Genomic DNA, 72,089 nt, shown 5'->3' with positions numbered 1-72,089 from the left:
TTGGGGTACGACTATCTCTTTTCCGATGCACTATTCCTACTTTACTGCATTCGACGCTCCCTCACATTGTCGAATTAACACAGATATGGCGTCGCTATGAATTACTGTGTTTTCTATGACATCTCCTTCTAAATCGAGGAACGTTTCTATATAAACGACAGGATTTTCTTTTGGGATACGAGAATCTCTTTTCCGATGCACTATTCCTCCTTTACTGCAATCCTCGCTCCGTCACATTGACGAATTAACACAGAAATTGCGTGGCTATGAAATACTGTGGGTTCTATGACATCTGCTTCTAAATCGAGGAACGATTCCATGGGAACGACAGGATTTTCTTTTGGAATAGTATCTCCTTTACGATGCAATATTCCTTCTTTACTACATCACTCGCTCCCTCACATTGACGTATTAAAACATAAATTTTGTCAGTGTGACATACTATGGGTTCTAGCAATTCTCCATCTAAGGCGAGAGACGTTTCTATGGAAACGAAAGGATTTCCTTTTGGGATACGAATATCTACTTTCCGATGCACTATTCCTTCTTTACTGCATCCCTCGCCCCCTCACATTGATGAATTAACACAGAAATTGCGTCGCTATGAATTACTGTGGGTGCTATGACATCTCCTTCAAAATCGAGGAACGTTTCTATGCTAACGACAGGATTTTCTTTTAGGATACGCGTATCTCCTTTCCCTTGCACTATTCCTTCTTTACTGCATTCCTGGCTCCCTCACATTGTTTAATTAACAGAGAAATTGCGTCGCTATGAATTACTGTGGGTTCTATGACATCGCCTTCTAAATCGAAGAACTATTCAATGGAAACGACAGGATTTTCTTTTGAGATACGAGTATCTCCTTTCCGATGCACTATTTCTTCTTTACTACATCACTCGCTCACTCATATTGACGAATTAACACAGAAATTGTGTCAGTATGACATACTATGGGTTCTAGAAATTCTGCATCTAAATCGAGAAACGTTTCTATGGAAACGAAAGTATTTTCTTTTGGGATACGACTATCTTCTTTCCGATGCACTATTCCTTCTTTACTGCATCCCTCACTCCCTCACATTGAAGAATTAACACAGAAATTGCGTCGCTATGAATTAGTGTGGGTTCTATGACATCTCCTTCTAATTCGAGGAACGTTTCAATGGAAACGACAGGACTTTCTTTTGGGATACGAGTATATCCTTTCCGATGCACTATTTCTTCTTTACTACATCACTCGCTCACTCATATTGACGAATTAACACAGAAATTGTGTCAGTATGACATACTATGGGTTCTAGAAATTCTGCATCTAAATCGAGAAACGTTTCTATGGAAACGAAAGGATTTTCTTTTGGGATACGCCTATCTCCTTTCCTATGCTCTATTCCTTCTTTACTGCAATCCTCGCACCCTCACATTGACGTATTAACACAGAAATTGCGTCGCTATGAATTACTGTGGGTGCTATGACATCTCCTTCTAAATCGAGGAACGTTTCTATGCTAACGACAGGATTTTCTTTTAGGATACGCGTATCTCCTTTCCCTTGCACTATTCCTTCTTTACTGCATTCCTGGCTCCCTCACATTGTTTAATTAACAGAGAAATTGCGTCGCTATGAATTACTGTGGGTTCTATGACATCGCCTTCTAAATCGAAGAACTATTCAATGGAAACGACAGGATTTTCTTTTGAGATACGAGTATCTCCTTTCCGATGCACTATTTCTTCTTTACTACATCACTCGCTCACTCATATTGACGAATTAACACAGAAATTGTGTCAGTATGACATACTATGGCTTCTAGCAATTCTGCATCTAAATCGAGGACCGTATCTATGGAAACGAAAGGATTTTCTACTGGGATACGACTATCTCCTTTCCGATGCACCATTCCTTCTTTACTGCATCCCTCGCTCGCTCACATTGACTAATTAACACAGAAATGGCGTCGCTATGAATTACTGTGGGTTCTATGACATCTCCTTCTCTATCGGGGAACGTTTCTATATAAACGACAGGATTTTATTTTGGGATACGAGAATCTCTTTTCCGAAGCACTATTCCTCCTTTACTGCAATCCTCGCTCCGTCACATTGACGAATTAACACAGAAATTGCGTGGCAATGAAATACTGTGGGTTCTATGACATCTGGTTCTATATCGAGGAACTATTGTATGGGAACGACAGGATTTTCTTTTGGAATAGTATCTCCTTTAAGATGCAATATTCCTTCTTTACTACATCACTCGCTCCCTCACAATAACGAATTAACACAGAAATTGTGTTAGTATGACATACTGCGGGTTTTAGCAATTCTCCAACTAAATCGAGAAACGTTTCTATGGAAACGAAAGAATTTTCTTTTGGGATACGACTGTCTCCTTTCCGATGCACTATTCTTTCATTACTGCATTCCTCGCTCTCTCACATTGACGAATTAACACTGATATTGCGTCGCTATGAATTACTGTGTGTTCTATGACATCTCCATCTAAATTGAGGATCTTTTCTATGGAATCGACAGGATTTTCTTTTGGGATACGAATATCTCCTTTCCGATGCTCTATTCCTTCTTTACTGCATCCCTCGCTCCCTCACATTCACGAATTAACACAGATATTGTGCCAGTATGACATACTATGGGTTCTAGCAATTCTCCATTTAAATCGAGAAACGTTTGTATGGAAACGAAAGGATTTTCTTTTGGGAGACGACTATCTCTTTTCTGATGCACTATTCCTTCTTTACTACATCACACGCTCCCTCACATTGACGAATTAACACAGAAGTTGGGTCAGTATGACATAGTATGGGTTCTAGCAATTCTCCATCTAAATCGAGAAACGTTTCTATGGAAACGAAAGGATTTTCTACTGGGATACGACTATCTCCTTTCCGATGCACTATTCCTTCTTTACTGCATCCCTCGTTCCCTCACATTGACTAATTAACGCAGAAATTGCGTCGCTATCAATTACTGTGGGCTCTAAGACATCTCCTACTAAATCGAGGAACGTTTCTATGGAAACGACAGGATTTTCTTTTGGGATACGAGTACCTCCTCTCCGATGCACTAATCCTTCTTTAGTGCATTCCTCGCTCCCTCACATTGACGAATTACACAGAAATTGCGTCGCTATGAAATACTGTGTGTTCTATGGCATCTCCTGCTAAATCGAGGAACGTTTCTATGGAAGTGACAGGACTTTCTTTTGGGATACGAGTATCTCCTTTCCGATGCACTATTCCTTCTTTACTACATCACTCGCTCCCTCACATTGACGAATTAACACAGAAATTGTGTTAGTATGACATACTATGGGTACTAGCAATTCTCCATCTAAATCGAGAAACCTTTCTATGGAAACGAAAGGATTTTCTATTGGGATACGACTATCTCCTTTCCGATGCACCATTCCTTCTTTACTGCAATGGACGCTCCCTCACATTGTCGAATTAACACAGAAATGGCGTCGCTATGAATTACTGTGTGTTCTATGACATCTCCTTCTAAATCGAGGAACGTTTCTATATAAACGACAGGATTTTCTTTTGGGATACGAGAAACTCTTTTCCGATGCACTATTCCTCCTTTACTGCAATCGTCGCTCCGTCACATTGACGAATTAACACAGAAATTGCGTGGCTATGAAATACTGTGGGTTCTATGACATCTGCTACTAAATCGAGGAACGATTCCATGGGAACGACAGGATTTTCTTTTGGAATTGTATCTCCTTTACGATGCAATATTCCTTCTTTACTACATCTCTCACTCCCTCACATTGACGAATTAACACAGAAATTGTGTTGGTATGACATACTAAGGGTTTTAGCAATTCTCCAACTATATCGAGAAACGTTTCTATGGAAACGAAAGGATTTTCTTTTGGGATACGAGTATCTCCTTTCCGATGCACTATTCCTTCTTTACTACGTCACTCGCTCCCTCACATTGACGAATTAACAAAGAAATTGCGTCGCTATGAATTACTGTGGGTTCTATGACATCGCCTTCTAAATGGAGGAACGTTTCTATGGAAACGACAGGATTTTCCTTTGGGATACGAAAAACTCTTTTCCGATGCACTATTCCTCCTTTACTGCAATTCTCGCTCCGTCACATCGACGAATTAACACAGAAATTGCATCGCTATGAATTACTGTGGGCTCTATGACATCTCCTTCTAAATCGAGGAACGTTTCTATGGAAACGACAGGAATTTCTTTTGGGATACGAGTATCTGCTTTACGATGCACTATTAGTTCTTTACTACATCACTCGCTCCCTCACATTGACAAATTAACACAGAAATTGTGTTAGTATGACATACTATGGGTTTTAGCAAATCTTCATCTAAATCGAGATACGTTTCTATGGAAACGACACGATTTTCTTTTGGGATACGAGTATCTCCTTTCCGAAGCACTATTCCTTCTTTACTGCAATCCTCGCTCCCTCACATTGACGAATTAACACAGAAATTGCGTCACTATGAAATGCTGTGGGTTCGATGACATCTCCTTCTAAATCGACGAACGTTTCTATTGATACGAGAGGATTTCTTTTTGAGATACGACTATCTCCTTTAAGACGCACTATTCCTTCTTTACTGCATCCCTTGCACCCTCACATTGACGAATTAACAGAGAAATGGCGTCGCTATGAATTACTGTGGCTTCTATAACATCTCCTTCTAAATAGAGGATCGTTTCTATGGAAACGACAGGATTTTCCTTTGGGATACGAGTATCTCCGTTCCGATGCACTATTCCTTCTTTTATATCACTCGCTCCCTCACATTGAAGAATTAATACAAAAATTGTGTTAGTATGACATACTATGGGTACTAGCAATTCTTCAACTAGATCGATAACGTTTCTATGGAAACGAAAGGATTTTCTTTTGGGGTACGACTATCTGTTTTCCGATGCACTATTCCTTCTTTACTGCATCCCTCGCTCCCTCACATTGACGAATTAACACAGAAATTGTGTCAGTATGACATACTATGGGTTCTAGCAATTGTCCATCTAAATCGAGAAACGTTTCTATGGAGATGAAAGGATTTTCTTTTGGGATCGGACTACCTCCTATCCGATGCGCTATTCCTTTTTTACTGCATCCCACGCTCCCTCACATTGACGAATTAACACAGAAATTACGTCGCTATGAATTACTGTGGGTTCTATGACATCTCCATCTAAATGGAGGAACGTTTCTATGGATACGAGAGGATTTCCTTTTGGGATACGACTATCTCCTTTAAGATGCACTATTCCTTCTTTACAGCATCCCTTGCTCCCTCACATTGACGAATTAACAGAGAAATGATGTCGACATGAATAACTTTGGGTTCTATGACATCTCCATCTAAATGGAGGAACGTTTCTATGGAAACGACAGGATTTTCCTTTGGGATACGAAAAACTCTTTTCGATGCACTATTCCTCCTTTACTGCAATCCTCGCTCCGTCACATTGACGAATTGACACAGAAATTGCGTCGCTATGACATGCTGTGGGTTCGATGACATCTCCGTCTAAATCGAGGAACGTTTCTATGGATACGAGTGGATTTCCTTTTGGGATACGACTATCTCCTCTATGATGCACTATTCCTTCTTTACTGCATCCCTTGCTCCCTCACATTGCCGAATTAACAGAGAAATGGCGTCGTTATGAATTACTGTGGCTTCTATAACATCTCCTTCTAAATCGAGGAACGTTTCTATGGAAACGACAGGAATTTTATTTGGGATTCGAGTATCTCCTTTCCGATGCACTATTAGTTCTTTACTACATCACTCAGTGCCTCACATTGACGAATTAATACAGAAATCGTGTTAGTATGACATACTATGGGTTCTAGCAATTCTTCACCCTAATCGAGATACGTTTCTATGGAAATGACAGGATTTTCTTTTGGGATACGAGTAAATCCGTTCCGATGCACTATTCCTTCTTTTATATCACTCGCTCCCTCACATTGAAGAATTAATACAAAAATTGTTTTAGTATGACATACTATGGGTTCTAGCAATTCTCCATCTAAATCGATAACGTTTCTATGGAAACGAGAGGATTTTCTTTTGGGGTACGACTATCTCTTTTCCGATGCACTATTCCTTCTTTACTGCATCCCTCGCTCCCTCACATTGACGAATTCACTCAGAAATTGTGTCAGTATGACATACTATGGGTTCTAGCAATTGTCCATCTAAATCGAGAAACGTTTCTATGGAAACGAAAGGATTTTCTTTTGGGAGACGACTATCTCTTTTCTGATGCACTATTCCTTCTTTACTACATCACACGCTCCCTCACATTGACGAATTAACACTGAAGTTCGGTCAGTATGACATAGTATGGGTTCTAGCAATTCTCCATCTAAATCGAGAAACGTTTCTATGGAAACGAAAGGATTTTCTATTGGGATACGACTATCTCCTTTCCGATGCACTATTCCTTCTTTACTGCATTCGACGCTCCCTCACATTGTCGAATTAACACAGAAATGGCGTCGCTATGAATCACTGTGTGTTCTATGACATCTCCTTCTAAATCGAGGAACGTTTCTATATAAACGACAGGATTTTCTTTTGGGATACGAGAATCTCTTTTCCGATGCACTATTTCTCCTTTACTGCAATCCTCGCTCCATCACATTGACGAATTAACACAGAGATTGCGTGGCTATGAAATACTGTGGGTTCTATGACATCTGCTTCTAAATCTAGGAACGATTCCATGGGAACGACAGGATTTTCTTTTGGAATAGTATCTCCTTTACGATGCAATATTCCTTCTTTACTACATCACTCGCTCCCTCACATTGACGTATTAAAACATAAATTTTGTCAGTGTTACATACTATGGGTTCTAGCAATTCTCCATCTAAATCGAGGAACGTTTCTATGGAAACGAAAGGATTTTCTACTGGGATACGACTATCTCCTTTCCGATGCACCATTCCTTCTTTACTGCATCCCTCGCTCGCTCACATTGACTAATTAACACAGAAATGGCGTCGCTATGAATTACTGTGGGTTCTATGACATCTCCTTCTCTATCGGGGAACGTTTCTATATAAACGACAGGATTTTATTTTGGGATACGAGAATCTCTTTTCCGAAGCACTATTCCTCCTTTACTGCAATCCTCGGTCCGTCACATTGACGAATTAACACAGAAATTGCGTGGCAATGAAATACTGTGGGTTCTATGACATCTGCTTCTATATCGAGGAACTATTGTATGGGAACGACAGGATTTTCTTTTGGAATAGTATCTCCTTTAAGATGCAATATTCCTTCTTTACTAGATCACTCCCTCCCTCACAATGACGAATTAACACAGAAATTGTGTTAGTATGACATACTGCGGGTTTTAGCAATTCTCCAACTAAATCGAGAAACGTTTCTATGGAAACGAAAGGATTTTCTTTTGGGATACGACTATCTCCTTTCCGATGCACTATTCTTTCATTACTGCATTCCTCGCTCTCTCACATTGACGAATTAACACTGATATTGCGTCGCTATGAATTACTGTGTGTTCTATGACATCTCCATCTAAATCGAGGATCTTTTCTATGGAATCGACAGGATTTTCTTTTGGGATACGAATATCTCCTTTCCGATGCTCTATTCCTTCTTTACTGCATCCCTCGCTCCCTCACATTCACGAATTAACACAGATATTGTGCCAGTATGACATACTATGGGTTCTAGCAATTCTCCATTTAAATCGAGAAACGTTTGTATGGAAACGAAAGGATTTTCTTTTGGGAGACGACTATCTCTTTTCTGATGCACTATTCCTTCTTTACTACATCACACGCTCCCTCACATTGACGAATTAACACAGAAGTTGGGTCAGTATGACATAGTATGGGTTCTAGCAATTCTCCATCTAAATCGAGAAACGTTTCTATGGAAACGAAAGGATTTTCTACTGGGATACGACTATCTCCTTTCCGATGCACTATTCCTTCTTTACTACGTCACTCGCTCCCTCACATTGACGAATTAACACAGAAATTGTGTCAGTATGACATACTATGGGTTCTAGCAATTCTCCATCTAAATCGAGATACGTTTCTATGGAAACGAAAGGATTTTCTTTTGGGATACGAATATCTCCTTTCCGATGCACTATTCCTTCTTTACTGCATCCCTCGCTCCCTCGCCTTGACGAATTAACACAGAAATTGTGTCGCTATGAATTACTGTGGGTTCTACGACATCTCCATCTAAATCGAAGATCGTTTCGGTGGATACGACAGGATTTTCTCTTTTGATACGAGTATCTCCTTTCCGATGCACTATTCCTTCCTTACTACATCACACGCTCCCTCATATTGACGAATAAACACAGAAATTGTGTCAGTATGATATACTATGGGCTCTAGCAATTCTCCATCTAAATCGAGAAACGTTTCAATGGAAACGAAAGGATTTTCTTTTGGGATACCACTAACTCCTTTCCGATGCACTATTACTTCCTTACTGCATCCCTCGCTCCATCACGTTGACGAATTATCACAGAAAATTCGTCGCTATGAAATACTGTGGGTTCTATGAAAGCACCTTCTAAATCGAGAAACGTTTCTATAGAAACGAAAGGATTTCCTTTTGGGATACGAATATCTCCTTTCCGATGCACTATTCCTTCTTTACTGCATCCCTCGCCCCCTCACATTGATGAATTAAAACAGAAATTGCGTCGCTATGAATTACTGTGGGTTCTATGACATCTCCTTCAAAATCGAGGAACGTTTCTATGGAAACAACAGGATTTTCTTTTAGGATACGCGTATCTCCTTTCCCTTGCACTATTCCTTCTTTACTGCATTCCTGGCTCCCTCACATTGTTTAATTAACAGAGAAGTTGCGTCGCTATGAATTACTGTGGGTTCTATGACATCGCCTTCTAAATCGAAGAACTATTCAATGGAAACGACAGGATTTTCTTTTGGGATACGAGTATCTCCTTTCCGATGCACTATTCCTTCTTTACTACATCACTCGCTCCCTCACATTGACGAATTAACACAAAAATTGTGTTAGTATGACATACTATGGGTTCTAGCAATTCTCCATCTAAATCGAGAAACGTTTCTATGGAAACGAAAGTATTTTCTTTTGGGATATGACTATCTTCTTTCCGATGCACTATTCCTTCTTTACTGCATCTCTCACTCCCTCACATTGAAGAATTAACACAGAAATTGCGTCGCTATGAATTAGTGTGGGTTCTATGACATCTCCTTCTAATTCGAGGAACGTTTCAATGGAAACGACAGGACTTTCTTTTGGGATACGAGTATATCCTTTCCGATGCACTATTTCTTCTTTACTACATCACTCGCTCACTCATATTGACGAATTAACACAGAAATTGTGTCAGTATGACATACTATGGGTTCTAGAAATTCTGCATCTAAATCGAGAAACGTTTCTATGGAAACGAAAGGATTTTCTTTTGGGATACGCCTATCTCCTTTCCTATGCTCTATTCCTTATTTACTGCAATCCTCGCACCCTCACATTGACATATTAACACAGAAATTGCGTCGCTATGAAATGCTGTGGGTTCTATGACATCTCCTTCTAAATCGAGGAACGTTTCTATGGAAATGACAGGACTTTCTTTTGGGATACGAGTAAATCCTTTCCGATGCCCTATTCCTTCTTTACTACATCACTCGCTCCCTCACAATGACGAATTAACACAGAAATTGTGTTAGTATGACATACTATGGGTTCTAGCAATTCTCCATCTAAATCGAGGAACGTTTCTATGGAAACGAAAGGATTTTCTACTGGGATACGACTATCTCCTTTCCGATGCACCATTCCTTCTTTACTGCATCCCTCGCTCGCTCACATTGACTAATTAACACCGAAATGGCGTCGCTATGAATTACTGTGGGTTCTATGACATCTCCTTCTATATCGGGGAACGTTTCTATATAAACGACAGGATTTTCATTTGAGATACGCGTATCTCCTTTCCCTTGCACTATTCCTTCTTTACTGCATTCCTGGCTCCCTCACATTGTTTAATTAACAGAGAAGTTGCGTCGCTATGAATTACTGTGGGTTCTATGACATCGCCTTCTAAATCGAAGAACTATTCAATGGAAACGACAGGATTTTCTTTTGGGATACGAGTATCTCCTTTCCGATGCACTATTCCTTCTTTACTACATCACTCGCTCCCTCACATTGACGAATTAACACAAAAATTGTGTTAGTATGACATACTATGTGTTCTAGCAATTCTCCATCTAAATCGAGAAACGTTTCTATGGAAACGAAAGTATTTTCTTTTGGGATACGACTATCTTCTTTCCGATGCACTATTCCTTCTTTACTGCATCCCTCACTCCCTCACATTGAAGAATTAACACAGAAATTGCGTCGCTATGAATTAGTGTGGGTTCTATGACATCTCCTTCTAATTCGAGGAACGTTTCAATGGAAACGACAGGACTTTCTTTTGGGATACGAGTATATCCTTTCCGATGCACTATTTCTTCTTTACTACATCACTCGCTCACTCATATTGACGAATTAACACAGAAATTGTGTCAGTATGACATACTATGGGTTCTAGAAATTCTGCATCTAAATCGAGAAACGTTTCTATGGAAACGAAAGGATTTTCTTTTGGGATACGCCTATCTCCTTTCCTATGCTCTATTCCTTATTTACTGCAATCCTCGCACCCTCACATTGACGTATTAACACAGAAATTGCGTCGTTATGAAATGCTGTGGGTTCTATGACATCTCCTTCTAAATCGAGGAACGTTTCTGTGGACACGACAGGATTTACTTTTGGGATACGACTATCGCCTTTCCGATGCACTATTCTTTCATTACTGCATTCCTCGCTCTCTCACATTGACGAATTAACACTGATATTGCGTCGCTATGAATTACTGTGTGTTCTATGACATCTCCATCTAAATCGAGTATCTTTTCTATGGAATCGACAGGATTTTCTTTTGGGTTACGAATATCTCCTTTCCGATGCTCTATTCCTTCTTTACTGCATCCCTCGCTCCCTCACATTCACGAATTAACACAGATATTGTGCCAGTATGACATACTATGGGTTCTAGCAATTCTCCATTTAAATCGAGAAACGTTTGTATGGAAACGAAAGGATTTTCTTTTGGGAGTCGACTATCTCTTTTCTGATGCACTATTCCTTCTTTACTACATCACACGCTCCCTCACATCGACGAATTAATACAGAAATTGCGTCGCTATGAATTACTGTGTGTTCTATAAATGATGTTTGGTTTGTGGGGCGCTCAACTGCGTGGTTATCAGCGCCCGTACAATTCCCCAATCTTTGCTCAGTCCAATTTCGCCACATTCCTGGATGATGATGAAATGATGAGGACAACACAAACACCCAGTCATCTCGAGGCAGGTGAAAATCCCTGACCCCGCCGGGAATCGAACCCGGGACCCCGTGCTCGGGAAACGAGAACGCTACCGCGAGACCACGAGCGGCGGACTGTGTGTTCTATGACTTCTCCTTCTAAATCGAAAAATTATTAAATTTCTATGGATACGACAGGATTTTCTTTTGGGATACGAGTATCTCCTTTCCGATGCACTATTCCTTCTTTACTACATCACACGCTCCCTCACATTGACGAATTAACACAGAAGTTGGGTCAGTATGACATACTATGGGTTCTAGCAATTTTCCATCTAAATCGAGAAACGTGTCTACGGAAACGAAAGGATTTTCTTTTGGGATACGACTATCTCCTTTCTGATGCACTATTCGTTCTTTACTGCATCCCTCGCTCCCTCACATTGACTAATTAACGCAGAAATTGTGTCGCTATGAATTACTGTGGGCTTTAAGACATCTCCTTCTAAATCGAGTAACGTTTCTATGGAAGTGACAGGACTTTCTTTTGGGATACGAGTATCTCCTTTCCGATGAACTATTCCTTCTTTACTGCATCCCACGCTCCATCACATTGTCGAATTAACACAGAAATGGCGTCGCTATGAATTACTGTGGGTTCTATGACATCTCCTTCTAAATCGAGGAACGTTTCTATATAAACGACAGGATTTTCTTTTGGGATACGAGAATCTCTTTTCCGATGCACTATTCCTCCTTTACTGCAATCCTCGCTCTGTTACATTGACGAATTAACACAGAAATTGCGTGGCATTGAAATACTGTGGGTTCTATGACATCTGCTTCTAAATCGAGGAACGATTCCATGGGAACGACAGGATTTTCTTTTGGAATAGTATCTCCTTTCCGATGCAATATTCCTTCTTTACTACATCACTCGCTCCCTCACATTGGCGAATTAACACAGAAATTGTGTTAGTATGACATACTAAGGGTTTTAGCAATTCTCCAACTATATCGAGAAACGTTTCTATGGAAACGAAAGGATTTTCTTTTGGGATACGACTATCTCCTTTCCGATGCACTATTCCTTCCTTACTGCATCCCTCGCTCCCTCGCATTGACGAATTAACTTTGAAATTGTGTCGCTATGAATTACTGTGGGTTCTATGACATCTCCTGCTAAATCGAAGATCGTTTCTGTGGATACGACAGGATTTTCTTTTTTGATACGAGTATCTCCTTTCCGATGCACTATTCCTTCTTTACTACATCACACGCTCCCTCATATTGACGAATAAACACAGAAATTGTGTCCGTATGACATACTATAGGTTCTAGCAATTCTCCATCTAAATAAAATAAATAAAATAAAAAATATTATTTAAATATTAATTATTCTATCTGTATGATGGTGATTGTGATTGTAATTGTAATTAATATTTGCTTATCTGGAACGTGAACGTTTAATTATTCGGTATCAGACGCTTGACAATGGCTTTCTCGTAAAGGCAATGTTACTCGTAGTTGATTGTGAAATAAAACTGAAATAATCGGACTTCGTAAATAAATCGTTTCCAAAGACTGCTGCGGTAGGTGCGGACTCATAATCTAAATCTCAATATTTCAATAATTTGCCAGCCATGCCAATACGTCGTACAGAGGTGATTGTCTACTAAACATAAAAAGTTACACAGTTAGTTAAATCAGATATATTCAATGAATAAGCCTACAGTTCATAATCCTACTTACTTTTATAAATATAAATTCTTTACACAATCGAGTGCCTAGTCTGGTTGCAACTCGCAGTATTCTTCAATAACATGAAATATGGCGGTGTGCCAGACAATAGAATAAAATACGTGCTTCTCGCACCACTTCTACCAGAGCTCTCCTTTCTTAATCAAACATAAGAGTAACGTAATTGTGCTTTTGTTTTATCAGCGACACAGCGCTGCAGTTTTGTGCCATAGGCTTTATTTATTTGTCACTGATTATTTATTTAATTAATATTTCGCGTTTCCGAGGAAACTCACGCTCGGCATGCAAATGTGCCTTTATATTGCCCCCTGAATTGCGAGGCGAAAGGACACACCGTCAGGCGAGCAATTCACCTAAAGGCACAAGAAAATCTAAGTTATCTACAACTATTTACATGACTTACATTATACACATTATATACAAAATTTGAATGTCGCGGGTGCGCCGTAAAAGTTCTTATGTTGGCAGATAGAGTGCGCGCATGCGCAGAAGCGTCTGTGTGACTCCGGCACTGCCGTTATATCGTACAGTTAGATCACGCGGCACAGTATTGCAGTTCATATTGTTCGTGTGCGCGCGTTTCTCAGTCGTTGCACAAAGAAAATATTCAACCAAGATTACATATGAAGACTACATTCTATGACAGGTAACTTAGTTTTAAATTTACAATATTTGTTATAACACAATACAACTTAGATTGTTGAATGTTCTTAGTTACATAGTATTGTTTTGAAATACTTCAAAGAAAAATGTCCGTATGTTTCAGGTGCGTTGACCTATACACATCGTGTCGTTATTACAGTTCATATTCATCTGCTGCACAATAATTTTTTTTTACAGGTTAGTATCGTCGTGGTAAAGTTTTTTTTTTTTATCACAGTAACATCGTCGTATAGCAACGTGATTAATACATAAGCGTGTCCATTTCCCATTTCCATTATAGTCGTTGTGATGCAGTTCGTTGTGACTAAAGGCATTGCTCATTACAGATCAGACGTGACCCGTCGAGTAATTGGTCCACGTGCAGTTCGTTTTTTTTTACATTCCGTGGAAGCTTGGTTGCAGAACCTCGGACGGCACATAGCTGGCGTCGATCCTTGGACAGTCCAGGTAAGAGTGTCCATCACATTTCGAGAACATTTCATTCCCTGAAGTTCCAACCAAAATTCTTCCACCCGTCGTGTTGTTTTCTGGACAGGCACTTTGTGTCCATTTAATCCAATTAACATTTTGAAGTTAGGTACTGTAGTAATGTCACTAGACGATGCACGAATTATGCACTTCACATTTTCAGTTTTTTTTGCTGAATATAGCTCACCTAAATGTTCGTAGTTATTAATCAAAGAAATCATTCATCGCGTTTACATAGATACGCTGCATAATGAATGGCATTAACCGTTTTTTTTTTTTTACGTAGTTTTCTGCGTAGTTGCAGAGTTAGTAATGTTCGTTAATGTCCGTGAACAGAGGTTCACTATGCAATGTCTTTTTGGCACTCGTTTTGTTCAAATTTTTTTACATAGTAACAGTTACATGATACATCAGTTAAAAAAATAAGTAATTATACATACACACGTCACATATTTTCTTAGCATAAACATAATACAGTTGCACATAAACATGTTTGCATCATCATTACATAGCTATAGGTTATTACATTGTGTCACGTGATGTCATCTGAAATTAAGATAGGTTAGACACAACATTCATTACATCAGTAGGCAAGACCAGGCGTTTTCACTACTCAATAAATATTCAAAATAGTAAGAGAGAAAAAATGTTCGATTCCTCGCGTTTTGTGCGTGTGTGTAGAGTGTCTGTGTGGCCTTGTCTACTGATAGATGCTTTTCGTGTTGAGAGATGTGCGTCTAATCTATTTCTCAAAGTAAAAGATCGCTTCACAGATGACGTCTGTCGGTTCGTCAGGTGTCATACCAAGTCAGTGGTACCTACAATAACAAATGTTCCGTGAAAAATTAATATATCATTCACTGCTACGTAATCATAAATTTTATTTTGATATTCCGTCTTCCAGGTGGTGGCGCGCGCTGAAAGAAGAGTTCTTCTGCCTTCAACTGCGACTCTGGAACCGCTGAAATGAAAATTTCTACACTACTTATTATCTATGTTGTATCAACAGAGTTTTTCGAGTTGCTTAGCAATATTTTGATGGGTATGACTTTGACATTATTTAGCATAAAATGCTCTAAGATCTCGGTGTGCGTATTTTTCTAAAATTCTTTGAAGTGTGTCAACGTGTACCTTCCAAGACTGTGTAGCTATCAGTGTATCATCCACATAGTGTGTGACTGTCTCAACTAAATCCTCGCCAAGCACGGTATCCAGGGCTGTAATGAATATAAAGGCACATTTGCATGCCGAGCGTGAGTTTCCTCGGAAACGCGAAATATTAATTAAATAAATAATCAGTGACAAATAAATAAAGCCTATGGCACACGACTGCAGCGCTGTGTCGCTGATAAAACAAAAGCACAATTACGTTACTCTTATGTTTGATTAAGAAATGGGAGAGCTCCTGGTAGAAGTGGTGCGAGAAGCACGTATTTTATTCTATTGTCTGGCACACCGCCATATTTCATGTTATTGAAGAATACTGCGAGTTGCAACCAGACTAGGCACTCGATTCTGTAAAGAATGTATATTTATAAAAGTAAGTAGGATTATGAACTGTAGGCTTATTCATTGAATATATCTGATTTAACTAACTGTGTAACTTTTTTATGTTTAGTAGACAATCACCTCTGTACGACGCATTGGCATGGCTGGCAAATTATTGAAATATTGAGATTTAGATTATGAGTCCGCACCTACCGCAGCAGTCTTTGGAAACGATTTATTTACGAAGTCCGATTATTTCAGTTTTATTTCACGGTCAACTACGAGTAACATTGCCTTTACGAGAAAGCCATTGTCAAGCGTCTGATACCGAATAATTAAACGTCCACGTTCCAGATAAGCAAATATTAATTACAATTACAATCACAATCACCATCATACAGATAGAAAAATTAATATTTAAATAATATTTTTTATTTTATTTATTTTATATTGGCGACTGCGTGTCGGACTTGTTATTTTGTCATTTGTTACATTGTTCTCTTTGTTTCATGTGAAAAATCAACTTTCTGGACCTGGACGTGAATGTATGAGAGATAAAAAAAAATCTGAAGATATTTTCCAATTCTAAAATTTTGCGGGAAGACGCAATGAAACTTCCCGCAAAATAAGGTAAGACGCAGCATCTTTGCATTAGCAGGCTTGACCAGACGTATAATTCAGTGTATTAGCTTTTCAGTAGATTCTGTAGTGTTTCTTTCGTGCATAACAGTTTTCAGTGATAAATTTCATTCTCATTACTCTTCCTTAAACAATAACGTATCCAACAATACCAATACACGAGTGTACAATATGGCCGACTTCTGTACGATACGTAGTAACATGGACAGCAGCCATTACCAATAATCTCAAATTCAGTTTATATTTTTAAATTAACAGACAGCCATTGTTGCTTCGAGCGATTCATGCTCAACTGCATTTTATTTTAAAATCAGTGTCAAATTTTTCTTGAAACATATATCACGTGTGGCATGGTAATAACTAGAAATCAATACGCAAAAAGGAACAGCAAAGACGTACTATTCAGACGCAATCCGACTCGGACGAGAGACAAATGTTAGAAAATGACTTTACGACAGCAACCGGTAGTGACGATTTATCAAACATTGACGCAAGTGTTGACGGAAATTTTGGCAATAGGCCGTCCACTACAAAAATTTCAAAGTCTCAGTCAGAGCCCATGTTGATGCATGACGTCACGTCTAATGACGCGACGGGGGCACAGACCTTGCAAACAGTAAACATTGCCGACATGTTACAAATGCTAATGAAACAAAACGCCGAAAACATGGCAACCTTACAGACACAAAATGACGGAATTAAATCTGACCTCATAGCACTCAAGACAGGTAATGACACTTTATGTAAACGTGTGGAACTTATAGAGGCCACACTGACCAAACAGATGACTGAACTCAGTACTAAATTTTCCCAGCTTAATACGAGACAAGAAAAGACTACAACTGACGTAGCACTTTTACAGACACAAGTAAAAACCCTTAATGTCACGTGTGAAGTTCTTACTGAACAAATTCAAACATATCCTTCAGTACATGACAACCTTGAAAAACGAATTACTGACGTACAGAATAAATTTGACAATGTTGAACAACACCTGACTGACATCTTACAATCTGATGCCACAGCTCATTTTCAAAATATTAATAAAGAATTTCATGATTGGGTAGTGAACAAAGACAAACATTTTGATAGATGCTTACGTGAAAATTTACCAACAATTGTGCACGACTCCGTAGCGCAATACATTACTAATAACAAACAGCTGATCAGTGACGCAGTACAATCCGTCACTGCACCCATGAGACAATTCACCGATCGACCACAGTCTGAATGTAACGAAAATATCAGTCAAAATGCACAGTTCAGGAACCAATATACATTCGAGTATGACACACACATACCGCACACGACAAACACACAAGAACAAAACACACCACGACTACAACACATACCACGATGTGCAAACACAAACACAAGCTATTATCATGGTAAACCACAGCAACATTATCGTAATTACTCGCCAGCTGAACATATCAGTAATTACAGTGGAATAAATCCATATCACAATGCGAAGGAAGAAGAAAGCTTAATGAAACACAGGCAATTTCAGATTTTTATCCCAGAAAAACGAACCATTCATCCGGTGATTTTTCTTAAGTCTTTTAGTAACGCATTTCCACGCACTTGGAGTGACCGGAAAAAGATTTCATATATTGTCGGTTACATCCAAGGCGATGCAGCTGTCTGGGCATGCAGTTAAGCTGACGTATGTACCACGTACAGTGAGTTTGAGCGTGCTTTTCTGAACAAATTCTGGTCGCAATCCGTCCAGGAGCGACTCAGAAGACAAATTTTAGAACCTGAAACTTTTAACAGTAAAAATGGCAACTTACGCAGATATTTAGAAAAATACTTGAACATGGGAAACTTTTTAGACGAACCAGTCGCAACGCGTGATATACTCCGTGCGTTGAAGGCCAAATTGCCTTCCAACATTAAAGAAAAACTCCTACATATCCCGGATGATGATTCAGATTATTTTTTAACAGCCTTAGATTCGGTTGACATGTTACTTGAAGATCAGCGCTTCGCGCGGCAAAACAGCAGCCACAATGTTTACACTAGTGGTATGCAAAACATGCAGGCTTGCCAACTCAATTCTGGCGCGCCCACAGTTGGATACACGGTACAGCAAAAACAGCAAACTCACATGCCGTTTCAATACGAAAATCAAAATCAACACGCGTATTCCAATACAAACAATAGTTACAACAGTAATAACACTTCATGCGGCAATCCATACAAAAGGCACCGCGGTAATAACTACAACGGTAACAACGGATACAAAGGCAACAACAAAAAAAAAACAGAAATAGAAATAATAATAACTACGAGCCAAGACAGCATCAAGGTTGGACTCGTAACAATCAGTACTTCCATTCAAACTCTGCTTTACCACAGCATCCACCAGGACAAAATTGGAGCATACCTTACGACCGACAGGTAAGTTATAATGCGCAACAGCAACAACAACCGCAAAAGTTTGGAGATCATAATAGTCAATATCCGAATGTGAATATAAGAGAAATGACACCTGATGCACAACCTCAATCTGTGTCAGTACCTAGTACAAATGCTAATCCAACAAACTAGAAACAGTCACTTCTATGCCCAGGTCATGGCTGAAGAATTCTTGCGGGGCGACTGCAATGTCAATCAGTTATTTGACACCACACTTGAACAACAGAATAATGATATGCCGAATAATTCTAAACAAAAATTACCTGTTTTATTTATAAGATACAACCACAATGAGAATATATCAGATGAACTTTTACAAGACAGTACATAATGTCGTTCAAACACAAATGAAATTATTTTAGCATCTACTACTGGTGTAGTAGGTGGAATTCCAACTACTATTATCCTAGATACAGGTGAAGCTGTGAGCGTTTTGTCTTTTAATTTCTATAAAAAGATGTGTGAATTGGAACCTGTGCCTGAGTTTCCTGCCCAAAACTGTAAAATAACTACTGCACTAGGTAATAAGTCATGTAGGGTTATGAAGCAAGTTTTTGTAAACATTAAAATAGGTAATGGAACCGTACAATGGCCATTCCTGGTTGTACAAAACCTTGTGACAAATTGCATATTAGGAATAGATATTATGAGCGAGAAGGACTCTATTATAGACTTCTCCAAAGGTAAATGTATTTTAAATGATAAAGGCAGTGTAATTATTATTGATTTGGACAGGAGAATCTAAAGCATGACAAACACTGTACAGGGTACAAGGTTCAGTTAGTACTTGACAATGACATTCAAGATATGCAAACACACTCATCTGACACAGAGCTAATGGACTTGAAAACATTGCTTGATCATAAGATAAGTGAAGCTACAGCTCTCAGTGTACATGAACGTATAAAACTACAGGAAGTGTTATACAAATATTTACAAGTTTTTACCAAACGATTAGGTGTTATCAACACGTATGTGTACAAAATTGAAGTTAAGCCTCACAAGATCTTCTACCACAAGACATATAACGTACCGTTATCTCAACGACCTGCTGTGTGGCAAGAATTAAAACAAATGTTAGACTGGAAAGTCATTGAACCATCCACCTCACCTTATTGTAGTCCTCTACTTGTTGTCAAAAAAAAAATTAAATGGAAGCATTAGGTTAGTGTTAGACGCACGAGCAATTAATGAAATAATTTTACCAGTTCACACAAAACCCGAAAATTTAGAAGAGCAATTACAGAAATTTCTAGATGCAAAATATTTTTCCACAATAGATCTCGCTAATTCGTTTTGGCAGGTGGGTATCACTCCTGATTCACGGAAATATACTGCATTTATACTCGGGGTGCAAACCTATCAGTTTTGTGTTCTACCTTTCGGACTGAATGTCAGCTCTGGGGTATTCATTACAGCCCTGGATACCGTGCTTGGCGATGATTTAGTTGAGACTGTCACACACTATGTAGATGATATACTGATAGCTACACAGTCTTGGAAGGAACACGTTGACACACTTCAAAGAATTTTAGAAAAATTTGCACAAGCTGGAGTCACAGCCAATCTTAGAAAATCAAAGTTTGGTTGCAGTGAGATAAAGTATTTAGGACATATCATAAATTCGCAGGGCATACGTCCGGATCCCAGTAAATTAGATGCTATCAGAAACTTTCCTAGCCCTCGAACTAAAAAGCAGTTAAAATCATTCCTTGGGCTATGTTCATTTTTCAGACGTTTTTTGCCACAACCACTTTTGAACAGTAAACATCTGCTAAATCTACTCAGAAATAATCAAGTTTGGATCTGGTCGGAACAGTGCCAGAATGACTTTAATACAATTAAACATGCTTTAGTGGGTGCAAACTTATTGAGCCATCCAGATTTCAATTTAGACTTTTGTATGACTTGTGACGCTTCACGAACTGGCTTGGGATGTTGCTTATTTCAAGTTGTAAAGAATAAAGAAAAGGAACAGATAAGAATTATTGGGTTTGCAAGTCGTACTCTAACTGAATGTGAGCGTACATACTCCACTACTGAGTTAGAAACACTTTCCATAGTATGGGCATTCAAGAAATTCAATTATTATTTATTTGGAAAACATACAGTAATTTACACCGATCACCAGGCCCTGACATTTTCGTTAACTTGTAAACTTGTACATCCTAGACTATCACGATGGGCAGTTACACTTCAGAACTACTCTTTTGAAATTAAGTACATAAAAGGTAAGGACAACACCATTGCAGACGCTTTGTCTAGACTTCCACAAGGTATGAATGATACCAACAGTGACTTAGAAAATATAAATGACTACAGGATTCTCTTAATGCAAGACAAGCAGTATCACCAATATTATATTGATATGTGCAGAAACATGGCTAAAGTACAAAAATCTGACCATCACTGGTATAAGATAATAACATTACTGGTAGAAAAACACAATCATCCTTCGACTAAGTATTACAAGTTACACAATGATGTGTTATTTTACCGCCGACATCCAAATGCTACTAACTGGTGTGTATGCATTCCCAAAGAGTCTGAACGTAATCTAATTTGGCACACACACTTAGTTTGGGGTCATTATGGGACGAAAAAGTGTTTGGCAAAGCTCAGCACATACTGTTATTTTAGCAATATGAGAAGAAAAATTTACAGGGAACTGAAAACATGTGTCATATTTCAAAAATCAAAACCTCAGAATTTATCCACAAAAACAGATTTACATTCTATTTTACCTAGTAAACCCCTGGAAATTCTGTGTACTGACATCAGTGGACCGCATCCAGCAAGCTCTGGAGGCGTCAAATATATCTTAGCTTTTTACGATATATTTTCTAAACATGTCAAACTTTATGCTTTAAAATCCGCCACTGCAAGTGCTATAATACGAAGATTCTCAAGTGATTACCTGACGCACGTGGGAAAACCTAAAGCAATTCTGTCAGATAATGCAGCATACTACTCTGGGTACAAATGGAGAAATTTCTTGAAGGACAATAACATTAAAAGTATATTTATTTCGAGGTTTAGTCCACAATGTAACGCGACTGAGAGACTTTTCCGAGAATTAAATCGATTCATGAGGACCTATATTTCATCAAAACATACTAATTGGGTGTCCTACCTAAGTCTTTTCGAAGACGTACACAATAACTTAAATATTTATGATACAAATTACACACCTAACGAGATCATGTTCAATTGCAAACAGAACGATCAGTGGATAGAACCATTACCTAAGTTGTCAGACAAGGAAATCACACCTGAACAAAAAATAAAAGAAGTATTGACTACGCTGACACATCACGCACAGATACGAAACAAACATCACAGAAACATAATAAAAAGAAAACAAAAATTCGAGGTAGGAATGCTTGTACTACTTCGTACTCATCATAAATCTGTAGCACTCAAACGATGCAACGCTAAGTGGCGTCTGCTATATGAAGGACCTTATATAATTGTTAACATACCGCATCCTGGTGCGTATCTGTTACAACATCGTAGAACTAAAAAAATTATTGGGCTATACGCACACCGAGATCTTAGAGCATTTCATGCTGAATAATGTCAAAGTCATACCCATCAAAATATTGCTAAGCAACTCGAAAAACTCTGTTGTTACAACACAGATAATAAGTGGTGTAGAAATTTTCATTTCAGCGTTCCAGAGTCGCAGTTGAAGGCAGAAGAACTCTTCTTTCAGCGCGCGCCACCACCTGGAAGACGGAATATCAAAATAAAATTTAAGATTACGTAGCAGTGAATGATATATTAATTTTTCACGGAACATTTGTTATTGTAGGTACCACTGACTTGGTATGACACCTGACGAACCGACAGACGTCATCTGTGAAGCGATCTTTTACTTTGAGAAATAGATTAGACGCACATCTCTCAACACGAAAAGCATCTATCAGTAGTCAAGGCCACACAGACACTCTACACACACGCACAAAACGCGAGGAATCGAACATTTTTTCTCTCTTACTATTTTGAATATTTATTGAGTAGTGAAAACGCCTGGTCTTGCCTACTGATGTAATGAATGTTGTGTCTAACCTATCTTAATTTCAGATGACATCACGTGACACAATGTAATAACCTATAGCTATGTAATGATGATGCAAACATGTTTATGTGCAACTGTATTATGTTTATGCTAAGAAAATATGTGACGTGTGTATCTATAATTACTTATTTTTTTAACTGATGTATCATGAAACTGTTACTATGTAAAAATTTGAACAAAACGAGTGCCGAAAAGACATTGCATAGTTAACCTCTGTTCACGGACATTAACGAACATTACTAACTCTGCAACTATGCAGAAACCTATGTGAAAGAAATGGTTAATGCCATTCATTATGCAGCGTATCTATGTAAACGCGATGAATAATTTCTTTGATTAATAACTACGAACATTTAGGTGAGCTATATTCAGCAAAAAAAACTGAAAATGTGAAGGGCATAATTCGTGCATCGTCTAGTGACATTACTACAGTACCTAACTTCAAGATGTTAACTGGATTAAATGGACACAAAGTGCCTGTCCAGAAAACAACACGACGGGTGGAAGAATTTTGGTTGGAACTTCAGGGAATGAAATGTTCTCGAAATGTTATGGACACTCTTACCTGGACTGTCCAAGGATCGACGCCAGCTATGTGCCGTCCGAGGTTCTGCAACCAAGCTTCCACGGAATGTAAAAAAAAAACGAACTGCACGTGGACCAATTACTCGACGGGTCACGTCTGATCTGTAATGAGCAATGCCTTTAGTCACAACGAACTGCATCACAACGACTATAATGGAAATGGGAAATGGACACGCTTATGTATTAATCACGTTGTTATACAACGATGTTACTGTGATCAAAAAAACTTAACCACGACGATACTAAGCTGTAAAAAAAAAATTATTGTGCAGCAGATGAATATGAACTGTAATAACGACACGATGTGTATAGGTCAACGCACCTGAAACATACGGACATTTTTCTTTGAAGTATTTCAAAACAATACTATGTAACTAAGAACATTCAACAATCTAAGTTGTATTGTGTTATAACAAATATTGTAAATTTAAAACTAAGTTACCTGTCATAGAATGTAGTCTTCATATGTAATCTTGGTTGAATATTTTCTTTGTGCAACGACTGAGAAACGCGCGCACACGAACAATATGAACTGCAATACTGTGCCGCGTGATCTAACTGTACGATATAACGGCAGTGCCGGAGTCACACAGACGCTTCTGCGCATGCGCACACTCTATCTGCCAACATAAGAACTTTTACGGCGCACCCGCATCATTCAAATTTTGTATATAATGTGTATAATGTAGGTCATGTAAATAGTTGTAGATAACTTAGATTTTCTTGTGTCTTTAGATGAATTGCTCGCCTGCAGGTGTGTCCTTTCGCCTCGCAATTCAGGGGGCAATATAAAGGCACATTTGCATGCCGAGCGTGAGTTTCCTCGGAAACGCGAAATATTAATTAAATAAATAATCAGTGACAAATAAATAAAGCCTATGGCACATGACTGCAGCGCTGTGTCGCTGATAAAACAAAAGCACAATTACGTTACTCTTATGTTTGATTAAGAAAGGAGAGCTCTGGTAGAAGTGGTGCGAGAAGCACGTATTTTATTCTATTGTCTGGCACACCGCCATATTTCATGTTATAGAAGAATACTGCGAGTTGCAACCAGACTAGGCACTCGATTCTGTAAAGAATTTATATTTATAAAAGTAAGTAGGATTATGAACTGTAGGCTTATTCATTGAATATATCTGATTTAACTAACTGTGTAACTTTTTTATGTTTAGTAGACAATCACCTCTGTACGACGTATTGGCATGGCTGGCAAATTATTGAAATATTCTGATTTAGATTATGAGTCCGCACCTACCGCAGCAGTCTTTGGAAACGATTTATTTACGAAGTCCGATTATTTCTGTTTTATTTCACGGTCAACTACGAGTAACATTGCCTTTACGAGAAAGCCATTGTCAAGCGTCTGATACCGAATAATTAAACGTCCACGTTCCAGATCAGCAAATATTAATTACAATTACAATCACAATCACCATCATACAGATAGAAAAATTAATATTTAAATAATATTTTTTATTTTATTTATTTTATACTCGCTCTCTCACATTGACTAATTAACGCAGAAATTGCGTCGCTATGATATACTGTGGGTTCTATGACATCTCCTTCTAAATCGAGGAACGTTTCTATTTAAACGAAAGGATTTTCTATTGGGATACGAGAATCTCTTTTCCGATGCACTATTCCTCCTTTACTGCAATCCTCGCTCCGTCAAATTGACGAATTAACACAGAAATTGCGTGGCTATGAAATACTGTGGGTTCTATGACATCTGCTTCTAAATCGAGGAACGATCCCATGGGAACGACAGGATTATCTTTTGGAATAGTATCTCCTTTCCGATGCAATATTCCTTCTTTACTGCATCCCTCGCTCCCTCGCATTGTCGAATTAACACTGAAATTGTGTCGCTATGAATTACTGTGGGTTCTATGACATCTCCTGCTAAATCGAAGATCGTTTCTGTGGATACGACAGGATTTTCTTTTTTGATACGAGTATCTCCTTTCCGATGCACTATTCCTTCTTTACTACATCACACGCTCCCTCATATTGACGAATTAACACAGAAATTGTGTCCGTATGACATACTATGGGTTCTAGCAATTCTCCATCTAAATCGAGAAACGCGTCAATGGAAACGTAAGGATTTTCTTTTGGGATTCGAGTATCTCCTTTCTGATGCACTATTCCTCCTTTACTGCAATCCTCACTCCCTCACATTGACGAATTATCACAGATATTGCGTGGCTATGAAATACTGTGGGTTCTATGACATCTCCTTCTAAATCGAGGAACGATTCTATGGAAACGACAGGATCTTCTCTAGGCATACAAGTATCTCCTTTCCGATGTACTATTCCTTCTTTACTACATCATTCGCTCCCTCACATTGACGTATTAACACAGAAATTTTGTCAGTGTGACATACTATGGGTTCTAGCAATTCTCCATCTAAATCGAGAAACGTTTCTATAGAAACGAAAGGATTTTCTTTTGGGATACGAATATCTCCTTTCCGATGCACTATTCCTTCTTTACTGCATCCCTCGCCCCCTCACATTGATGAATTAACACAGAAATTGCGTCGCTATGAATTACTGTGTGTTCTATGACATTTCCTTCACAATCGAGGAACGTTTTTATGGAAACGACAGGATTTTCTTTTAGGATACGCGTATCTCCTTTCCCTTGCACTATTCCTTCTTTACTGCATTCCTGGCTACCTCACACTGACGAATTAACAGAGAAATTGCGTCGCTATGAATTACTGAGGGCTTTAAGACATCTCCTACTAAATCGAAGAACGTTTCAATGGATACGCCAGGATTTTCTTTTGGGATACGGGTATCTCCTTTCCGATGCACTATTCCTTCCTTACTACATCACTTGCTCCATCACATTGACGAACTAACACAAAAATTGTGTTAGTATGACATACTATGGGTTCTAGTAATTCTCCATCTAAATCGAGACACGTTTCTATGGAAACGAAAGTATTTTCTTTTGGGATACGACTATCTTTTTTCCGATGCACTATTCCTTCTTTACTGCATCTCTCGCTCCCTCACATTGACGAATCAACACAGAAATTGCGTCGCTATGAAATACTTTGGGTTCTATGACATCTCCTTCTAAATCGAGGAACGTTTCTATGGAAACGACAGGATTTTCTTTTGGGATACGAGTATCTCCTTTCCGTTGGACTGTTCCTTCTTAACTGCATCCATCGCTCCCTCACATTGACGAATTAACACAGAAATTACGTCGCTATGAAATACTTTGGGTTCTATGACATCTCCTTCTAAATCGAGGAACGTTTCAATGGAAACGACAGGATTTTCTTTTGGGATACGAGTATCTCCTTTCCGTTGCACTGTTCCTTCTTAACTGCATCCATCGCTCCCTCACATTGACGTATTAACACAGAAATTACGTCGCTATGAATTACTGTGGGTTCTATGACATCTCCTTCTAAATCGTGGAACGTTTCTACGGAAACGACAGGATTTTCTTTTGTGATACGAGAATCTCTTTTCCGATGCACTATTCCTCCTTTACTACAATCCTCGATCCCTCACATTGACGAATTACAACAGATATTGCGTGCTTATGAAATACTGTGGGTTCTATGACATCTGATTCTAAATCGAGGAACGATTCTATGGGAGCGACAGGATTTTCCTCGATTTAGAAGGAGATGTCATAGAACCCAAAGTATTTCATAGCGACGCAATTTCTGTGTTGATTCGTCAGTTTGAGGGAGCGAGAGATGCAGTAAAGAAGGAATAGTGCATCGGAAAGGAGGTTGTCCTATCCCAAAAGAAAATCCTTTCATCTCCATAGAAACGTGTCTTGTTTAAGATGGAGAATTGCTAGAACACATAGTATGTCATACTGACACAATTCTTTGTTAATTCGTCAATGTGAGGGAGCGAGGGATGCAGTAAGAAAGGAATAGTGCTTCGGAAAGGAGATAGTCGTATCCCAAAAGAAAATCCTTTCGTTTCCATACAAACGTACCCCCATTTAGATGGAGAATTGCTAGAACCCATTGTATGTCATACTAACACAATTTCTGTGATAATTCGTCAATGTGAGGGAGCGAGTGATGTGGTACAGAAGGAATAGTGCATCGGAAAGGAGATTCTCGTAACCCAAAAGAAAATCCTGTCGTTTCCATAGAAACGTTACTCGATTTAGAAGGAGATGTCATAGAACCCACAGAAATTCATAGCAACGCAATTTCTGTGTTAATACGTCAATGTGCGGGAGCGAGGGATGCAGTAAAGAAGGAATAGTGCATCGGAAACGAGATAGACGTATCCCAAAAGAAAATCCTTTTGATTCCATAGAAACGTTCCTCGGTTTATATGGAGAATTGCTAGAACCCATAATATGTCATACTGACACAATTTCTGTGTTAATTCGTCAATGTGAGGAAGCGAGTGATGTAGTAAAGAAGGAATAGTGCATCGGAAGGGTGATACTCGTATCCCAAAAGAAAGTCCTGTCGTTTCCATAGAAACGTTCCTCGATTTAGAAGGAGATGTCATGGAACCCACAGATTTTCATAGCGACGCAATTTCTGTGTAATTCGTCAATGAGAGGGAGCGAGGAATGCAGTAAGGAAGGATTAGTGCATCGGAAAGGAGATACTCGTATCCCAAAAGAAAATCCTGTCGTTTCCATAGAAACGTTCCTCGATTTAGAATTAGATGTCTTAGAGCCCACAGTCATTCATAGCGACGAAATTTCTGTGTTAATTAGTCAATGTAAGGGAACGAGGGATGCAGTAAAGAAGGAATAGTGCATCAGAAAGGAGATAGTCGTATCCCAAAAGAAAATCCTTTCGTTTCCATAGAACTTTTCTCGACATAGTTGGAAAATTGCTAGAACCCATAGTATGTCATACTAACACAATTTCTGTGTTAATTCGTCAATGTGAGGCAGCGAGTGATGTAGTAAATAAGGAATAGTGCATCGGAAAGGAGATACTATTCCAAAAGAAAATCCTGTCGCTCCCTCACATTGACGAATTAACAATGAATTGTGTCAGTATGACATACTATGTGTTCTAGCAATTCTCCATCTAAAACGAGACACGTTTCTATGGAGATGAAAGGATTTTCTTTTGGGATAGGACAACCTCCTTTCCGATGCACTATTCCTTCTTTACTGCATCTCTCGCTCCCTCACATTGACGAATCAACACAGAAATTGCGTCCTAAGAATACTTTGGGTTCTATGACATCTCCTTCTAAATCGAGGAACGTTTCTATGGAAACGACAGGATTTTCTTTTGGGATACGAGTATCTCCTTTCCGTTGCACTGTTCCTTCTTAACTGCATCCATCGCTCCCTCACATTGACGAATTAACACAGAAATTACGTCGCTATGAAATACTTTGGGTTCTATGACATCTCCTTCTAAATCGAGGAACGTTTCTATGGAAACGACAGGATTTTCTTTTGGGATACGAGTATCTCCTTTCAGTTGCACTGTTCCTTCTTAACTGCATCCATCGCTCCCTCACATTGACGAATTAACACAGAAATTACGTCGCTATGAATTACTGTGGGTTCTATGGCATCTCGTTCTAAATCGAGGAACGTTTCTACGGAAACGACAGGATTTTCTTTTGTGATACGAGAATCTCTTTTCCGATGCACTATTCCTCCTTTACTGCAATCCTCGCTCCCTCACATTGACGAATTACAACAGAAATTGCGTGGTTATGAAACACTGTGGGTTCTATGACATCTGCTTCTAAATCGAGGAACGATTCTATGGGAGCGACAGGATTTTCTTTTGGAGTAGTATCTCCATTCCGAAGCACTATTCCTTCCTTACTACATCACTCGCTTTCACACATTGACGAATTAACACAGAAATTGTGTCAGTATGACATATTATGGGTTCTAGCAATTCTCTATCTAAATCGAGAAACGTTTCTATGGAAACGAAAGGATTTTCTTTTGGGATACGATCATCTCCTTTCCGATGCACTATTCCTTCTTTACTACATCACTCGCTCCCTCACATTGACGAATTAACACAGAAATTGTGTTAGTATGTCATACTATGGGTTCTAGAATCTATCCATCTAATTCGAGAAACGTTACTATGGAAACGAAAGGATTTTCTTTTGGGATACGACTATCTCTTTTCCGATGCACAGTTCCTTCTTTACTGCAATCCTCGTTCCATTACATTGACTAATTAACACAGAAATTTCGTCGCTATGAATGACTGTGGGCTCTAAGACATCTAATTCTAAATCGAGGAACGTTTCTATGGAGACGACAGGATTTTCTTTTGGGATACGAGTATCTCCTTTCCGATGCACTATTCCTTCTTTACTGCATCCCTCGCTCCCTCAGATTGACGAATTAACGCAGAAATTGCGTCGCTTTGAATTACCGTGTGTTCTATGACATCTCCTTCTAAATCGAGGAACGTTTCTATGGAAACGGCAGGATTTTCTTTTGGGATACGAGTATCTCCTTTCCGATGCACTATTCCTTCTTTACTGCAATATTCTCTCCCTCACATTGACGAATTACACAGAAATTGCGTCGCTATGGAATACTGTGGGTTCTATGACATCTCCTTCTAAATCGAGGAACGTTTCTACGGAAACGTCAGGATTTTCTTTTGAGATACGAGTATCCCCTTTCCGATGCACTATTCCTTCTTTACTGCATCCCTCGCTCGCTCACATTGACGAATTAACATAGAAATTGTGTAAGTATGACATACTATGGTTCCAGCAATTCTCCATGTAAATCGAGATAAGTTTCTATGGAAACGAAACGATTTTCTTTTGGATTACGACTATCTCCTTTCCGTTGCACCATTCCTTCTTTACTGCATTCCTGTCTCCCTCACATTGACGAATTAACACAGAAATTGCGTCGCTATGAATTACTGTGGGTTATATGACATCTCCTTCTAAATCGAGGAACGTTTCGATGAAAACGACAGGATTTTCTTTTGGGATACGAGTATCTCCTTTCCGATGCACTATTCCCTCTTCACTACATCACTCCCTCCCTCACATTGACGAATTAACATAGAAATTGTGTCAGTATGTCATACTATGGGTTCTAGCAAGTCTCAATCAAAATCGAGAAACGTTTCTATGGTAACGAAAGGATTTTCTTTTGGGATACGAGTATCTCCTTTCCGTTCCACTATTCCTTCTTTACTGCATCCCTCGCTCCCTCACATTGACGGATTAACACAGATATTGCGTCGCTATGAATTACTGTGGGTTCTATGACATCTCCTTCTAAAATCGAGGAACGTTTCTATGGATTCTTTTGGGATACGACTATCTCCTTTCTGATGCACTATTCCTTCTTTACTAAATCCCTCGTTCCCTCACATTGAAGAATTAACACAGAAATTGCGTCGCTATGAATTACTGTGTGTTCTATGACATCTCCTTCTAAATCGAGAAACGTTTCTATGGAAACGACAGGTATCTCTTTTTGGATACGAGTATCTCCTTTCGGATGCACTATACCGTCTTTACTGCATCCCTCGCTCCCTCACATTGACGAATTAACACAAAAATTGTGTCAGTATGACATACTATGGGTTCTAGCAATTCTCCATCTAAATCGAGAAACGATTCTATGGAAACAAAAGGAAATTCATTTGGGATACGACTATATCCTTTCCGATGAACTTTTCCTTCTTTACTGCATCCCTCGCTTCCTCACAATGACGAATTAACACAGAAATTGTGTCAGTATGACATACTATGGGTTCTAGCAATCCTCCATGTAAATCGAGAAACGTTTCTATGGAAACGAAAGGATTTTCTTTTGGGATACGTCTATCTCTTTTCCGATGCACTATTCCTTCTTTACTGCATCCCTCGCTCCCCCACATTGACGTATTAACACATATATTCTTCGAGATGAATTACTGTGGGTTCTATGACATCTCCTTCAGAATCGAGGAACGTATCTATGGAAACGACAGGATTTTCTTTCGAGATAGGAGTATCTCATTTCCGATGCACTATTCCTTCTTCACTGCATCCCTCGCTCCCTCACATTGTCAAATTAACACAGAAATTGCGTCGCTATGAATTACTGTGGGTTCTATGACATCTCCTTCTAAATCGAGGGACGTTTCAATGGAAACGACAGGATTTTCTTTTGGGATACGCGTATCTCCTTTCCGTTGCACCATTCCTTCTTTACTGCATTCCTGGCTCCCTCACATTGACGAATTAACACAGAAATTGCGTCGCTATGAATTAGTGTGTGTTCTATGACATCTCCTTCTAAATCGAGGAACGTTTCGATGAAAACGACAGGTTTTTCTTTTAGGATATGAGTATCTCCTTTCCGATGCACAATTCCTTCTTTACTACGTCACTCGCTCCCTCACATTGACGAATTAACACAAAAATTGTGTTAGTATGACATACTACGGGTTCTAGCAATTCTCCATCTAAATCGAGAAACGTTTCTATGGAAACGAAAGGATTTTCTTTTGGGATACGACTATCTCCTTTCCGTTCCACTATTCCTTCTTTACTGCATCCCTCGCTCCCTCACATTGACGAATTAACACAGAAATTGCGTCGCTATGAATTACTATGAGTTCTATGACATCTCCTTCTAAATCGAGGAACGTTTCTACGGAAACGACAGGATTTTCTTTTCGGATACGGGTATCTCCTTTCTGATGCACTATTCCTTCTTTACTACATTACTCGCTCCCTCACATTGACGAATTAACACAGAAATGGCGTCGCTATGAATTACTGTGCCTTCTATGACATCTCCTTCTAAATCGAGGAACGTTTGTATGGAAACGACAGGATTTTCTTTTGGGCTACGAGAATCTCTTTTCCGATGCACTATTCCTCCTTTACTGCAATCCTCGCTCCCTCACATTGACGAATTATTACAAAAATTGCGTGGCTATGAAATACTGTGGGTTCTATGACATCTCCTTCTAAATCGTGTAACGTTTCTATGGAAACGACAGGATTTTCTTTTGGGATACGACTATCTCCTTTCCGATGCACTATTCATTCTTTACTGCGTCCCTCGCTCCCTCACATTGACGAATTAACACAGAAATGGCGTCGCTATGAATTACTGTGCGTTCTATGACATCTCCTTCTGAATCGAGGAACGTTTCTATGGAAACGACAGGATTTTCTTTTGGGATACGAGTATCTTCTTTCCGATGCACTATTCCTTATTTACTACAATCCTCTCTCCCTCACATTGACGAATTACACAGAAATTGCGTCGCTATGAAATACTGTGGATTCTATGACATCTCCTTCTAAATCGAGGCACGTTTCTACGGAAACGACAGGATTTTCTTTTGACATACGAGTATCTCCTTTCCGATGCACTATTCCTTCTTTACTGCATCCCTCGCTCCCTCACATTGACGAATTAACACAGAAATTGCGTCGCTATGAATTACTGTGGGTTCTATGACATCTTCTTCTAAATCGTGGAACGTTTCTATGGAAACGAAAGGATTATCTTGTGGGATACGTCTACCTCCTTTCCGGTGCACTATTCCTTCTTTACTGCATCACTCGCCCCCTCACATTGACGAATTAACACAGAAATTGCGTCGCTATGAATTACTGTGGGATCTATGACATCTCCTTCTAAATCGAGGAACGTTTCTATGGAAATGACAGGATTTTCTTTTGGGATACGAGTATCTCCATTCCGATGCACTAATGCATCTTTCCTGCATTACTCGTACCCTCACATTGACGAATTAACACAGAAATTGCGCCGCTATGAATTACTGTGGGTTCTATGACATCTCCTTCTAAATCGACGAACGTTTCTATGGAAACCAAGGATTTTTTTTTTTTTTTTTTTTGGGAAACGGGTATCTCCTTTCCGATGCAATATTCCTTATTTACTACATCACTCGCCCCCTCACATTGACGAATTAACACAGTTATTGCGTCGCTATGAAATATTATTGGTTCTATAACTTCTTCTTCTAAATCGAGTAACGTTTCTACGGATACGACAGGAGTTTCTTTTGGGATACGACTATCACATTTCCGTTGCACTATTCATTCTGTAATGCATCCCTCGCCCCCTCACATTGACGAATTAACAACGAAATTGTGTCGCAATAAAATACTATGGGTTCTATGACATCTCCTTCTAAATCGAGTAACGTTTCTATGGATACATCAGGATTTCCTTTTGGGATACGACTGTCTCCTTTCCGATGCACTATTCTTTCTTTACCACATCTCTCGCTGCCTCACATTGACGAATTAACACAGAAATTGTGTCAATATGACATACTATAGGTTCCAGCAATTCTCCATCTAAATCGAGTAACGTTTCTATGGAAACAACAGGATTTTCTTTTGGGATACGAGTATCTGCTTTCCGATGTACTATTCCTTCTTAACTACATCACTCGCTCCCTCCGATTGACGAATTAACAACGAAATTGTGTCGCTATGAAATACTATGAGTTCTATTGACTCTCCTTGTAAATCGAGTAACATTTCTAAGGAAACGACAGGATTTTCTTTTAGGATACGACTATCTCCTTTGCGATGCGCTACACCTTCTCTACTGCATTCATCGCTCCCTCAGATTGACGAATTAACAACGAAATTGTGTCGCAATGAAATACTATGGGTACTATGACATCTCCTTCTAAATCGAGTAACGTTTCTATGGATACATCAGGATTTCCTTTTGGGATACAACTATCTCCTTTCCGATGCTCAATTCCTTCTTTACTGCATCCCTCGCTCCTTCACATTGACGAATTAACACAGTTATTGCGTCGCTATGAATTACTGTGGGTTCTGTGACATCTTCTAAATCGAGGAACGTATCTATGGAAACGACAGGACTTTCTTTCGGGATACGAGTATCTCTTTTCCGATGCACTATTCCTTCTTTACTACATCACTCGCTCCCTCACATTGACAAATTAACACAGAAATTGTGTCAGTATGACATATTATAGGTTCTTGCAATTCTCCATCTAAATCGATAAACGTTTCTATGGAAACGAAAGGATTTTCTTTTGGGCAACGACTATCTCCTTTCCGATGCACTATTCCTTCTTTACTGCATCCCTCGCTCCCCCACATTGGGGAATTAACACAGAAATTGTGTCAGTATGACATACTATGGGTTCTAGCAATTCTCCATCTAAATCGTGGAGCGTTTCTATGGAAACGAAAGGATTTTTTTTTGGGATACGACTATCTCCTTTCCGATGCACTGTTCCTTCTTTACTGCATCCCTCGCTTTGTCACACTGACGAATTAACACAGAAATTGCGTCTCTATGAATTACTGTGGGTTCTGTGACATCTCCTTCTAAATCGAGGAACGTTTCTATGGAAACGACAGGATTTTCTTTAGGAATACGAGTATCTCCTTTCCGATGCACTACTCCTTCTTTACTGCATACCTCACTCCCTCACATTGGCGAATTAACACAGAAATTGCGTTGCTATTAATTGCTGTCTGTTCTATGACATCTCCTTCTAAATCGAGTAATGTTTCTATGGAAACGACAGAATATTCTTTTGGGATACGAGTATCTCTTTTCCGATGCACTATTCCTTCTTTACTACATCACTCGGTCCCTCACATTGACGAATTAACACAGAAATTGTGTTAGTATTACATACTATGGGTTCTAGCAATTGTCCATCTAAATCGAGAAACGTTTCTGTGGTAACGAAAGGATTTTCTTTTGGGATACGACTATCTCCTTTCCGATGCACTATTACTTCTTTACTGCATCCCTCGCTCCCTCACATTGTCGAATTAACACAGATATTGCGTCGCTATGAAATACTGTGTGTTCTGTGACATCTCCTTCTTAATCGAGGAACGTTTCCATGGAAACGACAGGATTTTCTTTTGGCATACGAGTATCACTTTTCCGATGCTCTATTCCTTCTTTACTGCATCCCTCGCTCCCTCACATTGAAGAATTAACTCAGAAATTGCGTTGCTATGAATTACTGTGGGTTCTATGACATCTCCTTCTAAATCGAGTAACGTTTCTATGGAAACGACAGGATTTTCTTTTGGGATACGGGTATCTGCTTTACGATACACTATTCCTTATTTACTACATTCCTCGCTCCTTCCGATTGACGAATTAACAACGAAATTGTGTCACTATGAAATACTATGAGTTCTATTGACTTCTCCATGTAAATCGGGTAACATTTCTAAGGAAACGACAGGATTTTCTTTTTGGATACGACTATCTCCTTTGCGATGCGCTACACCTTCTTTACTGCATTCATCGCTCCCTCAGATTGACGAATTAACACAGAAATTGCGTCGCTATGAAATACTATGGGTTCTATGACTTCTCCTGCTAAATCGAGTAACATTTCTATGGAAACGACAGAACTTTCTTTTGGGATACAACTATATCCTTTCCGATGCACTATTCCTTCTTTACTGCATCCCTGCTCCCTCACATTGACGAATTAACACAGAAATTGCATAGCTTTGAAATATTGTGTGTTCTATGACTACTCCTTCGAAATTGAGGAACGTTTATATTGAAACGAATGGATTTTCTTTTGGGATACGACTATCTCCTTTCCGATGCACTATTCCTTATTTACTGCATCCCTCGCTCCCTCACATTGACGAATTAACACAGAAATTGCGTCGCTATGAAATACTGTGGGTTCTATTACTTCTCCATCTAAATCGAGTAACGTTTCTATGGAAACAATAGGATTTTCTTTCTGGATAGATCTATCTCCTTTCCGATGCACTATTCCTTCTTCACTGCATTCCTCGCTCCCTCACATTGACGAATTAACACAGAAATTGCGTCGCTATGAAATACTGTGGGTTCTATTACTTCTCCATCTAAATCGAGTAACGTTTCTATGGAAACAAAAGGATTTTCTTTCTGGATAGATCTATCTCCTTTCCGATGCACTATTCCTTCTTCACTGCATTCCTCGCTCCCTCACATTGACGAATTAACACAGAAATTGCGTAGCTTTGAAATACTGTGGGTTCTATTACTTCTCCATCTAAATCGAGTAACGTTTCTATGGAAACAAAAGGATTTTCTTTCTGGATAGATCTATCTCCTTTCCGATGCACTATTCCTTCTTCACTGCATTCCTCGCTCCCTCACATTGACGAATTAACACAGAAATTGCGTAGCTTTGAAATACTGTGGGTTCTATTACTTCTCCATCTAAATCGAGTAACGTTTCTATGGAAACAAAATGATTTTCTTTCTGGATAGATCTATCTCCTTTCCGATGCTCTATTCCTTCTTCACTGCATTCCTCGCTCCCTCACATTGACGAATTAACACAGAAATTGCGTCGCTATGAAATACTATGGGTTCTATGACTTCTCCTGCTAAATCGAGTAACGTTTCTATGCAAACGACAGGATTTTATATTGGGATACGACTATCTCCTCTCCGATGCACTATTCCTTCTTTACTGCATCCCTCGCTCCCTCACATTGATGCATTAACACAGAAATTGCGTCGCTATGAAGTACTATGGGATCTATGACTTCTCCTTCTAAATCGAGGAATGTTCCTATGGAATCGAAATGATTTTCTTTTGGGATACGAGTATCACTTTTCCGATGCACTATTCCTTCTTTACTGCATCCCTCGCTCCCTCACATTGAAGAATTAACTCAGAAATTGCGTTGCTATGAATTACTGTGGGTTCTATGACATCTCCTTTCCGATTAACTATTCCTTATTTACTGCATCCTTCGCTCCCTCACATTGACGAATTAACACAGAAATTGCGTCGCTATGAAATACTATGGGTTCTATGACTTCTCCTTCTAAATCGAGTAACGTTTCTATGCAATCGACAGGATTTTCTTTTGGGATACGACTATCTCCTTTCCGATGCACTTTTCCTTCTTAACTGCAAACCTCGCTCGATCTCTTTGACGAATTAACACAAAAATTGCGTCGCTATGAAATGGTGTGGGTTCTACGTCTACTCCTTCTAAATCGAGTAACGTTTCTATGGAAACGACAGGATTTTCTTTTGGGATACGACTAACTCCTTTCCGATGCACCATTCCTTCTTTACTGCATCCCTCGCTCCCTCACATTGATGATTTAACACAGAAATTGCGTCGCTATGAAATACTATGGGATCTATGACTTCTCCTCCTAAATCGAGAATCGTTCCTATGGAATCGAAATGCTTTTCTTTTGGGATACGACAATCTCCTTTCCGATGCACTATTCCTTATTTACTGCATCCCTCGCTCCCTCACATTGACGAATTAACACAGAAATTGCGTCGCTATGAAATACTGTGGGTTCTATTACTTCTCCATCTAAATCGAGTAACGTTTCTATGGAAACAATAGGATTTTCTTTCTGGATAGATCTATCTCCTTTCCGATGCACTTTTCCTTCTTCACTGCATTCCTCGCTCCCTCACATTGACGAATTAACACAGAAATTGCGTCGCTATGAAATACTGTGGGTTCTATTACTTCTCCATCTAAATCGAGTAACGTTTCTATGGAAACAAAAGGATTTTCTTTCTGGATAGATCTATCTCCTTTCCGATGCGCTACACCTTCTTCACTGCATTCCTCGCTCCCTCACATTGACGAATTAACACAGAAATTGCGTCGCTATGAAATACTATGGGTTCTATGACTTCTCCTGCTAAATCGAGTAACGTTTCTATGCAAACGACAGGATTTTATATTGGGATACGACTATCTCCTCTCCGATGCACTATTCCTTCTTTACTGCATCCCTCGCTCCCTCACATTGATGCATTAACACAGAAATTGCGTCGCTATGAAGTACTATGGGATCTATGATTTCTCCTTCTAAATCGAGGAATGTTCCTATGGAATCGAAATGATTTTCTTTTGGGATACGACTATCTCCTTTCCGATTAACTATTCCTTATTTACTGCATCCTTCGCTCCCTCACATTGACGAATTAACACAGAAATTGCGTCGCTTTGAAATACTATGGGTTCTATGACTTGCCCTTCTAAATCGAGTAACGTTTCTAACGAAACAAAAGGATTTTCTTTCGGGATACGAGTATCTCCTTTTCGATGCTCTTTTCCTTCTTTACTGGAACCCTCGCTCGATCTCTTTGACGAATTAACACAAAAAATGCGTCGCTATGAAATAGTGTGGGTTCTACGTCTACTCCTTCTAAATCGAGTAACATTTCTATGGAAACGACAGAACTTTCTTTTGGGATACGACTATATCCTTTCCGATGCACTATTCCTTCTTTACTGCATCCCTGCTCCCTCACATTGACGAATTAACACAGAAATTGCATAGCTTTGAAATATTGTGGGTTCTATGACTTCTCCTTCGAAATTGAGGAACGTTTATATGGAAACGACTGGATTTTCTTTTGGGATACGACTATCTCCTTTCCGATGCACTATTCCTTCTTTACTGCATCCCTCGCTCCCTCACATTGACGAATTAACACAGAAATTGCGCCGCTATGACATACTATGGGTACTATGACATCTCCTTCTAAATCGAGTAACGTTTCTATGGATACATCAGTATTTCCTTTTGGGATACGACTATCTCCTTTCCGATGCTCAATTCCTTCTTTACTACATCACTCGCTCCCTCACATTGACGAATTAACACAGAAATTGCGCCGCTATGAATTACTGTATGTTCTATGACATCTCCTTCTAAATCGAGGATCGTTTCTATGGATACGACAGGATTTTCTTTTGGGATACGAGTATCTCCTTTCCGATGCACTATTCCTCCTTTACTGCAATCCTCGCTCCCTCACACTGACGAATTAACACAGATATTGCGTGGCTATGAAATACTGTACGTTCTATGACATCTCCATCTAAGTCGATGAACGTTTCTATGGAAACGATAGCAGTTTCTTTTGGGACACGAGTATCTCCTTTCCTTTGCAGTATTCCTTCTTTACTGCATCCATCGCTCCCTCACATTGACGAATTAACACAGAAATTGCGTCGCTATGAATTACTGTGGGTTCTATGACATCTCCTTCTAAATCGAGGAACGTTTCCATAGAAACCACAGGATTTTCTTTGGGAAACGGGTATCTCCTTTCCGATACACTATTCCTTCTTTACTACATCACTCGCTCCCTCACATTGACGAATTAACACAATGAAATTGTGTCAGTATGACATACTATGGGTTCTAGCAATTCTCCATCTATATCGAGAAACGTTTCTATGTAAACGAAAGGATTTTCTTTTGGGATACGACTATCTCCTTTCCGATGCACTATTCCTCCTTGACTATATAACTCGCTCCCTCACATTGGCGAATTAACACAGACAATGTGGCAATATGACATACTATGGGTTCTAGCAATTCTCCATCTGAATCGAGAAACGTTTCTATGGAGATGAAAGGATTTTCTTTTGGGATATGACTACCTCCTTTCCGATGCACTATTCCTTCTTTAATGCATCGCTCGCTCCCTTACATTGCCGAATTAACACAGTTATTGCGTCGCTATGAAATACTATTGGTTCTATAACTTCTCCTTCTAAATCAAGTAACGTTTCTACGGATACGACAGGAGTTTCTTTTGGGATACGACTATCTCATTTCCGATGCACTATTCATTCTTTACTGCATCCCTCGCTCCCTCACATTGTCGAATTAACACAGAAATTGCGTCGCTATGAATTACTGTGGGTTCTATGACATCACCTTCTAAATCGAGGAAGGTTTCTATGGAAACGAGAGGAATTACTTTTGGGATACGAGTATCTCCTTTCCGATGCACTATTCCTCCTTTACTGCAATCCTCGCTCCCTCACATTGACGAATTAACACAGAAAATGCGTGGCTATGAAATACTGTTGGTTCTATGACATCTCCTTCTAAGTCGAAGAACGTTTCTATGGAAACGATAGGATTTTCTTTTGGGATACAAGTATCTCCTTTCCGTTGCACTATTCCTTCTTTACTGCATCCATCGCTCCCTCACATTGACGAATAAACGCAGGAATTACGTCGCTATGAATTACTGTGTGTTCTATGACATCTCCTTCTAAATCGAGGAACGTTTCTACGGAAACGACAGGATTTTCTTTTGGGATACGAGTATCTCCTTTCCGATGCACTATTCCTCTTTTACTACATAACTTGCTCCCTCACATTGGCGAATTAACACAGAAAATGTGTCAGTATGACATACTATGGGTTCTAGCAATTCTCCGTCTGAATCGAGAAACGTTTGTATGGAGATGAAAGGATTTTCTTTTGGGATAGGACTACCTCCTTTCCGATGCACTATTCCTTCTTTACTGCGTCCCTCGCTCCCTCACATTGACGAATCAACACAGAAATTGCGTCGCTATGAAATACTGTGGGTTCTATGACATCTCCCTCTAAATCGAAGAACGTTTCATTGGAAAAGAAAGGATTTTCTTTTGGGATACGAGTACCTCCTTTCCGTTGCACTATTCCTTCTTTACTGCATAACTCGCTCCCTCACACTGACGAATTAACACAGAAATTGTGTCATTATGACATACTATGGGTTCTAGCAATTCTCCATCATAATCGAGAAACGTTTCTATGGAAATGGAAGGATTTTCTTTTGGGATACAAATATCTCCTTTCCGATGCACTATTCCTTCTTTACTGCATCCCTCGCTCCCTCACATTGACGAATTAACGCAGAAATTACATCGCTATGAATTACTGTGGGTTCTGTGACATCTCCTTCAAAATCGAGGAACGTTTCTATGGAAACGACAGGATTTTCTTTTGGGATACGAGTATCACCTTTCCGATGCAGTATTCCTTCTTTACTTCATCCGTCGCTCCCTCAGATTGACGAATTAACACAGAAATTGTGTTGCCATGAATTACTGTGGGTTCGATGACGTCTCCTTCTAAATCGAGTAACGTTTCTATGGAAACGACAGTACTTTCTTTTGGGATACGAGTATCTCCTTTCCGATGCTGTATTCCTTTTTAACTACATCACTCGCTCCCTCACATTGACGAATTAACACAGAAATTGTGTCAGTATGACATACTATGTGTTCCTGAAATTCTCCATCTAAATCGAGAAACGTTTCTATGGAAACGAAAGGATTTTCTTTTGGGATACGACTATCTTCTTTCCGATGCACTATTCCATCTTTACTGCATCCGTCGCTCCCTCACATCGGAGAATTAACACAGAAATTGCGTCGCTATGTATTACTTTGTTTTCTATGACATCGTCTTCTAAATCGTGGAACGTTTCTATGGAAACGAAAGGATTTTCTTTTGGGATACGACTATCTCCTTTCCGATACACTATTCCTTCTTTACTGCATCCCTCGCTCCCTCACAACGACGAATTAACACAGAAATTGCTTCGCTATGTATTACTGTGGGTTCAATGACACCTCCTTCTAAATCGAGGAACGTTTCTATGGAAACGAAATGATTTTCTTTTGGGAAACGGGTTTCTCCTTTCCCATGCACTATTCCTTATTTACTACATCACTCGCTCCCTCACATTGACAAATTAACACAAAAAATGTGTCAGTATGAGATATTATGGGTTCTAGCAATTCTCCATCTAAATCGAGAAACGTTTTGTATGGATACAAAAGGATTTTCTTTTGGGATACGACTATCTCCTTTCCAATGAACTATTAATTCTTTACTGCAAACCTCGCTCCATCACATAGACGAATTAACACAGAAATTGCGTCGCTATGAATTACTGTGTGTTCTGTGACATCTCCTACTAAATCGAGGAACGTTTCTATGGATATGACAGGATTTTCTTTTGGGATACGTCTACCTCCTTTCCGATGACTATTCCTTCTTTACTGCATCCCTCGCTCCCTCACATTGACGAATTAACACAGAATTTGCGTCGCTATGAATTCTGTGGGTTCACTGACTTCTCCTTCTAAATCGAGGAACGTTTCTATGGAAACGAGAGGATTTTCTTTTGGGATACGACTATCCCCATTCCGATGCACTATTGCTTTTTTACTACATCCCTCGCTCCCTCACATTGACGAATTAACACAGAAATTGTGTCAGTATGACAGACTATGAGTTCTAGCAATTCTCCATCTAAATCGAGAAACGTTTCTATGGAACGACAGGATTTTCTTTTGGGATACGAGTATCTCCTTTCCGATGCACTATTCCTTCTTTACTACATCACTCACTCCCTCACATTAACGAGTTAACACAGAAATTGTGTCTGTATGACATACTATTTATTCTAGCAATTCTCCATCTAAATCGAGAAACGTTTCTATGGAAACGAAAGGATTTTCTTTTGGGATACGACTATCGCCTTTCCGATGCACTATTCCTTCTTTACTGCATCCCTCGCTCCCTCACATTGACGAATTAACACAGAAATTACGTCGCTATGAATTAGTGTGGGTTCTATGACATCTCCTTCTAAATCGAGGAACGTTTCTACGGAAACGACAGGATATTCTTTTCGGATACGAGTATCCCCTTTCCGATGCACTATTCCTCCTTTACTTCATAACTCGCTCCCTCACATTGGCGAATTAACACAGAAATTGTGCCAGTATGACATACTATGGGCTCTAGCTATTCTACATCTAAATCGAGAAACGTTTCTATGAAGATGAAAAAAATTTTCTTTTAGGATAGGACTACCTCCTTTCCGGTGCACTATTCCTTCTTTACTGCATCCCTCGCTCCCGACATTGACGAATCGACACAGAAATTGCGTCGCTATGAATTACTGCGGGTTCTATGACGTCTCCTCCTAAATCGAAGAACGTTTCAATGGAAACGACAGGATTTTCTTTTGGGATACGAGTATCTCCTTTCCGTTGCACTATTCCTTCTTTAGTCCATCCATCGCTGCCTCACATTCACGAATTAACACAGAAATTACGTCGCTATGAATTACTGTGGGCTCTACGACATCTCCTTCTATGGCGAGGAACGTTTCTACGGAAACGACAGGATTTTCTTTTGGGATACGAGTATCTCCTTTCCGTTGCACTATTCCTTCTTTAGTGCATCCATCGCTGCCTCACATTCACGAATTAACACAGAAATTGCGTGGCTGTGAAAAACTGTGGGTTCCATGACATCTGCTTCTAAATCGAGGAACGATTCTATGGGAGCGACAGGATTTTCTTTTGGAATAGTATCCCCTTTCCAATGCACTATTCCTTTTTTACTACATCACTCGCTGCCTCACATTGACGAATTAACACAGAAATTGTGTTAGTATGAAATACTTTTGGGATACGACTATCTCCTTTCCGATGCACTATTCCTTCTTTACTGAATCCCTCGCTCCCTCACATTGACGAATTAACACTGAAATTGCGTCGTTATGAATTACTGTGGGTTCTATGACATCTCCTTCTAAATCGAGGAACGTTTCTATGGAAACGACAGGTTTTCTTTTGGGATACGAATATCTCCTTACCGATGCTCTATTCCTTCTTTACTGCATCCCTGGCACCCTCACACTCACGAATTAACACAGATATTGTGTCAGAATGACATACTATGGGTTCTAGTAATTCTCCATCTAAATCGAGAAACGTTTCTATGGAAACGAAAAGATTTTCTTTTGGGATACGACTATCTCCTTTCCGATGCACTATTCCTTCTTTACTGCATCCCTCGCTCCCTCACATTGACGAATTAACACAAAAATTGCGTCGCTATGAATTACTGTGGGTTCTATGACATCTCCTTGTAAATCGGGGAGCGTTTCTATGGAAACGACAGTATTTTCTTTTATGATACGAGTGTCTCCTTTCCGATGCACTATTCCTTCTTTACTGCAATCCTCGCTCCCTCACATTGACGAATTAACACAGAAATTGCGTCGCTATGAATTACTGTGGGTTCTATGACATCTCCTTCCAAATCGAGGAACGTTTGTATGGAAACGAAAGGAATTTCTTTTGGGATACGAGTATCTCCTTCCCGATGCACCATTCCTTCTTTACTACATCACTCGCTCCCTCACATTGACGAATTAACACAGAAATTGTGTCAGTATGACGCACTATGGGTTCTAGCAATTCTCCATCTAAATCGAGATACGTTTCTATGGAAACGAAAGGATTTTCTTTTGGGATACGAGTATCTCCTTTCCGATGCACTATTCCTTCTTTACTACATCACACGCTCCCTCACATTGACGTTTTAACGCAGATATTGTGTCAGTATGACATACTATGGGTTCTAGCTATTCTCCATCTAAATCGAGAAACGTGTCTATGGAAACGAAAGGTTTTTCTCTTGGGATACGACTATCTCCTTTCCGATGCACTATTCCTTCTTTACTGCATCCCTCGCTCCCTCACATTGACGAATTAACACAGAAATTGCGTCGCTATGAATTGCTGTGGGTTCTATGACATCTCCTTGTAAATCGGGGAGCGTTTCTATGGAAACGACAGTATTTTCTTTTATGATACGAGTGTCTCCTTTCCGATGCACTCTTCCTTCTTTACTGCAATCCTCGCTCCCTCACATTGACGAATTAACACAGAAATTTCGTCGCTATGAATTACTGTGTGTTCTATGACATCTCCTTCTAAATCGAGGAACGTTTGTATGGAAACGAAAGGAATTTCTTTTGGGATACGAGTATCTCCTTCCCGATGCACCATTCCTTTTTTACTACATCACTCGCTCCCTCACATTGACGAATTAACACAGAAATTGTGTCAGTATGACGCACTATGGGTTCTAGCAATTCTCCATCTAAATCGAGAAACGTTTCTATGGAAACGAAAGGATTTTCTTTTGGGATACGACTATCTCCTTTCCGACGCACTATTCCTTCTTTACTGCATCCCTCGCTCCCTCACATTGACGAATTAACACAGAAATTCCGTCGTTATGAATCACTGTGGGTACTATCACATCAGCCTCTAAATCGAGGAACGTTTCTATGGATACGACAGGATTTTGTTTTGGGATACGTCTATCTCCTTTCCGATGCAATATTCCTTCTTTACTGCATCCTTCGCTACCTCATATTGACGAATTAACACGGAAATTGCGTCGCTATGAAATACTGTGGGTTCTATGACATCTCCTTCTCATTCGAGGAACGTTTCTATGGAAACGACAGGATTTTCTTTTGGGATACGAGTATCTCCTTTCCGATGCACTATTCCTTCTTTACTACATCACACGCTCCCTCACATTGACGTTTTAACGCAGATATTGTGTCAGTATGACATACTATGGGTTCTAGCTATTCTCCATCTAAATCGAGAAACATGTCTATGGAAACGAAAGGATTTTCTTTTGGGATACGACTATCTCCTTTCTGGTGCACTATTCCTTGTTTACTGAATCCCTCGCTCCCTCACATTGACTAATTAACACAGAAATTGCGTTGCTATGAATTACTGTGGGCTCTAAGACATCTCCGTCTAAATCGAGGAACGTTTCTATGGAAACGACTGAATTTTCTTTCGGGTTACGAGTATATCCTCTCCGATGCACTAATCCTTCTTTACTGCATTCCTCGCTCCCTCACATTGATGAATTACACAGAAATTGCGTCGCTAAGAATTACTGTGGGTTCTATGACATCTCCTTCTAAATCGTGAAACGTTTCTATGGAAACGACAGGAATTTCTTTTGGGATACGAGTATCTCCTTTCCGATGCACTATTCCTTCTTTACTACATCACTCGCTCCCTCACATTGACGAATTAACACAGAAATTGTGTTAGTATGACATACTGGTGTTCTAGCAATTCTCCATCTAAATCGAGAAACGTTTCTATGGAAACGAAAGGATTTTCTTTTATGATACGACTATCTCCTTTCCAGTGCACTATTACTTCATTACTGCATCCCTCGCTCCCTCACATTGACGAATTAACACAGAAATGGCGTGGCTATGAAATACTGTGGGTTCTATGTCATTTCCTTCTAAATCGAGGGACGATTCTATGGAAACGACAGGATTTTCTTTTGGGATACGAGTATCTCCTTTCCGATGCGCTATTCCTCCTTTACTGCAATCCTCGCTCCCTCACATTGACGAATTAACACAGAAATTGTGTCTGTATGACATAATATGTGTTCTAGCAATTCTCCATTTAAATCGAGAAACGTTTCTATGCAAACGAAAGGATTTTCTTTTGGGATACGACTATCTCCTTTCCGATGCACTATTCCTTCTTTACTCCATCCCTCGCTCCCTCACATTGACGAATTAACACAGAAATTGCATCGCTATGAATTAGTGTGGGTTCTGTGACATCTCCTTCCAAATCGAGGAACGTTTCTATGGAAACAACAGGATTTTCTTTTGGGATACGACTATCTCCTTTTCGATGCACTTCTCCTTCTTTACTGCATCCTTCGCTCCCTCACATTGACGAATTCACACAGAAATTGCGTCGCTACGAAATACTGTGAGTTCTATGACATCTCCTTCTCAATCGCGGAATGTTTGTATGGAAACGACAGGATTTTCTTTTGGGATACGAGTATCTCCTTTCCGATGCACTATTCTTTCTTTACTACATCACACGCTCCCTCACATTGACAAATTAACGCAGAAATTGTGTCAGTATCACATACTATGGGTTCTAGCAATTCTCCATCTAAATCGAGAATCATGTGTATGGAAACGAAAGGATTTTCTTTTGGGTTACGACTATCTATTTTCTGGTGCACTATTCCTTCTTTACTGCATCCCTCGCTCCCTCACATTGACGAATTAATACAGAAATTGCGTCGCTATGAATTACTGTGGGTTCTATGACATATCCTTCTCATTCGAGGAACGTTTCTATGGAAACGACAGGATTTTCTTTTGGGATACGACTATCTATTTTCTGGTGCACTATTCCTCCTTTACTGCATCCCTCGCTCCCTCACATTGACGAATTAACACTCTCTGTACCAGGCCTATTTTATGCACCCGTCCCTAGAAACCGGGCAATTTTACCAATATTAAAAAAATTACTGCATCAAATCTACTGTTTGGATTGTGGCAAATTTGGTACCATCTTGAAGCTGCACATTTCTACTTTAATTCTGAGTGAAAGAAACTACTTTACAATGCACAGCTTTAAGGTACAGTTATAGAAATCACTTAGATGTTTTAAGAATTTAGAAAAAGTCATACGAATAAGGGAATACAATTGTGATTTATTTTTAACCAAAATTGTGGCACTACATTACATGTTTCTGATAGTATACAGTATTACATATAAATTTCACACAGAATCATATTGTTTTTTAGTGTGGAAAATTTTAAAGCAAGGTTCCAGGCAGAGTGCAACGCCACACTGTTCACATTCGTATCGTGTCTCTTTGCGAGAAGCCTTGCCACTCTGTTTCTTGCTCCTGGAACTGCACACGTGACACACACGAGCAGCATACTTCTTAGTAGTTGCAGGTATGTGCTGCAAAAAATGTCTCTTTGTTAGCCGACCTACAGTTCCTTCATTTCTTGGAATGAATTCAAGTGTGTCGTCTTCAACAAGCTGAACTGCAAGCACTGTTATAAAGTCTGTTATTGTAATTTTCTTCCTGTGCACTGCATTGTACAGCCAAAATGCATTTGATACTCCCATAAGCAGCAAATGGAAATATAATTTTCGCCACCATTTCACAGTTCTGTGCTGGAACGGATTGTACTGCAGGCGTTGGTCTCCAATATCCACTCCAATTTTATTGAGGTTGTAATCAAGTACCTGAAGTGGTTTCAATACTACAGACCCATTTCTCTTAGTATGCGTACCAAATGTTGCTTGATGCCTTGTAGACAATGTATACACATCTCTCTTATCTTTCCACTTCATTGCCAATACATTATCTTTACGCCGAAAAGACATTTCGCCCTTTTTCAGCTTAGCAGATACTAAATCTTTAGGCAATCCTTTCCTGGATTTGTTCACAGTACCAACAGCTCCAGTGCCTTTCTCTGCCAGTTGCTGAAATAGCTCTGGACTGGAATAAAATCGATCTAAATACACAGTGTGGCCTTTGTTCAGCAAGCTGCTGTCAGACAACAATCGCAAAATAACCGCAGACGAAGAATTGTCAACAATATGCTTACCAGCATAAACTTCAAAATTTACAACATAGCCACTACTGGCTTCAGCAACAGCATATACTTTCAGTCCATACTTATGAGGCTTATTTTGCATGTAAACACGGAAACTCACACGACCTCGAAATGGGCAAATTCCTTCATCAATTGTCACTTTTTCTGAGGGACGATATGCCTGGATACATCGCTCCTTCAAATTATTATAATATGGCAAAACTTTGTAAAGTGGATGAAATCCATCTTCGCCTGGTTTTTTCTGATTTGAATTGTCAACAAGATGCAAGCATGACAGTATCTGAGTGAAACGCAAACGGCTCATGACATGGGGACAAAAGTTACAACTAAGAACAGGATTAGTGCTCCAATGGTCCGCAATTTTGGGCTTTTTCGAAACACACATGTGGAAAATAATACCCAAGAAACGCCTCATCTCACTTATAGTCACTGGCTTCCACGAACTCAAAACTGAATGGGGCTTCAGATTATTTCCTCTTCTTTTCTTCTGTATTGTCTGTGATGCATACAAATTTGTCTGTCTCTTGAGTTCATTTACGTCACTGTCAGTAAGGAACACTTTACTGCAATCCAGTACAGAACTCGACTCATCAATATCCACTAGTATCTGCCTGGGTGTCGTGTTGACAGGCAGAGGTCGGTAGGTGTCAACTGCAGTCCACTCACTGTCTTTCGGATACGGCACAGCTGCTGGATTTGAAGCAACACCTTCAACATCATTCTCGTCTTCATCTGAAGACAAACTGTCATCAATCTCGTCTTCTAAAAAGAATATCACATTATGTGTAACTACATACATCGTTTACACATGTTCAACAGATATGTGCGTACTGCACAATTACGTGGAAAATTCGGAAATACGTACCTTCAAACACACCATTGCATTCAGAATCGTCTGAATCACTCTCTACATTATCCAGAGTGTCGCTATGATTGATCAAATCCGCAATTTCTGCGTCTGATAAACCGCGCCGAAACATGATGACAAACAACTGAATGATATACAGACTGAGAACGCAAAGATAAGTTTTAACATGAATTACAGCGCTGCCGTGACATCTATGGACGCATTTTGTTAATAAACATCTGAAAAACGTATAGCGCTGGCCAAACCCGTAGAAATAACGTTGCAGTGTTTTGAATGAAATTAAATGTAGCGGCCCGTAAATTTTACGGGCTTGGTGATTTTCGCGCGATCCCAGGCCCGTAAATTTTACGGGCTTGGCGCTTAGAGTGTTAACACAGAAATGCGTCGCCATGAAATACTGTGGGTTCTATGACATCTCCTTCTAAATCGAGGATCGTTTCTATGGAAACGACAGGATTTTCTTTAGGGATACGAGTATCTCCTTTCCGATGCACTATTCCTTCTTTACTACATCACACGCTCCCTCACATTGACGAATTTACGCAGAAATTGTGTCAGTATGACATACTATGGGTTCTAGCAATTCTCCATCTAAATCGAGAAACTTGTATATGGAAACGAAAGGATTTTCTTTTGGGATACGACTATCTCCTTTCTGGTGCACTATTCCTTGTTTACTGCATCCCTCGCTCTCTCACATTGACTAATTAAAACAGAAATTGCGTCGCTATGAATTACTGTGGGCTCTAAGACATCTCCTTCTAAATCGAGGAACGTTTCTATGGAAACGACTGAATCTTCTTTCGGGTTACGAGTATATCCTCTCCGATGCACTATTCCTTCTTTACTACATCACTGGCTCCCTCACATTGACGAATTAACAAAAAAATTGTGTCAGTATGACATATTATGGGTTCTAGCAATTCTCCATCTAAATCGAGAAACGTGTCTATGGAAACGAAAGGATTTTCTTTTGGGATACGACTATCTCCTTTCCGATGCACTATTCCTTCTTTACTGCATCCCTCGCTCCCTCACATTGACGAATTAACACAGAAATTGCATCGCTATGGATTACTGTGGGTTCTGTGACATCTCCTTCTAATTCGAGGAACGTTTCTATGGAAACGGCAGGACTTTCTTTTGGGATACGAGTATCTCCTTTCCGATGCACTATTCCCTCTTTAATAAATCACTCGCTCCCTCACATTGACGAATTAACACAGAAATTGTGTTAGTATGACATACCGTGTGTTCTAGCAATTCTCCATCTAAATCGAGAAACGTTTCTATGGAAACGAAAGGATTTTCTTTTGGGGTAGGACTATCTCCTTTCCGATGCACTATTCCTTTTTTACTGCATCCCTCGCTTCCTCACATTGACGAATTATCACAGAAATTGCGTGGCTATGAATGGGTTCTATGACATATCCTTCTAAATCGAGGGACGATTCTATGGAAACGACTGGATTTTCTTTTGGGATACGAGTATATCCTCTCCGATGCACTAATCCTTCTTTACTGCATTCCTCGCTCCCTCACATTGATGAATTACACAGAAATTGCGTCGTCAAGAATTACTGTGGGTTCTATGACATCTCCTTCTAATTCGTGAAACGTTTCTATGGAAACGACAGGATTTTCTTTTGGGATACGAGTATCTCCTTTCCGATGCACTATTCCTTCTTTACTACATCACTCGCTCCCTCACATTGACGAATTAACACAGAAATTGTGTTAGTATGACATACTGGTGTTCTAGCAATTCTCCATCTAAATCGAGAAACGTTTCTATGGAAACGAAAGGATTTTCTTTTATGATACGACTATCTCCTTTCCAATGCAGTATTACTTCTTTACTGCATCCCTCGCTCCCTCACATTGACGAATTAACACAGAAATGGCTTGGCTATGAAATACTGTGGGTTCTATGTCATTTCCTTCTCAATCGAGGGACGATTCTATGGAAACGACAGGATTTTCTTTTGGGATACGAGTATCTCCTTTCCGATGCGCTATTCCTCCTTTACTGCAATCCTCGCTCCCTCACATTGACGAATTAACACAGAAATTGTGTCTGTATGACATAATATGTGTTCTAGCAATTCTCCATTTAAATCGAGAAACGATTCTATGCAAACGAAAGGATTTTCTTTTGGGATACGACTATCTCCTTTCCGATGCACTATTCCTTCTTTATTGCATCCCTCGCTCCCTCACATTGACGAATTAACACAGAAATTGCATCGCTATGAATTAGTGTGGGTTCTGTGACATCTCCTTCCAAATCGAGGAACGTTTCTATGGAAACAACAGGATTTTCTATTGGGATACGAGTATCTCCTTTCCGATGCACTATTCCTTCTTTACTGCATCCGTCGCTCTCTCAGATTGACGAATTAACACAGAAATTGCGTCGCTAAGAATTACTGTGGGTTCTATGACATCTCCTTCTAAATCGAGTAACGTTTCTATGGAAACGACATGATTTCCTTTTGGGATACGAGTTTCTCCTTTCCGATGCACTATTCCTTCTTTACTACATCACTCGCTCCCTCACACTGACGAATTAACACAGAAATTCTGTTAGTATGACATACTATGGGTTCTAGCAATTCTCCATCTAAATCGAGAAACGTTTCTATGGAAACGAAAGGATTTTCTTTTGGTATAGGACTATCTCCTTTCCGATGCACTATTACTTCTTTACTGCGTTCCTCGCTTCCTCACATTGACATATTAACACAGAAATTGCGTAGCTATGAAATACTGTGGGTTCTATGACATCTCCTTCTAAATCGAGGGACGATTCTATGGAAACGACAGGATTTTCTTTTGGCATGCGAGTATCTCCTTTCCGATGCACTATTCCTTCCTTACTAGATCACTCGCTCCCTCACATTGACGAATTAACACAGAAATTGTGTCAGTATGACATACTATGGGTTCTAGCAATTCTCCATCTAAATCGAGAAACGTTTCTATGGAAACGAAAGGATTTTCTTTTGGTATAGGACTATCTCCTTTCCGATGCACTATTCCTTCTTTATTGCATCCCTCGCTCCCTCAAATTGAAGAATTAACACAGAAATTGCGTCGCTATGAAATACTGTGGGTTCTATGACATATCCTTCCCATTCGAGGAACATTTCTATGGAAACGACAGGACTTTCTTTTGGGATACGACTATCTATTTTCTGGTGCACTATTCCTCCTTTACTGCATCCCTCGCTCCCTCACATTGACGAATTAACACAGAAATGCGTCGCCATGAATTACTGTGCGTTCTATGACATCTCCTTCTAAATCGAGGAACGTTTCTACGGTAGCGACAGGATTTTCTTTTGGGATAGAGTATCTGCTTTCCGATGCACTATTCCTCCTTTACTGCAATCCTCGCTCCCTCACATTGACAAATTAACACAGAGATTGCTTCGCTATGATATACTATGGGTTCTATGACATCTCGTTATATTCGATGAACGTTTCTATGGATACGACAGGATTTTCTTTTAGTATACGACTATCTCCTTTCCGATGCACTATTGCTTCTTTACTGCATTCCTCGCTCCCTCACATTGACGAAATAACACAGAAATTGCGTCGCTATGAATTACTGTGGTTTCTATGATATCTCCATCTAAATCGAGGAACGTTTCTATGGAGAAGACAGGATTTTCTTTTGGGATACGAGTATGTCCTTTCCGATGCACAATTTCTTCTTTACTAAATCACTCGCTCCCTCACGTTGAAGAATTAACACAGAAATTGTGTTAGTACGACATACTATGTGTTCTAGCAAGTCTCCATCTAAATCGAGGAACGTTTCTATGGAAACGAAAGGATTTTCTTTTGGGATACAACTATCTCTTTTCCGATGCACTATTCCTTCTTTACTGCATCCCTCGCTCCCTCACATTGACGAATTAACACAGAAATACTTTCGCTATGAAATACCGTGGGTTCTATGACATCTCCTTCTAAATCGAGGAACGTATCTATGGAAACGACAGGATTTTCTTTTGGGATACGAGTATCTCCTTTCCGATGCGCTATTCCTCCTTTACTGCAATCCTCGCTCCCTCTCATTGACGAATTAACACAGAAATTGTGTCTGTATAACATAATATGTGTTCTAGCAATTCTCCATTTAAATCGAGAAACGTTTCTATGCAAACGAAAGGATTTTCTTATGGGATACGACTATCTCCTTTCCGATGCACTATTCCTTCTTTACTGCACACCTCGCTCCCTCACATTGACGATTTAACCCAGAATTTGCCTCGCTATGAATTACTGTGGGTTCTATGACATCTCCTTCTAAATCGAGGATCGTTTCTATGGATACGACAGGGTTTTCTTTAGAGATACGACTATCTACTTTCTGATGCACTATTACTTCTTTACTGCATCCCTCGCTCCCTCACATTGACGAATTAACACAGAAATTGCGTCGCTTTGAATTACTGTGGGTTCTATGACATCTTCTTCTAAATCACGGAACGTTTCTACGGAAACAACAGGATTTTTTTTATGATAGAGTATCTCCTTTCCGATGCACTATTCCTCCTTTACCGCAATCCTCGCTACCTCACATTGACGAATTAACACAGAAATAGCGTCGCTATTAAATACTGTGGGTTCTATGACATTTCCTTCTAAATCGAGGAACGTATCTATGGATACTACAGTATTTTCTTTTGGGATACGAGTATCTCCTTTCCGATACAATCTTCCTTCTTTACTACATCACTCACTCCATCACATTGACGAATTATCACAGAAATTGTGTCAGTATGACATACTATGGGTTCTAGCAATTCTCCATCTAAATCGAGAAACGTTTCTATGGAAACGATTGGATTTTCTTTTGGGATACGTCTATCTCCTTTCCGATGCACTATTCCTCCTTTACTGCAATCCTCGCTCCCTCACATTGACGAATTAACACAGAAATTTCGTCGCTATGAAATACTATGGGTTCTATGACATATCGTTACAATCGAGGAACGTTTCTATGGATACGAAAGGATTTTCTTTTGGGATATGACTATCTCCTTTCCGATGCACTATTCCTTCTTTCCTTCATTCCTCGCTCCCTCACATTGATGATTTAACACAGAAATTGAGTCGCTATGAATTACTGTGGGTTCTATGACATCTCCATCTAAATCGAGGAACGTTTCTATGGAAACGACAGGAATTTGTTTTGGGATACGAGTATCTCCTTTCCGATGCACCATTCCTTCTTTACTACATCACTCGCTCCTTACATTATCGAATTAACACAGAAATTGTGTCAGTATGACATACTATGGGTTCTATCAATTCTTCATCTAAATCGAGAAACTTTTCTATGGAGATGAAAGGATTTTATTTTGGGATTGGACTACCACCTTTCCGATGCACTATTCCTTCTTTACTGCATCCCTCGCTCCATCACATTGACGAATTAACACAGAAATTGCATCGCTATGATTTACTGTGGGTTTTATGACATCTCCATCTAAATCGAGGAACGTTTCTATGGAAACGACAGGATTTTCTTTTGGGATACGAGTATCTCTGCTTGCGATGTACTATTCCTTCTTTAGTACATCACTCGCTCCCTCACATTGACGAATTAACACAAAAATTGTGTTAGTACGACATACTATGTGTTCTAGCAATTCTCCATCCAAATCGAGAAACGTTTCTATGGAAACGAAAGGATTTTCTTTTGGGATATGACTATCTCATTTCCGATGCACTATTCCTTCTTTACTGCATCCCTCGCTCCCTCACATTGACGAATTAACACAGACATTGCATCGCTATGAATTAGTGTGGGTTCTGTGACATCTCCTTCTAAATCGAGGAACGTTTCTATGGAAACAACAGGATTATCTTTTGGGATACGAGTATCTCCTTTCCGATGCACTATTCCTTCTTTACTGCATCCGTCGCTCTCTCAGATTGACGAATTAACACAGAAATTGCGTCGCTGAGAATTACTGTGGGTTCTATGACATCTCCTTCTAAATCGAGTAACGTTTTTATGGAAACGACAGGGTTTCCTTTGGGGATACGAGTATCTCCTTTCCGATGCACTATTCCTTCTTTACTACATCACTCGCTCCCGCACATTGACGAACTAACAGAGAAATTGTGTTAGTATGACATACTATGGGTTCTAGCAATTCTCCATCTAAATCGAGAAACGTTTCTATGGAAACGAAAGGATTTTCTTTTGGTATAGGACTATTTCCTTTCCGATGCACTATTCCTTCTTTACTGCACACCTCGCTTCCTCACATTAACGAATTAACACAGAAATTGCTTCGCTATGAATTACTGTGGGCTCTAAGACATCTCCTTCTAAATCGAGGAACGTTTCTATGCCAACGAAAGGATTTTCTTTTGGGATACGACTATCTCCTTTCCGATGCACTATTACTTCTTTACTGCATCCCTCGCTCCCTCACATTGACGAATTATCACAGAAATGGCTTGGCTATGAAATACTGTGGGTTCTATGTCATCTCCTTCTAAATCGAGGGACGATTCTATGGAAACGACAGGATTTTCTTTTGAGATACGAGATTCTCTTTTACGATGAGCTATTCCTTCTTTACTGCATCCCTCGCTGCCTCACATTGACGAATTAACACAGATATTGCGTCGCTATGAATTACTGTGGGTTCTATGACATCTCCTTCTAAATCGAGGAACGTTTCTATGGAAACGACAGGATTTTCTTTTGGGAAACGGGTACCTCCTTTCCGATGCACTATGCCTTATTTACTACATCACTCGCTCCCTCACATTGACAAATTAACACAGAAAATGTCTCAGTATGCCATATTATGGGTCCTAGCAATTCTCCATCTAAATCGGGAATCGTTTTGAATGGAAACTAAAAGTTTTTCTTTGGGAAACAACTATCTCTTTTTCCAATGAACTATTCCTTCTTTACTGCAAACCTCGCTCCATCACATTGAAGAATTAACACAGAAATTGCGTCGCAATGAATTACTGTGTGTTCTATGACATCTCCTTCTAAATCCAGGAACGTTTCTATGGGTATGAAAGGATTTTCTTTTTGGATACGACTACCTCCTTTCCGATGCACTATTCCTTCTTTACTGCACCCCTAGCTCCCTCACGTTGACGAATTAACACAGAAATTGCATCGCTATGAATTACTATGGGTTCTATAACTTCTCCATCTAAATCGAGTAACGTTTCTACGGATACGACAGGAGTTTCTTTAGGGACACGACTATCTCCTTTCCGACGCACAATTCATTCTTTACTGCATACCTCGCACCCTCACATTGACGAATTAACACAGAAATTACGTCGCTATGTATTTCTGTGGGTTCTATGACAGCACCATCTAAATCGAGGTACGTTTCTATGGAAACGACTGGATTTTCTTTTGGGATACGAGTATATCCTCTCCGATGCACTAATCCTTCTTTACTCAATTCCTCGCTCCATCACATTGATGAATTACACAGAAATTGTGTCGCTAAGAATTACTGTGGGTGCTATGACATCTCCTTCTAAATCGAGTAATGTCTCTATGGAAACGACAGGATTTTCTTTTGGGATACGAGTATCTCCTTTCCGATGCACTATTCCTTCTTTACTACATCAGTCGCTCCCTCACATTGAAGAATTAACACAGAAATTGTGTTAGTATGACATACTGTGGGTTCTAGCAATTCTCCATCTAAATCGAGAAACGTTTCTATGGAAACGACAGGATTATCTATTGGGATACTTCTATCTCCTTGCCGATGCATTATTTCTTCTTTACTGCATCCCTCGCTCCCCCACATTGACGAATTAACACAGAAATTGCATCCCTATGAATTAGTGTGGGTTCTGTGACATCTCCTTCTAAATCGAGGAACGTTTCTATGGAAACAACAGGATTTTCTTTTGGGATACGAGTATCTCCTTTCCGATGTACTCTTACTTCTTTACTGCATCCCTCGCTCCCTCACATTGACGAATTATCACAGAAATGGCGTGGCTATGAAATACTGTGGGTTCTATGTCATCTCCTTCTAAATCGAGGGACGATTCTATGGAAACGACAGGATTTTCTTTTGGCATGCTAGTTTCTCCTATCCGATGCACTATTCCTTCCTTACCACATCATTCGCTCCCTCACATTGACGAATTAACACAGAAATTGTGTCAGTATGACATACCATGGGTTCTAGCACTTCTCCACCTAAATCGAGAAACGTTTCTATGGAAACGACAGGATTTCCTTTTGGGATACGAGTATCTCCTTTCCGATGCACTAATCCTTCTTTACTACATCCGTCGCTCCCTCCCATTGACGAATTAACACAGAAATTGCGTCGCTATGAATTACTTTTGGTTCTATGACATGTTCTTCTAAATCGTGGAACGTTTCTATGCCAACGAAAGGATTTTCTTTTGGGATACGACTATCACCTTTCCGACGCACTATTACTTCTTTACTGCATCCCTCGCTCCCTCACATTGACGAAATATCACAGAAATGGCGTGGCTATGAAATACTGTGGGTTCTATGTCATCTCCTTCTAAATCGAGGGACGATTCTATGGAAACGTCAGGATTTTCTTTTCAGATACGAGAATCTCTTTTACGATGAGCTATTCCTTCTTTACTGCATCCCTCGCTGCCTCACATTGACGAATTAACACAGAAATTGCGTCGCTATGAATTACTGTGGGTTCTATGACACCTCCTTCTAAATCGAGGAACGTTTCTATGGAAACGACAGGATTTTCTTTTGGGAAACGGGTATCTCCTTTCCGATGCACTATTCCTTATTTTCTACATCACTCGCTCCCTCACATTGACAAATTAACACAGTAAATGTGTCAGTATGACATATTATGGGTTCTAGCAATTCTCCATCTAAATCGGGAAACGATTTGTATGGAAACGAAAAGTTTTTCTTTTGGGATACAACTATCTCTTTTTCCAATGAACTATTCCTTCTTTACTGCAAACCTCGCTCCATCACATTGAAGAATTAACACAGAAATTGCGTCGCTATGAATTACTGTGGGTTCTATGACATCTCCTTCTAAATCCAGGAACGATTCTATGGGTATGACAGGATTATCTTTTTGGATACGACTACCTCCTTTCCGATGCACTATTCCTTCTTTACTGCACCCCTAGCTCCCTCACGTTGACGAATTAACACTGAAATTGCATCGCTATGAATTACTATGGGTTCTATAACTTCTCCATCTAAATCGAGTAACGTTTCTACGGATACGACAGGAGTTTCTTTAGGGACACGACTATCTCCTTTCCGATGCACAATTCATTCTTTACTGCATACCTCGCACCCTCACATTGACGAATTAACACAGAAATTGCGTCGCTATGTATTTCTGTGGGTTCTATGACAGCACCTTCTAAATCGAGGTACGTTTCTATGGAAACGACTGGATTTTCTTTTGGGATACGAGTATATCCTCTCCGATGCACTAATCCTTCTTTACTCAATTCCTCGCTCCCTCACATTGATGAATTACACAGAAATTGCGTCGCTAAGAATTACTGTGGGTTCCATGACATCTCCTTCTAAATCGAGTAATGTTTCTATGGAAACGACAGGATTTTCTTTTGGGATACGAGTATCTCCTTTCCGATGCACTATTCCTTCTTTACTACATCAGTCGCTCCCTCACATTGAAGAATTAACACAGAAATTGTGTTAGTATGACATACTGTGGGTTCTAGCAATTCTCCATCTAAATCGAGAAACGTTTCTATGGAAACGACAGGATTATCTATTGGGATACTTCTATCTCCTTGCCGATGCATTATTTCTTCTTTACTGCATCCCTCGCTCCCCCACATTGACGAATTAACACAGAAATTGCATCCCTATGAATTAGTGTGGGTTCTGTGACATCTCCTTCTAAATCGAGGAACGTTTCTATGGAAACAACAGGATTTTCTTTTGGGATACGAGTATCTCCTTTCCGATGTACTCTTACTTCTTTACTGCATCCCTCGCTCCCTCACATTGACGAATTATCACAGAAATGGCGTGGCTATGAAATACGGTGGGTTCTATGACATCTCATTCTAAATCGAGGAACGATTCTATGGAAACGAAAGGATTTTCTTTTGGGATACGAGTATCTCCTTTCCGATGCACTATTCCTTCTTTACTACATATCTCGCTCCCTCACATTGGCGAAATAACACAGAAATTGTGTCAGTATGACATACTATGTGTTCTAGCAATTCTCCATCTAAATCGAGAAACGTTTGTTTGAAAACGATAGGATTTTCTTTTGCGATACGTCTATCTCCTTTCTGATGCACTATTCCTTCTTTACTGCTTTCCTCGCTCCCTCACATTGACGAATTAACACAGGAATTGCGTGGCTATGCAATACTGTTGGTTCTATGACATCTCCTTCAAAAACGAGGATAGTTTCTATGGACGACAGGATTTTCTTAAGAGATACAACTATCTACTTTCCGATGCACTATTACTTCCTTACTATATCCCTCGCCCCCTCACATTGACGAATTAACACAGATATTGCGTCGCTATGAATTACTGTGGGTTGTATGACATCTCCTTCTAAATTGAGGAACGTTTCTACAGAAACGGCAGGAATTTCGTTTGGGATAGAGTATCTCCTTTCCGATGCACTATTCCTCCTTTCCTGAAATCCTCGCTCCCTCACATTGACGAATTAACACAGAAATAGCATCGCTATGAAATACTGTGGGTTCTATGACATCTCCTTCTAAATCAAGGAACGTATCTATGGAAACGACAGGATTTTCTTTTGGGATACGAGTATCTCCTTTCCGATGCAATCTTTCTTCTTTACTAAATCACTCGCTCCCATACATTGACGAATTAACACAGAAATTGTGTCTGTATGACATACTATGGGTTCTAGCAATTCTCTATTCAAATCAAGAAACGTTTCTATGCAAACGACAGGATTTTCTTTTAGGATACGACTATCTCCTTTCCGATGCACTATTCCTTCTTTACTCCATCCCACGCTCCATCACATTGACGAATTAACACAGAATTTGCGTAGCTATGAATTACTGTGGGTTCTATGACATCTCCATCTAAATCGAGGAACGTTTCTATGGAAACGACAGGATTTTCTTTTGGGATACGAGTATCTCTGTTTCCGATGCACTATTCCTTCTTTAGTACATCACTCGCTCCCTCACATTGACGAATTAACACAGAAATTGTGTCAGTATGACATATTATGGGTTCTAGCAGTTCTCCATCTAAATCGAGAAACGTTTCTATGAAACGAAAGGATTTTCTTTTGGGATACGAGTATCTCCATTCCGATGCACTTGTCCTTATTTACTACATCACTCGCTCCCTCACATTGACAAATTAACAAAAAATTGTGTTAGTATGACATACTATGTGTTATAGCAATTCTCCATCTAAATCGAGAAACGTTTCAGGATTTTCTTTTGGAATATGACTATCTCATTTCCGATGCACTAATCACTCATTACTGCATCCCTCGCTCCCTCACATTGACGAATTAACACAGAAATTGCGTCGCTATGAATTACTGTGGGGTCTATGACTTCTCCTTCTAAATCGAGGAACGTTTCTATGGAAACGACAGGATTTTCTTTTGGGATACGACTATCTCCTATCCGATGCACTTTTCCTTATTTACTACATCACTCGCTCCCTCACACTGACGAATTAACACGGATATTGTGTTAGTATGACATACTATGGGTTCTAGCAATTCTCCATCTAAATCGAGAAACGTTTCTATGGAAACGAAAGGATTTTTCTTTTGGGATACGACCATCTCCTTTCCGATGCACTATCCTTCTTTACTGCATTCCTCGCTCCCTCACATTGACGTATTAACACAGAAATAGCGTCGCTATGAATTACTGTGGGTTCTATGACATCTCCTACTAAATCGAGGAACGTTTCTATGGAAACGACAGGATTTTTTTTTGGGATACGACTATCTCCTTTCCGATGCACTATTCCTTCTTTACTGCATTCCTCGCTCCCTCCCATTGACGAATTAACACAGAAATTGCGTCGGTATGAATTACTGTGGGTTCTATGAATTCTCCTTATAATCGAGGAACGTTTCTATGGAAACGACAGGATTTTCTATTGGGATACGAGTATCTCCTTCCCGATGCACTATTCCTTCTTTACTGCATCCCTCACTCCCTCACATTGACGAATTAACATAGAAATTGTTCCAGTATGACATATTATGGGTTCTAGCAATTCTCCATCTAAATCGAGAAACGTTTCTATGAAACGAAAGGATTTTCTTTTGGGATACGAGTATCTCCATTCCGGTGCACTTGTCCTTATTTACTACATCACTCGCTCCCTCACATTGACAAATTAACAAAAAATTGTGTTAGTATGACATACTATGTGTTATAGCAATTCTCCATCTAAATCGAGAAACGTTTCAGGATTTTCTTTTGGAATATGACTATCTCATTTCCGATGCACTAATCACTCATTGCTGCATCCCTCGCTCCCTCACATTGACGAATTAACACAGAAATTGCGTCGCTATGAATTACTGTGGGGTCTATGACTTCTCCTTCTAAATCGAGGAACGTTTCTATGGAAACGACAGGATTTTCTTTTGGGATACGACTATCTCCTTTCCGATGCACTTTTCCTTATTTACTACATCACTCGCTCCCTCACACTGACGAATTAACACGGATATTGTGTTAGTATGACATACTATGGGTTCTAGCAATTCTCCATCTAAATCGAGAAACGTTTCTATGGAAACGAAAAGATTTTTCTTTTCGGATACGACCATCTCCTTTCCGATGCACTATCCTTCTTTACTGCATTCCTCGCTCCCTCACATTGACGTATTAACAAAGAAATAGCGTCGCTATGAATTACTGTGGGTTCTATGACATCTCCTACTAAATCGAGGAACGTTTCTATGGAAACGACAGGATTTTTTTTTCGGATACGACTATCTCCTTTCCGATGCACTATTCCTTCTTTACTGCATTCCTCGCTCCCTCCCATTGACGAATTAACATAGAAATTGCGTCGGTATGAATTACTGTGGGTTCTATGAATTCTCCTTATAATCGAGGAACGTTTCTATGGAAACGACAGGATTTTCTTTTGGGATACGAGTATCTCCTTCCCCATGCACTATTCCTTCTTTACTGCATCCGTCACTCCCTCACATTGACGAATTAACACAGAAATTGTTCCAGTATGACATATTATGGGTTCTAGCAATTCTCCATCTAAATCTAGAAACGTTTCAATCGAAACGAAAGGATTTTCTTTTGGGTACGACTATCTCCTTTCCAATGCACTATTCCTCCTTTACTGCAATCCTCGCGACCTCACATTAACGAATTAACACAGAAATTGCGTCGCTATGAATTACTGTGGGTTCTATGATATCTCCTTCTAAAACGAGGGACGTTTCTACGGAAGCAGCTGGATTTTCTTTTGGTATACGAGTATCTCCTTTCCGATGCACTATTCCTTCTTTACTGCAATCCTCGCTCCATCACATTGACGAATTACACAGAAATTGCGTCGCTATGAAATACTGTGGGTTCTATGACATCTCCTTCTAAATCGAGGAACTTTTCTATGGATAGGACAGGATTTTCTTTTGGAATACGAGTATCTCCTTTCCGATGCACTATTCCTTCTTTACCACATCACTCACTTCTTCACATTGACAAATTAACACAGAAATTGTGTCAGTATGACATACTATGGGTTCTAGCACTTCTTCATCTAAATCGAGAAACGTTTCTATGGAGATGAAAGGATTTTATTTTGGGATAGGAATACCACCTTTCCGATGCACTGTTCCTTCTTTACTGCATCCCCCGCTCCCTCACATTGACGAATTAACGCAGATATTGCGTCGTTATAAATTACTGTGTGTTCTATGACATCTCCTTCTAAATCGAGGAACGTTTCTATGGATTCGACAGGATTTGCTTTTGGGATACGACTATCTCCTTTCCAATGCACTATTCCTTCTTTACTGCAATCCTCGCTAAATCACATTGACAAATTAACACAGAAATTGCGTCGTTATGAATTACTGTGGGTTCTATGACATCTCCTTCTAAATCGAGGAACGTTTCTATGGATACGACAGGATTTTCTTTTGGGATTCGACTATCTCCTTTCCGATGCACTATTCCTTTATTACTGCATTACTCACTCCCTCACATTAACGAATTAACACAGATATTGCGTCGCTTTGAATTACTGTGTGTTCTATGACATCTCCTTCTAAATCGAGAATCGTTTCTATGGAAACGACAGGATTTTCTTTTGGGATACGAGTATCTCCATTACGATGCACCTTTCCTTATTTACTACATCACTCGCTCCCTCACATGACGAATTTCCACAGAAATTGTGTCACTATGACATACTATGGGTTCTAGCAATTCTCCATCTAAATCGAGAAACGTTTCAATTGAAACGAAAGAATTTTCTTTTGGGATACGACTATCTCCTTTCCGATGCACTATTCCTTCTTTACTGCATCCCTCGCTCCCTCACATTGACAAATTAACACTGAAATTTCGTCGCTATGAATTATTGTGTGTTCAATGACATCTCCTTCTAAATCGAGGAACGTTTCTATGGAAACGACAGGATTTTCTTTTGGGATACGAGTATCTCCTTTCCGATGCACTATTCCTTCTTTACTGCATCCCTCGCTCCCTCCCATTGACGAATTAACACAGAAATTGCGTCGCTATGAATTACTGTGGGTTCTATGAATTCTCCTTATAATCGATTAACGTTTCTATGGAAACGACAGGATTTTCTTTTGGGATACGAGTATCTCCTTTCCGATGCACTATTCCTTCTTTACTGCATCCCTCGCTCCCTCATATTAACGAATTAACACAGAAATTGTGTTAGTATGACATACTATGGGTTCTAGCTATTCTCCATCTAAATCGAGAAACGTTTCTATGGAAACGAAAGGATTTTCTTTTTGGATACGAGTATCTCCTTTGCGATGCACTATTCCTTCTTTACTGCAATCCACGCTCCCTCACATTGACGAATTACACAGAATTTGCGTCGCTATGAAATACTGTGGGTTCTATGACTTCTCCTTCTAAATCGAGGAACTTTTCTATGGATACGACAGGATTTTCTTTTGGAATACGGGTATCTCCTTTCCGATGCACTATTCCTTCTTTACCACATCACTCGCTCCCTCACATTGACAAATTAACATAGAAATTGTGTCAGTATGACATACTAAGGGTTCTAGCACTTCTTCATCTAAATCGAGAAACGTTTCTATGGAGATGAAAAGATTTTATTTTGGGATAGGACTACCACCTTTCCGATGCACTATTCCCTCTTTACTGCATCCCTCGCTCCCTCACATTGACGAATTAACACAGAAATTGCGCCGCTATGAATTACTGTGGGTTCTATGACATCTCCTTCTAAATCGAGGATCGTTTCTATGGAAACGACAGGATTTTCTTTTGGGATACGAGTATCTCTTTTCTGTTGCACTATTCCTTCTTCAGTACATCACTCGCTCCCTCACATTGACGAATTAACACAGAAATTGTTTCAGTATGACATATTATGGGTTCGAGCAATTCTCCATCTAAAACGAGATACGTTTCTATGGAAACGAAAGGATTTTCTTTTGGGATACGACTATCACCTTTCCACTGCACTATACCTTTTTTAGTGCAATTGTCGCTAAATCACATTGACAAATTAACACAGGAATTGCGTCGCTATGTATTACTGTGGGTTCTATGACGTCTCCTTCTAAATCGAGGAACGTTTCTATGGATACGACAGGATTTTCTTTTGGGATACGACTATCTCCATTCCGATGCACTATTCCTTCATTACTGCAATACTCGCTCCCTCACATTGACGAATTAACACAGAAATTGCGTCGCTATGACATACTGTGTGTTGTATGACATCTCCTTCTATATTGAGGAACGTTTCTATGGAAACGACAGGATTTATTTTTTTTGGATACGAATATCTCCTTTCCGATGCACTATTTCTTCTTTACTGCATCCCTCGCTCCCTCACATTGACGAATTAACACAGAAATTGCGTCGCTATGAATTACTGTGGGTTCTATGACATCTCCTTCTAAATCGAGGAACGTTTCTATGGAAACGACAGGATTTTCTTTTGTGATATTAGTATCGCCTTTCCAATGCACTATTCCTTCTTTACTGCATCCCTCGCTCCCTCACATTGACGAATTAACACAGAGATTGCGTCGCTATGTTTTACTGTGGGTTCTATTACATCTTCATCTAAATCGGGGAACGTTTCTATGGAAACGACAGGATTTTTTTTTTTGGGATACGAGTATCTCCTTTCCGAAGCACTATTCCTTCTTTACTGCAATCCTCGCTCCCTCACATTGACGAATTACACAGAAATTGCGTCGCTGTGAAATACTGTTGGTTCTATGACATCCCCTTTATAAAGGCACATTTGCATGCCGAGCGTGAGTTTCCTCGGAAACGCGAAATATTAATTAAATAAATAATCAGTGACAAATAAATAAATTCTATGGCACACAACTGCAGCTCTGTGTCGCTGATAAAACAAATGCACAATTACGTTACTCTTATGTTTGATTAAGAAAGGAGAGAGCTCTGGTAGAAGTGGTGCGAGAAGCACGTATTTTATTCTATTGTCTGGCACACCGCCATATTTCATGTTATAGAAGAATACTGCGAGTTGCAACCAGACTAGGCACTCGATTCTATAAAGAATATATATTTATAAAAGTAAGTAGGATTATGAACTGTAGGCTTATTCATTGAATATATCTGATTTAACTAACTGTGTAACTTTTTTTATGTTTAGTAGACAATCACCTCTGTACGACGTATTGGCATGGCTGGCAAATTATTGAAATATTGAGATTTAGATTATGAGTCCGCTCCTACCGCAGCAGTCTTTGGAAACGATTTATTTACGAAGTCCGATTATTTCAGTTTTATTTCACGGTCAACTACGAGTAACATTGCCTTTATGAGAAAGCCATTGTCAAGCGTCTGATACCGAATAATTAAACGTCCACGTTCCAGATAAGCAAATATTTATTACAATTACAATCACAATCACCATCATACAGATAGAAAAATTAATATTTAAATAATATTTTTTATTTTATTTATTTTATATTGGCGACTGCGTGTCGGACTTGTTATTTTGTCATTTGTTACATTGTTCTCTTTGTTTCATGTGAAAAATCAACTTTCTGGACCTGGACGTGAATGTATGAGAGATAACAAAAAATCTGAAGATATTTTCCAATTCTAAAATTTTGCGGGAAGACGCAATGAAACTTCCAGCAAAATAAGGTAAGACGCAGCATCTTTGCATTAGCAGGCTTGACCAGACGTATAATTCAGTGTATTAGCTTTTCAGTAGATTCTGTAGTGTTTCTTTCGTGCATAACAGTTTTCAGTGATAAATTTCTTTCTCAGTACTTTTCCTTAAACCATAACGTATGCAACAATACCAATACACGAGTGTACAATATGGCCGACTTCTGTACGATACGTAGTAACATGGCCAGCAGCCATTACCAATAATCTCAAATTCAGTTTATATTTTTAAATTAACAGACAGCCATTGTTGCTACGAGCGATTCATGCTCAACTGCATTTTATTTTAAAATCAGTGTCAAATATTTTCTTGAAACATATATCACGTGTGGCATGGTAATAACTAGAAATCAATACGCAAAAATGGAACAGCAAAGACGTACTATTCAGACGCAATCCGACTCGGACGAGAGACAAATGTTAGAAAATGACTTTACGACAGCAACCGGCAGTGACGATTTATCAAACATTGACGCAAGTGTTGACGGAAATTTTGGCAATAGGCCGTCCACTACAAAAATTTCAAAGTCTCAGTCAGAGCCCATGTTGATGCATGACGTCACGTCTAATGACGCGACGGGGGCACAGACTTTGCAAACAGTATACATTGCCGACATGTTAGAAATGCTAATGAAACAGAACGCCGAAAACATGGCAACCTTCCAGACACAAAATGACGGAATTAAATCTGACCTCATAGCACTCAAGACAGGTAATGACACTTTATGTAAACGTGTGGAACTTATAGAGGCCACACTGACCAAACAGATGACTGAACTCAGTACTAAATTTTCCCAGCTTAATACGAGACAAGAAAAGACTACAACTGACGTAGCACTTTTACAGACACAAGTAAAAAACCTTAATGTCACGTGTGAAGTTCTTACTGAACAATTTCAAACATATCCTTCAGTACATGACAACCTTGAAAAACGAATTACTGACGTACAGAATAAATTTGACAATGTTGAACAACACTTGACTGACATCTTACAATCTGATGCCACAGCTCATTTTCAAAATATTAATAAAGAATTTCATGATTGGGTAGTGAACAAAGACAAACATTTTGATAGATGCTTACGTGAAAATTTACCAACAATTGTGCACGACTCCGTAGCGCAATACATTACTAATAACAAACAGCTGATCAGTGACGCAGTACAATCCGTCACTGCACCCATGAGACAATTCACCGATCGACCACAGTCTGAATGTAACGAAAATATCAGTCAAAATGCACAGTTCAGGAACCAATATACATTCGAGTATGACACACACATACCGCACACGACAAACACACAAGAACAAAACACACCACGACTACAACACATACCACGATGTGCAAACACAAACACAAGCTATTATCATGGTAAACCACAGCAACATTATCGTAATTACTCGCCAGCTGAACATACCAGTAATTACAGTGGAATAAATCCATATCACAATGCGAAGGAAGAAGAAAGCTTAATGAAACACAGGCAATTTCAGATTTTTATCCCAGAAAAACGAACCATTCATCCGGTGATTTTTCTTAAATCTTTTAGTAACGCATTTCCACGCACTTGGAGTGACCGGAAAAAGATTTCATATATTGTCGGTTACATCCAAGGCGATGCAGCTGTCTGGGCATACAGTCAAGCTGACATATGTACCACGTACAGTGAGTTTGAGCGTGCTTTTCTGAACAAATTCTGGTCGCAATCCGTCCAGGAGCGACTCAGAAGACAAATTTTAGAACCTGAAACTTTTAACAGTAAAAATGGCAACTTACGCAGATATTTTGAAAAATACTTGAACATGGGACACTTTTTAGACGAACCAGTCGCAACGCGTGATATACTCCGTGTGTTGAAGGCCAAATTGCCTTTCAACATTAAAGAAAACCTCCTACATATCCCGGATGACGATTCAGATTATTTTTTAACAGCCTTAGATTCGGTTGACATGTTACTTGAAGATCAGCGCTTCGCGCGGCAAAACAGCAGCCACAATGTTTACACTAGTGGTATGCAAAACATGCAGGCTTGCCAACACAATTCTGGCGCGCCCACAGTTGCATACGCGGTACAGCAAAAACAGCAAACTCACATGCCGTTTCAATACGAAAATCAAAATCAACACGCGTATTCCAATACAAACAATAGTTACAACAGTAATAACACTTCATGCGGCAATCCATACAAAAGGCACCGCGGTAATAACTACAACGGTAACAACGGATACAAAGGCAACAACAAAAACACAAACAGAAATAGAAATAATAATAACTACGAGCCAAGACAGCATCAAGGTTGGACTCGTAATGATCAGTACTTCCATTCAAACTCTGCTTTACCACAGCATCCACCAGGACAAAATTGGAGCATACCTTACGACCGACAGGTAAGTTATAATGCGCAACAGCAACAACAACCGCAAAAGTTTGGAGATCATAATAGGCAATATCCGAATGTGAATATAATAGAAATGACACCTGATGCACAACCTCAATCTGTGTCAGTACCTAGCACAAATGCTAATCCAACAAACTAGAAACAGTCACTTCTATGCCCCAGGTCGTGGCTGAAGAATTCTTGCGGGGCGACTGCAATGTCAATCAGTTATTTGACACCACACTTGAACAACAGAATAATGATATGCCGAATAATTCTAAACAAAAATTACCTGTTTTATTTATAAGATACAACTACAATAACAATATATCAGATGAACTTTTACAAGACAGTACACAATGTCGTTCAAACACAAATGAAATTATTTTAGCATCTACTACTGGTGTAGTAGGTGGGATTCCAATTACTATTATCCTAGATACAGGTGCAGCTGTGAGCGTTTTGTCTTTTAATTTCTATAAAAAGATGTGTGAATTGGAACCTGTGCCTGAGTTTCCTGCCCAAAACTGTAAAATAACTACTGCACCAGGTAATAAGTCATGTAGGGTTACGAAGCAAGTTTTTGTAAACATTAAAATAGGTAATGGAACCGTACAATGGCCATTCCTGGTTGTACAAAACCTTGTGACAAATTGCATATTAGGAATAGATATTATGAGCGAGAAGGACTCTATTATAGACTTCTCCAAAGGTAAATGTATTTTAAATGATAAAGGCAGTGTAATTATTATTGATTTGGACAGGAGAACTCTAAAGCATGACAAACACTGTACAGGGTACAAGGTTCAGTTAGTACTTGACAATGACATTCAAGATATGCAAACACACTCATCTGACACAGAGCTATTGGACTTGAAAACATTGCTTGATCATAAGATAAGTGAAGCTACAGCTCTCAGTGTACATGAACGTATAAAACTACAGGAAGTGTTATCCAAATATTTACAAGTTTTTACCAAACGATTAGGTGTTATCAACACGTATGTGTACAAGATTGAAGTTAAGCCTCACAAAATCTTCTACCACAAGACATATAACGTACCGTTATCTCAACGACCTGCTGTGTGGCAAGAATTAAAACAAATGTTAGACTGGAAGGTCATTGAACCATCCACCTCACCTTATTGTAGTCCTCTACTTGCTGTCAAAAAAAAATTAAATGGAAGCATTAGGTTAGTGTTAGACGCACGAGCAATTAATGAAATAATTTTACCAGTTCACACAAAACCCGAAAATTTAGAAGAGCAATTACAGAAATTTCTAGATGCAAAATATTTTTCCACAATAGATCTCGCTAATTCGTTTTGGCAGGTGGGTATCACTCCTGATTCACGGAAATATACTGCATTTATGTTCGGGGGGCGAACCTATCAGTTTTGTGTTCTACCTTTCGGACTGAATGTCAGCCCTGGATACCGTGCTTGGCGACGATTTAGTTGAGACAGTCACACACTATGTAGATGATATACTGATAGTTACACAGTCTTGGAAGGAACACGTTGACACACTTCAAAGAATTTTAGAAAAATTAGCACAAGCTGGAGTCACAGCCAATCTTAGAAAATCAAAGTTTGGTTGCAGTGAGATAAAGTATTTAGGACATATCATAAATTCGCAGGGCATACGTCCGGATCCCAGTAAATTAGATGCTATCAGAAACTTTCCTAGCCCTCGAACTAAAAAGCAGTTAAAATCATTCCTTGGGCTATGTTCATTTTTCAGACGTTTTTTGCCACAACCACTTTTGAACAGTAAACATCTGCTAAATCTACTCAGAAAGAATCAAGTTTGGATCTGGTCGGAACAGTGCCAGAATGACTTTAATACAATTAAACATGCTTTAGTGGGTGCAAACTTATTGAGCCATCCAGATTTCAATTTAGACTTTTGTATGACTTGTGACGCTTCACGAACTGGCTTGGGATGTTGCTTATTTCAAGTTGTAAAGAATAAAGAAAAGGAACAGATAAGAATTATTGGGTTTGCAAGTCGTACTCTAACTGAATGTGAGCGTACATACTCCACTACTGAGTTAGAAACACTTTCCATAGTATGGGCATTCAAGAAGTTCAATTATTATTTATTTGGAAAACATACAATAATTTACACCGATCACCAGGCCCTGACATTTTTGTTAACTTGTAAACTTGTACATCCTAGACTATCACGATGGGCAGTTACACTTCAGAACTACTCTTTTGAAATTAAGTACATAAAAGGTAAGGACAACACCATTGCAGACGCTTTGTCTAGACTTCCACAAGGTATGAATGATACCAACAGTGACTTAGAAAATATAAATGACTACAGGATTCTCTTAATGCAAGACAAGCAGTATCACCAATATTATATTGATATGTGCAGAAACATGGCTAAATTACAAAAATCTGACCCTCACTAGTATAAGATAATAACATTACTGGTAGAAAAACACAATCATCCTTCGACTAAGTATTACAAGTTACCCAATGATGTGTTATTTTACCGCCGACATCCAAATGCTACTAACTGGTGTGTATGCATTCCCAAAGAGTCTGAACGTAATCTAATTTGGCACACACACTTAGTTTGGGGTCATTATGGGACGAAAAAGTGTTTGGCAAAGCTCAGCACATACTGTTATTTTAGCAATATGAGAAGAAAAATTAGAGGGAACTGAAAACATGTGTCATATGTCAAAAATCAAAACCTCAGAATTTATCCACAAAAACAGATTTACATTCTATTTTACCTAGTAAACCCCCGGAAATTCTGTGTACTGACATCAGTGGACCGCATCC

The 72,089-nt window shown here is 39.4% G+C and overlaps 1 protein-coding gene across 1 annotated transcript; it reads right to left on the bottom strand.

Moving 5' to 3' along the window:
- Positions 1-13,510: 13,510 nt before the first annotated feature.
- LOC126108419 (piggyBac transposable element-derived protein 4-like) lies at positions 13,511-49,580 on the bottom strand. The gene is made up of 3 exons (XM_049913626.1): positions 49,466-49,580; positions 48,592-49,362; positions 13,511-13,527 (listed from the first exon to the last, which is right to left on the bottom strand). The coding sequence occupies exons 1-3, from the start codon at positions 49,578-49,580 to the stop codon at positions 13,511-13,513; spliced, it is 903 nt and encodes a 300-aa protein (XP_049769583.1).
- Positions 49,581-72,089: the final 22,509 nt, after the last annotated feature.

This window comes from Schistocerca cancellata, chromosome 11 (assembly GCF_023864275.1).
Source record: "Schistocerca cancellata isolate TAMUIC-IGC-003103 chromosome 11, iqSchCanc2.1, whole genome shotgun sequence".
Classification (NCBI taxonomy): domain Eukaryota; kingdom Metazoa; phylum Arthropoda; class Insecta; order Orthoptera; family Acrididae; genus Schistocerca; species Schistocerca cancellata.
The sequence above is the reverse complement of the archived record's forward strand: the minus strand, read 5'-3'. Positions and strand labels throughout refer to the sequence as shown.

Bases quoted from the DNA above. Each gene is read 5' to 3' on its own strand.
- LOC126108419 (XM_049913626.1), bottom strand. From the start codon at position 49,580: ATGTTTCGGCGCGGTTTATCAGACGCAGAAATTGCGGATTTGATCAAT. The intron at 49,363-49,465 runs GTACGTATTTCC...TATTCTTTTTAG, and splicing joins ATGCAATGGTGTGTTTGAAG to AAGACGAGATTGATGACAGT.